Below are 68189 nucleotides of genomic sequence, written 5' to 3'. Positions count from 1 at the left end.
CTGAGTGTCCTGACAGAACAGAGGGCACTCATCACCTGGTAGCTCTACAGAACCTCTGTGGTCCTTTCTATGTGTGTTAGACAATGCCTTGGATAAAGTGTCAGAAAATGTCTGGCTGTTGGTTTGTTTCTCTGAACATCTTGGCTGTGTCTTTTGAGCTGCCTCTAATTTGTTTCCCTGATGTTGTTTCAAAGCTCTATGATAATACTGATAGGCAATTAATTGCTAGGCTCTTCTAAAAAGCAGATAATGACAGCAACTTTGCCTGGTTTCCTATCTGTAAAATTCATAAAGCGGAATAGTTTGTAAAGAAAATAGCTGATTAAGTAGCAGAAGTAAGAATAGGATGAAACAAAGCTATGAGTGTTGCCTACCTTTCCAAATGTCAGCTTATTCTAAAATTACTTTTAGCTTGTGTATGACCATAGGTGATTTCTCAAGACATGAAGACTTGCATCTTAATATAAAAATAATGTGTGTACTTGAGTTATGATGATTCTGTTGCTCTTCCTAATTTGCTTTAGGCTTTTTACGGAATGGTGCAGGCGCAGCTACCAGGAGAAGAGTATGAACCTTTAATTTTATAAAATAACCACTCTGGCAGAAAACTGGCCTGGAGGATTCTGTTGCCCCTGCTTCTGATGTTTGTTCAAAGTCAAGTTTCTGGAAATAGGAAGCCTTTAAATATCTCTTGATTTTTAGATTGTTGGAAATCAAAGTCAGTGTCACCCTTGTAAGTTGGTGTTTTGAAGACTTCAGCTTTCAGCTGTCAAAGCACTGGCCAGGCTGCTTTGGATATACAAAATCAGTAGTATCTAGTGGCAGCAGCTCCTATTTGGGTCCTCATTTTTAGTAAAGTTTCTTTTGGTCAATGCTGTCTGGAAAAACAGATGAAGGACAATTGTACCATATTATTTGGGAAACAAAGCAGTGCAATTCATTCAGGAACCCTGCATGATGCCAGGGCTGATGGATGGATAGAAGGAGGGAGGGGAACAGCTTTGTAAGGAAGTTGAGCTTGTTGATTACACAACTTGATTATGTAACAGTTTTAAAAAGTGGCAATATTAGAAGAGACATTACCAAAGATAAAATGATGTGCTTTCAGATGTTAATCTAATTTTTTCTTAGGGGAAGAACCTCTGGAGGCAGTGTGTCCGCTGGGAAGCGCGGGGAGCTGCGTGATGCCTTGACAGTTGTCCCATTTCCAGGGCTGGATGCTGTGGCTCTGGGGAGCTGCAGGCAGGGCAGAAGCTGAGTGCTGTACCTGAGGGGTATTGTACTCTCCTTCCCAGAGAATTTTTCCTAATTGCAAACTGGGGAGAGCAAAGCAGTGGGTCTGATCAGTTTCTGTGAAATGGGAGTTCTGGAAGCATGCATGAACTTTCTAACTTCTTGAAACCTTTCCCTACTCTGGTTTGTAGCAACATCTGTCTTAGGGCTCTTAAGGCAAAACATTTTTGCATTCAGAGTTCCTTATGTAGCCAGCATACCTTCACTGCTTAAATTGCAGAGCCTTGTACTCTGTCTACCATCCATAATTTCTGCAGGTTAATACTTGGTTATATTATTACTAACAGTACTGTGTAAGGAAGCAGAAGAAAGTAGATTCTCCTGAACTCTCCAAACAGGGCAAATGGCGACAGCTCAGCTTTTTGGTGCTCTGAGCACAAACATCTCCAGGGATGTGGTGGTCACTTGGGTTAGAATTTGCTATGAAGGAGTACTGAATCAGATGGTAAAGAGCTCTAAAAGTCATTTAGTGCCATTAGTAAACAGCTTCCAATTATGTCAGGTTCTGTGTGAGTAGGAAAGCAACTTGAGCTTTTGTTTCTTGTGGCCAGTTACTGCTGTACAAGTGAAACAACACCTCTCTGCAACTTGTGACTTGTCCTGGTCAACGATTTGTAATTGAAACTATTATCCCATCCAGGGATCTGAATCTCCCTATTTTGTGTCACTAGGTAATATTTTACCTGTGAGACAGTAGTTGGGATTAGTCAGATTTCAAGGAAGTTAAATTGTGCAGCAGAGCATTTGTTCCCAGTGTTTAAGGGCTCTGATGGCAGTCCCAGCCACTCACAGGCAGCTGAGTGGGTGGTGTTTCAAAGAAACTATTTGCTGGAGTCAAAACACTTATGCTGTGCCTTACTTAGCTGTAGGAGATCAAGATAAAATTAATTTAGGATTTCTGTTTCCCAGTACAATAGGTCAGGTGGGAGGGAAGCTGATACCTTAGACTAGGAATAAAGGCGACGGTGGGAATACATCACACTACTGAATTGTTTTGCCTGCTAAAGAAGATGCCAATTCTGGGGCACAGCTGGTGGATTGTGAAACATGTCAAAAAGCTTATGTTGTGGCTGCTAGCACTGCACTTCTTCTCCACATAAATAAAATGCCCTTCCATGTCACTTCCAATCCTGTAGCTGTCAAGAGCAGAAACCGTTCATCTCATCTGTAAAATACAAAATAAAGCTTGCAATTAGTTTATTTTCAGATATTCTTCCCTCTTCTTGTTGGTACATGAGAAAAATTCAGCATTACTAAAAGAACACAGCTTGAAATGAACTGTTTGGTCTTGCCCTGGTTTCGTCCTTGTGCTCCGTAATTCAGAATGAAGTTGCTTAGGCATTGCAATACCTTCTGCTTCGGACTTGAGTTGTGGTTTGGGTGACCTCTTTAGGTAACCTATTTAAATTTAATGATCTTGTATTCCTGTTTAAGATGGGAAAACTCACTGTGTTTAAGACACAGAACTTCAAAAAACAAAAAAATGTTGTGGATTCCCATACTGTGTCCAGCCCATTTAGGAAAAAATATGGCTAAATAGAAGTGCTTTGTATGGAAACAGAGTAATAAATGTTGTGTTGGGGAACTATGAGTGTCCCCCATGGTTGATGGTTTAGCAGCCTCTTTCCCCATCTCTCTGTGCCTAAATGTGACCAATTGTTCGGTGCTCTGCAGTGATTTTCCAAGAGTGTTTTCCAACAGAAAGCTGAGAAACATTCTAAGGTGCCAGATGGTTATTTTCTTATTGTTTACTCAGGAAAATAATTGAGAAGTCTGCATCAGCTAAACCTTTTTTTTTTAATAAGTTCTAACAAAAAGCTCTAGAAATGTATAGTTGAATTTTTAATGCAGTTTTTGATAGGTTTTAACAGTCGTGATAAGAAACACTATATTTATATCATCTGTATACACACTGTTGCTAGGATTGAAGTACATACTTGTACATCCCTTTTATTTGCCAAAAAAATAGGTGCAACTATTGTCCAATTGCCTAGTATGAAGCAGGCCTTAGAGCTACCCATTAAAATGTCAATATTTTTCAGACTGAAGTTAAGATCACCTGTGATGGTTCTTCATTTGCAGCTCATTTAGGGGAAAAAAAAATCCTCATCAATGTGTCTGTTGGTTTTCATTTAGCAGCAGCACAATGAAAATTGTGATTCTTGTGCAGATAACCTACAGCTGTGATCTTACTAGATTTGCATACTTGAAAGGCATCAAAGTTGTAGACAGCAATTTTATGTTTTTAAAATCAAGGTTGTGTTGCTACTTGAAATATTTTAGGTTTATTATTTTAAGTATGATCTTTGCACATCTGAACTGGGTGGGCAGGCAGGAATCTCAACCAACCCACTAAAGTCCTTTATTCCTAGATGAAAGGGCTGGAAGGAGGGTTACAGCCTTTATGCTCAACAGTCCCTTTTGTTGCCTATTAGAAATTAACATAATTTCCCTGCCCCTGGTGTTACCTGAGCAAGCTGGGATTTCAACTGACAGTGACAATTGGGTTGTTGCATTCTACATGTGAATTTAATTCTGTCAACATCGTGTGTCTGGGCCAGCCATATGAGCTATTGCATTTGCTGCTGGCTTTAGGGATTGTACGTGGGGGGAAAATTGCTGAACATGCAAGGAGGCTGAGGACATCCTTAGTGCCTGACATGGCTGACAGAGGCTCACTCACTGGCAATAAAAACAATAACAAAATAATCCAAAGGCAGAGGACTCTGATTAACAAGCTGGAGAATCAGGGTTGATGTCCTGGCTCTGTCATGACTTAGCTGAGAGGCGTTTTTTTTAATTTATTTTTTTATTTTCTATTGACATATCTTCTTTGTTCATCATCTCTAATAGCTGTTAGAATGGAGCGTTCTGTTGACTCTTTGTGACTTTTGGAACTAGGGTTTCCCATCACACTGTCATTTGTTTTTAAAGCTATCCTTGGCAAGTCTTTCTGCTATCCTTTTCAGTCTTCACCAGATGTCCATCTAGTACTTTCTTTCCATTTCTTTCATAATCTTAGGAAATTTTGAAATAGATATATTTAAAGATCGTTATCTTGATGAGACCATCTGCGGTTGTCTCTGTCCCCTGCTGCTTCCTGTTTTTTAATTCTGTCCTGACAGCAGTCACTCTTCCAGTACTTCTAACACTCCTTGAGTATTTTCAGTTGTAAAAAACATAATAGCTGAGTAGATCCCATTATGGGGCTTCTTGAGGGTGAAAGATCTCCCAAAGCCATTGCCAATGCACGGGAAAGTGTCCTCATCGCTCCATTTGATACTCCCTCAGCACCTTTCCCCTGCTGCTCACTGCAGGTGTCTTGGAAGGTATTCTCAGAGTGACATAATGGAAATACAGATGTATTTGTTGTTTTGAGTACTTCCTTCACCATTACTGACATTGGAGGTACCTAACCCTGTGTGTGACAGGCTGAGATACAACCAGAGAGGTGGAAAGCTCCTTGGCATCACTCGCCCTGGTGTTTGTTCATGCACTTTGCCTACAGCCTGGCCTTCCTCTTTCTGTCACATGCTGCCTTTTTATTCCTGTCTGTGGTATGGATTTCACTACTGGAGTAGGACAGAGTTTGAGGCAGGTTTTTCTTTTTTTCTGAGTTTGGTATGTTGCTTTTGATCATTCTTTTGTGGAGGGTCGTTCTTTTTACTGTCACTTTCTATCATATTTTCTGTTCCCAGCCAGTTTTGCTTGTCTCTCTCTGCTTTAGGCATTAGGCACTTTAAACTACATTTATACAGTGGATTTCAAACTGGCCCCTGGTTTTCCAGCTTAAACTTAATGGTGTTATGATTGCAAGTACCTGGGCAGACAGTAGTTTCTTATTAACTGACAGTTTTCCTTGCATGATCCAAAGGACTTAGCACATCTTGTTTATAAGCTACAACACTGGGGGGTGGATGTTTTCAAATTTTATTATTATTATTATTTATTTATTCTTTATCACAGCTGCACAAACAACCTCTAGCTGCATGCTAAGGTTCACTTGCCAGACTGCATTTTTCTTTATTTTAATAATTTTGTTTTATTGCTAGAGATTTGCTTGGATGAGAAGGAAAGGAAAAGAAAATCAAGACTGAAAGTATCAGGGCAGTGCAGCAAGGGAGAACAGATTGTGTTTGCCTTTTTAGCTCATTTAAGCATCAGATTTAGAAAACATTTGCTTTTCCAAACAACAGGGGTATCAAGAACTATTCCCCTGTCCCAGCTTGTCTCAGTGTGCCATGTAGCAGAATTTTGTCCATAAGCAGGGTATGCTAATTTTCTCTTGACTTGTTCATGAAATGGAGCAAAGAGGAGTTTGATGGAGAGACATCATTATATGAACCCCTGCTTGCACACCATCCCTGAGAAAAGCTGGATTTATACATGTTTTGGACTGTAAGAGCACTGTTTCTTCAGCTCTTCCAGTAGAATGTGATAGGATGAACTATGGTGGAACAGCTAAACCTTGTGTAGAAGGCATATGTTTGCTAATTATTAACTTGAGAACTATAAATGAAAGAGGTAGGAAATAGAAGTGTTATGCAATCCATGGTGCAAAGACAGGAATACAGAAAGGACATTTCTGGCCTCAGTGTTCAGTCCCCATTAATGAGTCTCTTAATATTCCCTACAACAATAATTATGTGAACAATAGTCAGAATGAAGTTCAGAGAACAGCAGGTTCTCATGCCAGGTGACAGCTTGAAATAGAAAGAAGGCAAAGGTCGTGATTTCCAGCCAAGCAGAACTTGGTGCTGCTTTGAGTTACTCTTCCAAGCAATGTTTTGGGAAGGCACTCAGTTCCTTTTACTGTCACATGCAACTGGAAGATTCCATTTGATGTGTAATTCTAATTGCAGTGTGACAGTGTGCAAGGAAGAAAGTGAGCTGTTGCAGAAATAGCCTGAGTCAGTTGTTTTAATTACTGCTCTTATGGAGAAATTATTGTGTCATTGAGGCACGTCCTAAAAATCTGTGAGGATGGGTGTAATTATACGAAGGTCTATAATAAGCTGAAATTTGGTCAGAAAATGAGATGTTTCCAGTAAACAAAATACATCCTTATACATTTGTGGATTATTAGTTGGGAAGAGTTATTTTTTGGTGTATTAACATGTTTGCAAAATTAATATTGGTGACTGTCAGCAGGATTGGTAAAGGCAGCATGTAGAAAGTGCATTTTGTAGCATGGAGATGCGGCAAAAATGATAAGCTATCATTTTTCTTACAATGCCACAGTCTTAGAATATGAACTCAAAGAATATAGAGCTGATAGAGAACTGTAACCGCAACAAAGAATTATTTATTTTTTGTACAATAATGTACAAAAGCATTAACCCCAGAAAAGTTGATAACAGTCAAGGAACTAGAAGTGATTTCTAAAGAAATGGTGAAATGAGCAGGTGTGCAGGTAGGGATGAGGCACTTTGAGAAAACTGAGTGTTCACGGCAGTAAACAACAGAACTGTGTGGTTCTTTGACAATGCAAGTTACTGGTATGAAACTTAGGCAAGAGGCATTTAGTGGATTTTGACAGGTGCTTTAAAAGTGCAATGCAGTAGGTATGCACTGGGAAATCCATGAGATACTGAAAATTTCCAAGTTAAATGTACAGTTATTTGTAGTCCACTAATAAATGAAGTTTTAATTTGCTGCACCACTTCACCTTTTTGCTATCAGACACTGGTATAAACTGGTATAAAAGTGCATTTAATTACTGAATGTTACAGTACCTAGCCTCTTGCTGCTATAGATTAATGATATTCTTTCTTTTTGTAGTATGACATCGCACACAAGATTGGTGACATAACAGTGGTATAAACATGAAGAAACAGGCATCAGTTTTTGCATGACTTTCCAGTATGGTGAAACTGAAGTACATTATGAAATGAAGTGCTGGTTGTTTTTTTTACTTGATCTCACTTTAGATTCAAGATTTTTAAGTAGGCTGTATTCAGTTTTGTAAGTACCAAATTTTTTTCTTTTTCATATTTTTAATGCAAAGTTTACAAAGCCACTCCTGACATTTTTCTTACTACTTTTTTGTTTTGAAAAGCGTGCACCATCCCTCCTCTCTGCTTCCCCCACCCTATTCCTGGAGATGCAAAAAATTGTGAATTTAACAAAATCAACTCAGGTAGCAGAAATAGAGCCTTAAGCAGTGGGGAGTTAAAGAGATTGTAATCTGAAATAGAGTAGTTTTGGGTTTTCCTAGCTTTCTGGTCTGCTGATTTCATAAGGAAGTGTGTCATCTATTGAATGCTGTAGTGATACTCATGAGGGCTGACAAACTGTGTGCAAAATGCGCTGTGTTTTGAGATTGTATATATTTTATAACACTTAATAAAACATACTTGAATGTTACAGTTAACACATGCTTCAGCATAATTTGTTAATGCAGGTGGTGTGGTAATTCCTGTCTGTGCACTTCCTTATTCCTCCTGCTCCCCGATTTACCATGCAGGAAGTCCAGAGAGAAGAAGAGTTTGCTCTTTAAACCAGGCTGGTTATGGGGTCCCTATTGTCTCCTGCACTGGGGAGACTTTGGGTACTGATTTCATAATGAAAATATTAATTAGCCATGTAAGGATGAGACCACTGTAATCTGATCTAATGGACTGGAATTTACAGAGTCAATTTTTGGAGCCTGGTATCCTGCTGGTACCAGGGCATTTTTGGTAGCTCATTACCTGTCACTGTCTACATAAATCAGAGCACACTGAAGGACCCACAGAATTTAGGCAGTAGCAGTGAGCATATGCAGGCTCCATCCTGCCTTTAACTACATCTGTCTGTGCTCTTGAGAAATACTGGTGCTGGTTTCTAACTATTGTAAATACGTAGTTATTAATTTAAACATTAATCTTGGGGCATGTGTTACGCTGTGGTCTGAAAGCAGCCACATCATCCATTGTGAAACTGGTGGTTATAATGTTGAAAAGTTATTAAATTATTTTTGCTTCTGTTTTTGAGAGGAGCACAGCTAATTCTAGAATAAACTGAGATGCTGTCAAGCAAAAGTTCCATTTAATGAGTTTTGTCACTGCACATACAGTCAAGTAAAATTGTCAAAGAAACAGGAATAACTTGAGAAAAATGGAAGTTTGTAGGGTCTCTAAATATCATAGATTCAAGTAGCCAATTAAAAAAAAAATTGTTCCAAATCTAAGTTCAACATTGTAATTACAGAAAAGATACTTTGCCTTTAAGAAGTACTTGTTTTTGTGCCAAAATATTTCATTCCTCATTCTCTCCTTTGACTCCACGCTGCCTAAACTTGTCTCCGAGTGAATCTGGCAAGTAATTAATCAGGGTAAAATTCCACTGGGATCAGTATGAAAGTTGCCTTGTCAAGGAGCAGCAACTGTAAGGTAATGATTTGTAGACAGCATTTACCTTTTATGCTATGTTGTGCTCTATATAAGATGAGAAAGTGTCTTTTCCTGCCCTCAGTGATCACCATCATATAAGTGCTTAATTGCTGGTGTTTAAGAAAGTAGGAGAAAGGTAGGAGTAACTGTGCAAGCTTATAGTTTTGCTTCAAAAGTGAATTTTGTAGAACTTTTTTTCTGCAGAAAAATTGCAAAGCTTGCTGCACTAAAATATATTCTTAAATGAATAAGTGAAATAAACGTTGTTCTTAAATTCCTATCCAAATTAATAGGAATATATTGTAAGTAAAAAGAAAAAATACAAAATATTATTGCTGTCATTTGGCAAAGAAATTTGCATTTTTTTCCCCCAAGAAACGACTAACTGTAAAACTTTCTTGTCATCTCTTTGGAGGAGTTTCTTGGCTAATCCCCATCTTCTTACCAGACTTCCAGGTACTGAGTTTTTGGAAGGTGCTTTGTGTTGGGTAGTTAGTCCAGAAGTCCATCCTGCCTAAAGTCACCAAGCATGGGCTGTTAACTTTATGTTGCTGTGTTGTTTTGGTGTAAGCAGGACATGAGTTTGAAAGCTTGTCTGGTGCCACACAGAATCTCTGAAGATTTATTCTCACTCTGAGTCTGTTCTCTGCCACCTTCCTCAGGCTTGAAAGATACAATGGTTAAGCCTGGGGGTTGTGTCTCTATAGATTATTGTGGCTGTTTAGGAGTGGCTGGAAATATCAGGGGAAAGTTTTAATTGGTATAGGTTATTTTTTCAACTATTTATTCTTTGTAATACATAGAACAGCTTGGTCAGCAGGTGGAAAACTCCCTGACTCTTGTGCCAACACCATTAAATGAGGAGAAGTAGTGAATTTCATGTACTTCTTGCCAGGGCTTGCTTGTTACAGGAGAGTTTAAGCATGTGTTTGTTTGGTAGCTGTGCTCCTGTTCACACCCACAGGAATCTCATGTGATGTTTTGCATGCTGGCCCGGACCTGGAGAGTCACAAAGCCTGAATGTCACCAACAGCAGCTGTATCTTTGCTGCAAAGAGATTAACTTGAAGTGCTTCCCCTCCATCTCGCATGCAACATTGTTCTACCAAGCGGGAGCTGTGAGATCAAGCTGCTCCTTCTCTCTGTTTAGTTCAGACCACTTCTGAAACAGCTCTGTTTCTCCCAAAGCCATTATAATTGCAGGTGTCTGAGGAGCAGTGCTGTGCTCAGCCATTCCCAGGCTTCCTGGGATCCTCTCCATGGTGGCCAGGCCTTGCAGTCATGTGGAACTTTGGAAAATGTGTTGTTACTGAGGTTGGTTCTGTGGGCTCAGACTGCCCAGGTGGCATCTTGCATGCTCTGTAGAGTATGAGATGAGCCAGGCAGCTCACCAGGTGAACTGTCCCATGGTCAAGGGGGGTTTGGATTCAGACACTGCCCTGCAGGCAGTATGGCTGCAACAGGCTCAGGAGCTATGGCAATGCAAGGCAGTTTCACATTGCTCTATCCCTGTCTGAAGTGGCATCGTTGTAAGTCCTTGCATAAAATTAAGAAGCCTCAAATGGTGCATTTTGAACTGCAGCATTTGGCAGCTGCAGAAAGATTTGGCCCAGCCTGTCTTGACTCTTCTTTCCTGGCCTTGGGCTCCCTCCTATCCTGTCAGCATAAGCACTGGTGCAGTTGCCGTGAGCCACATCAGAGACACGATATGGTTTAAAATTGCTTACATATGGTGAAGTGTAGTTTGAGCTTGGGTACATTCATCATTCAGTTCAGCAGGCAGCTGCACTGATATTTGTGCTGACAACAGGGGAAGGAGGCAGTGTGAAAGTGGAAAGAAGGATCAAAGTACAACAAAGGACTTTCAGCAGTGGGGCTAAAAGTGCCCAGGGCACTCAACTGCCCTGCTCTGCACAGGGATTGGCCTAGACAAACTCCAGAGGAGCTTTCCAGTGCTCTGTGATCCTGTAAAAAAGATGCATGTAGCCAAATTCTCTCTGCATTCAAAAAATGGTGATCCTCAGCTGTGGTACTCAAAGCTACAGACTCCTCAGCTTTTGCCACTGGAGTTTCCAGCTACTCTACCCTCCTCCTATGTGCAGAAACCCTTTATTCTGCATAGGATGGCATGTGCACCCCGTTGCCTGCCACATGTAAGAGCCCTGCTGAGTGTTCACAGGCATGACAGAGTGTTCCCAGGGCACCCTGCTCCGGTCAGTGCCGGGACAGAGCATGCTGGCAGCAGTTGCCACTTTCTCTTTAAGACTTAAAGGAGATGGTAGTTGATAATGCTGATGTTGTCATCAACTATGAGCTTGCAAAAAAATGTATGCAGTTATTTCATGTGACTCTGAAGTAATCCTGAGTCTCTCCCTAAGGCATCTCATAGAGCATCCACGTGGGCAAAGCACCTTTGGCTCCAGCAGCCATGCAGGTGGGTGACTGGCACTGCAGTTCCCTCTGCAGGCTGCGGCTCTCCTGTGTTACTGACAAAATCCAGGTGGGTCAAACACAAACAAAGAGAAAGAACTTCAATCTCAACTCCAGAAGCACGTGGAAGGTAAAGGAGGAAATCATTACTTAAAAGGAAGCCACACAATCTTTCTCTGTAACTCAATGCCACTTTTGAAGATTTCTTGTTAAAATCTGCAGGCTGGAGACCCAGCTCACTGGGTTTTAACAGCACTGTTAACATAGCATAGCTGCAACTTCAGTGTCATGCATTCCAGTTCATTTCTATTTCCCACATGACTTTCATTGTTGGGATAGATTAAAAATCTTGCATAATTTATTTTGCATGGCTTGCTTTTGCAATACAGTGCAGGCTGCATTAACGCTCAGGAGGCAGCTAGACGTGAGCTGACACTGAATATGCAAAAATATTTACAATGAGCTCTATGTACCATGTTCTTTCTGAATAATTTGCCTGCTACAAAGTAAATGACATTAACTACAATTATCACAACATAAGCCATGAAAGTCTGGGCAAAAACATAATAATGGGATTACTGCTGTTTTCATTAACACTGGGTCACTTCTGCAGTTTACCTTTTCTGAGAATCTAACTTGACAATGTCTTCTCTCTGTCCTCATGACTGAGTCATTATTAATGCAATAAGAATTTGCTGTCCTTACAGAGAAACTGTGTTCCCTTCACAAATGTTTTTCTGACCTTTTTCCTCTTATCAGAAGTCAAACTTTTCCATAAACTCCAATAGTCCTACTTCTGAGGTTAACAGAAAAGAAGGTGGACATTCTAATAAATCTTACATCATGCACTAACATGGAGATGAACTGCATGGAAGCCTTGCAGGACTCCTCAAAGGAGTGAGTTGCTGTAACTGGGAAAGGGAGCACTAACACACCAAATCCTGTCCTATGACAGACAAAAAAGTTTCACACTTTAAAATCCATAATTCCGTAATTTTTATACACATTTTTATAATTTAAATGAGGAACTAGGCATTTCTCTATGAAGGGGTGTGTTTAGAAGTAGCTAGGCTAGTTTCAAACTTTAGAGCAAAATTTTAGAAGATTAACTCTCTCTCTTTAACAGTGAGCACTGCCTGTCATAATCCCTGCACATGCAAAGCATTGGTCTGGAGCAGTTGTGCCCTGGATTAGCTTCAAGCAGTCCCAAACCATGGACACCATGGCTGGCTGCCATCCAGGATGGTCCTAGTCCCAGGGGTGAACCAGAGCTAAGGGGGGACTTCTGTTCTCTGCTTCTCCCCCAGATCAAAATCTTGGCCCTTTGTGAGAAGTGTGAATTGCCACTTCCAAGTTCTTGGTCCCTCTCCCTGGACCATGTGCTGCAGGAGGCTGGGGAGGTGGGGGGTTACTTTCCTAGTAACATAGCAAATGTCCTACATTGTCAAATTTCTGGGGATTGAATTTTGGTGTTTTTTTTTTTTTTCTTAAAGAGGAATCCTTTATCATCTCTCAGTGCTCTATTTCAGTGACCAGTGCTAGTGTCTGATGGCTGTTTGTCATTCTAGGGCCTCTGCTTTGGCTTCAGTATAACAAGCTAATGGGGATGGATTAAATGAGCTTTGGTAGGCTTTTACTGGGGTCAATTTGATGTGTGTGTATACAGTTCCTGCCATGCCAGCAGGATGATTTGTCAGCAGAAAGGTAGGTAGGTAGGTAGGTAGGTAGGTAGGTAGGTAGGTAGGTAGGTAGGTAGGTAGGTAGATAATACCTTCAGCTTTTCCATCTGGATACAGAAGAGAAGGAGATGATGTTGGGAAGCACCTGGGCAGAGCAAAGGTGTGGTAAGCAAGGAGTCCATCTTGATGTCACAAGACTCATTCCAATGACTGTTGTGCAGGTCTCTGCAGGAGCTGCTCTTGGCATAGCTTGTTTGCTAACGAGAAATGGAAATGCCAACAAAAAAATCTGTATTTGGAACATGAAGTACTTGTAGCAATGACAATCATTACACATGATTTTCTACACTGCTGATAAGAAGATATAATGGTAATGGTTTAGTCTTTCTTTAAAATATTTGGAGACATGTAAGAAAGAAATTAGGAGACATCGGAAGGGTGCAGTGGGCTCCTCTTCCACCCACATCCAGGGGACACTGGTGGTATGGGCCAGAAAGGGACCCTGGAGGGTTTTGAATGCCTTGTGATGTCGGAGTTTTCTGCAAAAGTGAGGGTTTTCACCTTTCCCAGACTCCCTGACTACTGCTGTAAATGGATGGAAAACTCATATTTTGCTTTTTTTACCTTGAGTAGCAGGATAATTGCTGACCCAGCATGGAGCTTCAGGGGACCAAGGGGAAAATGAGATTCAGAACCACTTTCCCTGCCTCCTAGGAGTCAGAATCCACTCAGGATCAACTCCACCGATCCTTTTAGTTGGAAAGTAAGCCTGACTGTTACTTGACCTAAGACAATGCTATTACTATTCATAAAAGGCATTGTACACAAGTAAATTGTTGTCCTCTTGTATTACACTAAAAAGCCATATTTTGGCATGTCAGTGAGTTGCCTGGAGGAGGGAAATGTATGGAAGAGGATGAAGGATGTGTCCCACACCGAGAGCAGTGTCAGTCCCCGAATGCTCTGGCTGGGCACTGTGCTTCCATGCGGAAGAATAAGGATTAGGTTTGTCCTGCTGTGAGGTGATTCATGTGTGGGGAATGTGCGTGCTCAGAAACAGAGAGATTTCAAGAGGGCATCACTGAAGAGAGGCTTGTGATAGGAATCAGCAATAAAACAATAGCTGAGCAGGGAAGAATGGATTTAATAAAAGGAATTTACAGTTGATATCTTAAGCTGTTAGGATTGCTTGTCTGACCATTTCTGCTAAAGTTCCTGCTCTTCATTCTGTTTTTGAAATGTCTTTAGATATACTGTTTATTATTGGATTTTAGATGTCCTATACTAATATTACACATTTTATGTGTATATATTTTTAAATTATGCTCTCTCTGAGATGTTTTCACAATTTGACTACATGACTTTGCTGTAATACCATGTTAATATTAATATAATACTAAAATAGGGCTGGATACTTAATGTAACAGCAACTAGATGTCAAACTATTATTTCCTTTATCTAAAGTGTGAAGGATGTGAGTTAATATTTAACCAAATAAAAGAGTTTCCAAGTTTTGATATTATTCATGCTTTCCTAGAGATGTTAACATAACCCTGTAATTGGCATGAATTCTATCCAGCAATGAGCACTGTAGGAAATACACTTTATGTTTGTTACTTGTTTTTAAGGCACAGTAGAAATTCATAGGAATGCACGAGCCGTGCATTTGAGTGTGGCTGATTTTTTCTCTGTGCAATTAATGTGTTCTGATGGGAAAAATAATATTAAGCTTAACATATTTCTCAGGAGAGAGCTTTCTCTGAAAGATCTTCATTGGGATATATAAGTGCATAATTTCCAAACAGCATGTTATGTTGAACAGACACTTTCAGAAAATCTGCATTTGAGCTCTCCCCTCCAGAAAAAAAAAAAAAAAAAAAGAAAAAAAGAGGAAAAAATAAAGAAAAAAGAAAGGAACAGTTATTTTGCTTAGATTCCAGTTCTTGTCTTCATAGTGAACAACCGAGGCATGACAACATGGTTCTGGTATACAAGCCTTGAAAAATAAGATTTATAAAGCAAAACCACAACTCAGACTGGGGTTGTCTTTAGCTTGTCAGTTTGACTTCTGTCTGAGCAGAGGAAAGGCTCGTGCCACTGGAGAACTACTTGGAAACCCTGTGTGAAACTTCTTTATGCCACCCACTTCAGTCCCCCTGGCTGGGTAACCTCAGCATGCACTGCAGAGCCAGATGTGGCTGCTGCTCAGGGCTGCTGGGCTGGTGGGAACTGGTCATACTGGAACACTATGGCAAAAAGACCTCATCATCCTCATCACAGCCAACTGCTGCATGAGAGACAGCCTCCCAAGCCTCATGGACCCTGCTGATGCTTTCCTGCTGGCCACTTTCCCCTCTTTACCTTCCTGCCTTTCTCTTTTTCTATTTTTTTTTCTATTTTCCGTTTCAAGCAATTTCATTGCTAGAGCCAACATATGCCATAACTTATAGATGCTGCTGCTGAAGCTCTGTGCCTCTAAACTTGTGCAGCAAGAGCTTTTTTGTTTCTTTTGTTTCTTTTTTGTTTCTGCTGGGGCACAATTTAGGTAGGCAGTGAATCTATGGGAGATGGGGCTAGAAAAGCACAGCACTTTTTGCCGAGTTCCATGCTGCTGGTTTGGTTTTCTTTTCTTTCCCCGTTTAATTTGTCTGGAATTGAGAAACAAAGAAAGCCAAATCCAAACCATTGTTGCTCAGGCAACAAGATGTAGCTAAGAATGAAAACTGCAGCTTCATTAAAAGCAATGCAAAGGATGTGCTGTGGTTTTCTGTAGAAATTTCTGTCAATCAAACCTGGGTGCATTATGAAAACATCCATTTCCATCAGATTCACTGCATAAGCAGCTCAACCTGCCATGACAAGTTTGCATTTGTTTATATTCATTGGAACTGTTGCTATTTGGAAGTTAAAATGCTTTTGGCAGGCACCAAAGAGAGAAATGTGGTTAATTACTTCTTGCCAATTATCAGTTCTGCTGGATATATCATACTGCTACCTAAGAAATCTGACAGGCTTCATAAAATCAGCCTCAAGCTAATTAGCAATGTTTTTCAAATGACTGTTGATATTATTGCTGTACCTCATCCAGAGACCATCACCCTGTGTGTTCACAAGATATGGCAAAGTGTCATAGCCATGAATCCAAAACTTTCTGAAATATTAATGTATTTCTGTCCTTTTATCTCCTGGACTTCTCTATTCCCACTTTGTAATCCTGGTTTATCTTAGGGATTTAGTTAATGTTAAGTTAATCTATGTAAGTGAAGAGAAAGAAAACACATGGCAAAACTTCCTACATTAATGACTTGACATTATACATTCATGATAATGAAGTGGCACATAGAACTATGAAGAAAGTGCTAGGTTCTGCAGTCTTACTGTACCTCATGATACTTGACTTCATTTCCCTTTAGTCCTGAACTACTGGAATTAATTAATGAAAGGGAAATTTGGGGGTGAAATACTTGATTAAGAATAACAGAACAATCATGCAAAAGTAAAACAATCCCATAGAACCCAAAAAAACCCCCACAGTATTTTATATACAAAAACACACCTCATATACATATTAACACATGCATTGCTGTTAACCTTTATGGTATAGTTAGGAAACAGGGATGTAGTAATGGAAAAATGCAAAAATGTTCTTCTTTCAGATGTTAACTTTGTTAAAGTACTAAACACACTTACTCTTATCACTAGCAAATAATATTGCTATTTTTGTGGTAGGCTTGAGTCCAGTGTTCTGACCCAGACTGGCCTCACTGTGTTAGACACTACAGGCAAACAGTAAGAAACCTGTCCTACCACACAGATCTTGTAAACTAAGTAATAAATACAACTAAATGCTAATGAGAGGTGAGGGAGTGGGCAGATGGTTGTCTTTATTTTACAGAGGGGGAACCAAGTCAGCAATTAGTTCAGAGGTATATCACAGATCAATGAGAGGCCCTGCAATAGAAAGAGAATCCCAATCCAGTCTTCCTGTATCAAAGTCCAGAGCATTCACCAGGTCAGAATTCTTCCAGCAACAAGAGTTGTGGGAGCAAAAGAGAAAGCATACCTAGGCATTAGTTGGAGAGGTTGACAGAATTGTGAGTCATTAGGTAGAAAGAGGAAATGGGAAGCTGGAGGATAGGATTATGGAAAAGCTAAAAGCAAAGCTTTTAATCTATGAACCTTCCCTTCACAGATATTTGAGGTATGACTGCCAAAATATGATGTTTATTTTAGGTTTATTCCCAGTAGGAGACTTCATAAAAATGTGTGGATCATATATTTTTTTTTAGTTTTATTTCATCAGCTGTTGGAAAGTCTGTGCTGTCTCTTAGTTTCTGGAGATCAAAGTGTAGGCAGTGAAAAATAATCTGCCACTTTGGAATAATTTGCCACAGCAGGCATTCCTGGTGCAAATCAGAGTACAAATGAGATGGTGAATCAGTGATCTCAAAAGAGGATTACTTTGGATTAGTTGTCCAGTGAAGCAGGCACTTTGTACAATGCAGCAGACAGCTCCAACATGAGCCAATTCATTGCTTTTCTTTTTTTTTTTTTTTATTTTTTAAAGGAACATTAGTTTACCAATGGATTCTCATACACTAATTAACAGTATTTTGACAGTGTTTGTGTCTAGAAGACAGATTATGTGACAATACCACTAAGCAAACTTAAGTGCCAGATTTTCAGGAGAGGGAGGAGGCTTGGTAGGAAGCAGCCCAAGCTGCATTTTGGTTGACACCAGGTGCAGATTTAAACACTGGTCTAAGGTTCAGTCTTGAATGTCCATTTCAGCTTAGAGCTTGATTTGTGAGACAGGGAGGAGACAATTCTGTCTGGCCATGGTTCAGTTCTTCTGCTTCTCTAGTTTAAGGATGTGATGTTTTAGTGATGCTTGAATTATAGAATCATAGAATGGCCTGAGTTGGAAGAGACCTTAAAGATCATCTGGTTCCAACCCCCTGCCAAGGGCAGGGACACCTTACACTAGACCAGGTTGCTCAGAGCCCCAATCCAACCTGGCCTTGAACACTCCCAGGGATGGGGCAGTCACAGCTTCTCTGGGCAACCTGTGCCAGGGCCTCACCACCCTCAGAGTAAATAATTTCATCCTAATCTCATCTAAACCTACTCTGTCTCAGTTTGAAGCCATTTCCTCTTGACCTGTCACTCCAGGCCCTTGTAAATAGTCTCTCTTCATCTTTCTTATGGGCTCCTTCAGGCACTGTAAGGCCCCAATTAGGTGACCCCAAAGCCTTCTCTTTTCCAGGCTGAACAATCCCAGTTCTCCCAGCCTTTCCTCCCAGCAGAGCTGCTCCATCCCTGTGATTCCCTTGGTGCCTGCTCTGGCCTGGCTCCAGCAGGTCCCTGTCCTTGCTGTGCTGGAGCCCAGAGCTGATGCAGCCCTGCAGGTGGGGTCTCAGCAGAGGGGGCAGAGGGGCAGAATCCCCTCCCTGCCCTGCTGCCCACGGGGCTCTGGATGAGCCCAGCACACGGGGGGCTCTGGGCTCCCAATGGCCAGGGCATGGCCAGCCTCTCACCCACCAAGCTCCCCCAGCTCCTCCTCCCAGGGCTGCTCTTGAAGAAAAGCTTTAATACCATTTTACTGATGGTATACATTGCTAAATTAATCTGCTTTTCAGTTTCACAGGACTGGTATAAGGTGAATATATACACCACTTAAGCATTTACAAACACAATGCCCCGTTTCCTCAGGCTAATGTTTAACTCCATCATGCTGTAACTGTGAGTTCGCTGTTAATCAACCATTAATCAACCAATAATCAAACATTTTGCTGCCTCCCTGTTTACCCAGGTTCTGGTCATTTATTAATAAAGATAAAGCCATTCTTGGCTGCATTTCCCATGTCACAAAGCTGGCTTGTTGGCTTAAGAAGCACCATCTTTCCAGAACCAGTCTCTGGGGTGGCTCTAAAGGGCTTGGAAGAGAAGTGAAGGACAAGAACTCACTTATATATCATGCACAAAAAAGAGGGAAATTGTGCATATTCTGTGTGTGAAATGGCATCTGTTTCTGTATGCATGGAAAGCAGTCTTTGATGAAAATCTCAAATTTCCTGGACAACATAAAACCCCTGTTGTGGGGGGATAGAATGTAAGAAAATAAAGACAGTGCAGAAGGTAGTCTCACCCCTGAGGAGTTGCAGCTGTACTAATCACCAAAGATGGGGAACAGGCCTGCCCTTAACAGGCCACAGCTGTGTCCAATAAGAAGAAGAGTGCTACAAAAGAGTGGGTTAGCTGAGGGAGGAGAGAGATGGAGTTTGTTGGTTGTGCTGTGAAGAAGAAGGAGTCAGTGCTGTGAGGAGCTGCCCATGAGAAATCACCAAGAAGATATGGGACTTTTGCAATAAGATGACAATACCCTGTGGAAGAAGAGCAGAAGTAGCCAACTCTTACTGTGATGGCAGCAAAAACACATGCTAGAGCTTGAGATCCAGGCAGCTTTACTTAAGCTTTTATGAAGATCCAGCAGTACTATTTTCTCCTGTATTTAGACAGTAACAGCTCCAGACCCAGTTCTGTGCCCACTCCTTGACACACTGGGGAGAAGTGTGAGCTAAAATTTCAGGAGTCACTGGTGAGCAGTGATTTTGCACCACTGTTTCTGTGTTCAGATCAAGCCTGAACAAGTGCTGGGGAGCTTGGTGTCTGCTCCAGACAAAGGTCAGCACATTGCTTCTGATTCAGTGCCAGACTGGTTATTCTGCCAGAGGAGAGGTTTCCTTCCCAGTATCATCACCTTACTCTCTCCTCTGGACTCTGCAGCAGGCTAGAAGTAAGCCAGAAGAAGAAAATATTGCAATTACTCTTGAAACTTCTTTGGAATGGATGAAAATGTTGTTTCCCTGGTGCCCACTGTCCTAGGTGCGACACCAGCTTCAGCAATGAACAAAGTACTATGAAAAGTGACAGGGAGACTTAGACCTCTAAACTGCTGGGATGGAATGAGGTCAAGTTTGGCACAGTGCATTACATCAGCTGGAGGAATCCTCCTTTAAAAAACAGCCCTTGCCAGCCATGCCAGACACATGTTCTAGCCTGCCTGTGTAAAACCACCACTGAAAGCCTCTTTGTCCACCAGGGCTGACAAAGACGTTCAGGTATGTTTCTGCAAGAAGCAGCATAAATGCCTACTGTCTTTTATGTATGTTTGTAACACAGCTTTGTGTGCTCAGTCATCTGCAGTGTGCTGCTCCTGGAGCACACCAGTGATCCTCTGCCATAAAGCAAACATCATAACCTATCCTTTAAATAAAGAAAGAATTCTTCAAACACATGAAAATTCAGGCTTGCAGGAATTGTTAGGACAATGATACAGGACACGAGTTTCTTGGTTGATTTAGGGTGTTTTAAGTCCACCTGTGTGGACCATTGTTATTTAACAGGAATGTCAAACTTTAGAAGGATAACAAATAAGACTGGATGAGTTTTCCTCATGTGGCAGACTGGAAACCTGTCTATGTGTCTATGACAGAGACAGAATCAACACCAGATTCTTATCAAATATATTTGTTGGTCTTCAAATTCTTCCAAAACATGACAAAGTGCTAAAGGCTCTTTAATCTTGGCATGTGCAACTATTTCTTATGAAATAAAAAGTTTTCTTATGAAATCTTCCTGTCCCTGCACACCATTCCAAGTTGCCTAGGTGCCAGTATAAACCTAACCTTAAGCTTAGCCAAGTACCTCAGCAAATGTTTCATTTTTACCTATGAACAGTTCTACTGAAGTCACAGGTCTGAAATTCTGCATGTGATTTTCCAAGTCACATGTTAGTTCATGATACAGAAAGGAAAAATCCAATCTACAGACACACATTATTTGTACATATATGTACATAAATATGTATCTCCCTGTACAAAAGACAATGATGTATACAGCAGCCTACTAGCAATCAGATGAATTTTTGAGCATTACCCAGTTGTTTTTGACTCCAGGCTCCCCTGGCTTCCTTTGATGTGTGTGCCAAAAGGTACAAATAGGTCATTGGAATTGGAAGGCAATCCATTGAAATCCATCATTCACACAATATGGTGAATAGCAAACCTGTGCTGAATACACACAAATGCCTGATAAGGAGACAGCCATAATATGACTGTCTGTGTGACATCTGATTTTTTCCAGTGTTCAAATGTAAGTGGGCTGTTGTTGACAGATGTGAATATTATATGCATGTAAAGAAACAACACATCTTGGCCTTAGCTTTTGACTTGGAGACTGAAGGATTCCTTGGTATCAAGCGTTTTTGGTCTTGTAGAAGTTATTTTTTCATTTAGGACACATTCCCCCCCCAAAATGTGCCTAATGACATTATGTGAAAGGACAGGAAGGCATATTGCCTTATAATTTATTGCTAGCTGCACTAACATTATCCTTATTAAACATAAATCTTCTACTTTTGTGAACTGTACTCAGAGAAATCAGCAGCAAATTATAGAAACAATGACTATTCTACCTCTGTTTATTCTCAGAGCATTAACTTGTTATGTTTCCATCTTAGAAGAGGCAAGAGAATTTAGAGTGATAGCTGCTCAGCAGTCAGTGCTATGCACAGAAATTGTGTTTGAATGTAAGCATATCTGCTGCTCCAAGCTCTCTCCTGGGACTAAAAAGGCAGACAGATTGTATTTTGCTCTGGTAGGTAAGAAATTTTACCTGTAAAAATAAAAATAACAATAAAATCATTAAAGCCTCAGGTAGATTCTGTTTCCTGAGCTCCTGGATATGTTTGGACATGTATGAAGCACTCATAAATGCCAATACATGGGAATTTTCTGACCTCACAGCTTTAGATACAGTTTCCAGCTCACCCTCTGTACTGCCTTGTCTAATCCCAGGCGTGTTCAGCTCTGTGCAAGCAGGACAATGTCCGAGTCCCCGTGTGCTCCAGTGCCGTCACTAATCCTGGTACAGCTTGGGGCGGGCTCATCAGGAAAGGGAGGGACAGCACCGAGCTGCTGGGCCTGCTTGGAATGGAAGAGAAAGGAACCTGCACCGACTGAAATGCACCACCAGAGAGAGCTTTTGTCTTGCTGACTTTATCAGGGACGCTGCACAGGGCTGCACTGCAGCTCTCAGCTTGCAATGGAAGGTTTTGTAACCAAGTGTTGAATTACCAGGCGGAGAGTAAGAATCGAAATTCACAGCACTGATAGCACTTTAACTGCACACTTGATCCTTTTAAGCAATCAGGACAGCTGGTAGAACTGCTGTCAGCCAGGGGAAAGCTGCCACAAGATTGATGTCTCCTATCAACAAGGCCCTGGTCTGACACTGGTTCCTCTGATTTTGGCTGGTACAATCTAGACAGCATGGGGGTACTCTGAGAGTGATGGGAGTGCTCCTCAAATTGAGTGGGGACCTGTGCTGCACACCTCTCCTTTGCCATGAAATCATGGATTCATAGCATCAGAGAATCACATAGGTTGGAAAAGAGCTCCAAGACCAGCAAATCCAACATTTGACCAATCAAGCTCAGGCATAATCTTGCTCTGGGAATATCTCTTTTGATTTCCACAACTGACACATTACACAGTTGCAAAATATTTGTTGAATGTATGTGATCACACATTCATTGAACTTTGAAATACCCTTTTTGATTGCTCTGGATTTCCTAGGTGGAGAAAAACAGCTTCCATGAAATGGATACAACTTCACACAAAGTTTTGTTTCACTCTTCATTTGTCTGTGTGGTAGAGCTTGGAATGTAATTTATCTGGCATTGTTTGTGGCAAAATACCAGCACTGGCTCAGAACAGAATCAGGTAGGTCAAAGCTCTGAAACTGTTTCTGGGAAGTGTCAGGACATGTTTACAGGTGTCCTGGCCTCTTGCCTGGGCATTCAGTGTTGCAAAGAGGATACCAGGCAAAACAGATGATAGCTGGGATCCAGCATCTCCACCAGCCTTGTGGTTTGAGAGGAAGCACCCCTCTCTCTGCTCTCCCCACCTCCAATACCCCTTCTCCTCTTTTATTGCAGAAGTGTGTTTGCAGTTTTAAAGGTGAGCAACACCATCATCATGTGAGCCTCCTGAGACCTGAGGGAAAGCACATGGAAACCTTCACTGAGGCAACCATGTCCTCCTGTTCTCACAGGAAGATGATTGTTATCATTCAGATCCTTCACTTTACAGGGCCACACCACTCCTTCCCACACTAAAACTTCAGGGACTGCTGGGGAACAGGCACGTTCAGGCCTGTGAAGAAGCAGTTCTCACTGCAGGTAGAATAATTGCAGCTGGCTCTGCTCTCTTCCAGAAACCATCTAGTCCCAGGAATGCCTTACCTAGGAATTTCTTAGTGTCTTAAATGCTCCTCATTGAAATGTCTCAGTGTACTCTCTACATATTTTTTCTTTTCTTTTATTTTTTTTTTTTTGGAAAGAGATCAAACAGCATGTTAAATAGCCACCAAAGCAACACATACCCTCTAAGTGAGCCAGACACATGGCCAAACTCCACACAATCTAATTGTGTGTAGACATGAAGAGCAAGAAGCCCTGGAGAAAAAGACCATACCACAGGTCATGTGGTTTATTCTGGCATGTTATGTCAAGCCAACTTAATTATAGATTATCTTTAATGCCATGTTCCAGGCTTTTATTTTGTGTGTGTGATTAAATAAATAAAAACATTTACAGCCTAAAACTTTTGTGAAGTCCTAGAAAAGCTAAGCTATTCATGTTGGCTTGGGATTCATATAGACAAGGTTTCAGACTTTGGTGGTTCTGGCTAGGAATGTATCCTAGTACAGAAGCAGGCTCTAGTTTATTTGTGTGCTCAAAAAAACCATTGTGGTAGTAGACATATTCCAATGGAGCTTTCAAAAATTTACTTTAACAGAAATGGACCTCTTAAATTTATTCCACCTTAATTTTCACTCCAGAGTGAGGTCTTTATTTGTGATCATTGCACTAGCTGCTTGCTGAGAATCCTGTGGTATTCCAGGACCAATAAGGACAGACACATTTCTGCAACACTTGCTTGAGCAGGCACAGTCAGAGCTCATCATATTAAAAATTTATCAGCTCCAAGTGAGATTTTAGAGTTGCTAGAGTTTGAGACTGTGCTTGAAAGGAAAGGTGAAAAGTTGTCATAAAGAATAAAGGATTTGACCCTGCAAGACATTGTGCTCTTTGGTAATATGTGAAACTCTCCTCTTAGCCACCTTCATCATTCAGAGTTAATGATGATAAAATAAAGCTTTGGACAGGCTGGACTGATGGGCTGAGGCTCAACAAGGCCAAGTACTGGGTCCTGCCCTTGGGTCATTGTAGGGGGATAGAATATAAGTAAATAAAGGTAGTATAGAAAGTAATCTTGCCCCCTGAAGAGTTTCACCTGGGTTAATTATTAAAGATTAGGAGCAGGCCTGATTTTAACAGGCCATACCTGTAGCCAGTAAGAAGAATGTTATAAAAGAGTGGATTGGTTGGTTGAGGGGGAACTGGAGTCAGTTGGCTGCTGTGAGGACAAGGAAGGGTCAGAGCCTAGAGGAGATGCCTACAAGAAACATCAAGGAGGTACAAAACTCTGCCAATATGGAACCCTTGTAATATAATCAAATAGAACTCTTGCATTATGACAACCAATGGTGACCCCAACGTGATTCAGGAAAAAGGACTCAAATACTAAACTATATGACGCCGTGGATTTGGGAAAAATGGACTCGAATACTAAACTATATGACCCTGCAGTGATTTGGAAAAAGGAATTAGGTATCGACCAACGTGATCCTGTGGTGATTCAGGAAAGAAGACTTAAACATTAAGCAATGTAATCCCATGGTGATCTGGTTAGAGAACTGAAAGAGGAAAAGCAACAAAACTGAAAGAGGAAGAAGAGAATTTGCTAAAGCATCTGTAAGAACAGGAAAAAAATAGTTCTATTATTTGGTATAATGTGTTTATTGATTGGTAAAATATATTAATTGCAGCTATTAATGTGTGTTAAATATGAGTACAAAAGATTTTGAAGATAAGTACTTTGTAAACTGAGAAAAGCTGCAAAACTGAACCAACACTCAGAAATATATATATATATATCTAGGGGGATAGAACATAAGTAAATGAAGGTAGTATAGAAAGTAATCTTACTCCCTAAAGAGTTGCAGCTGGTTCATTATTAAAGATTAGGAGCAGGCCTGACTTTAACAGGCCACAGCTGTAACCAATAAGAAGAGTGTTATAAAAGAGTGGATTGCTTGGTTGAGGGGAGCCAGAGTCAGTTGGCTGCTGTGAGGACAAGGAAGGATCAGAGCTTAGAGGAGCTGCCTATAAGAAACATCAAGGAGGTACAAAACTCTGCCAATATGGAACCCTTGGAATGTAATGCCCATAGAACTCTTGCATTATAATGACAATAGGTCATGGTAGTGCTACAGGCTGGGGCAGAATGGCTGGAAAGCTGCCCTGGGGGTGCTGGCCAGCAGTGGCTGAACATGAGCCAGCTGTGCCCAGGTGGCCAAGAAGGCCGGTGGCACCTAGCCTGGATCAGCAGTGGTGTGGCAGCAGGACCAGGGTAGTGATTGTGCTCCTGTGCTGAGGTCACACCTCAGTCCTGTGCTCAGTTTGGGCTCGTCACTGCAAGAAGGACATTGAGGGGCTGGAGTGTGTCCAGGGAAGGGCAATGGAGCTAGGGAAGGGTCTGGAGCACAAGTGTTATGAGGGGGAGCTGAGGGTGTTTGATCTGAAGGAGGCTCAGGGGGGACATTATCACCCTCTACAACTGCCTGAAAGGAGGGTGCAGCCAGGTGGGGTCAGGCTCCTCTCCCAGGTAATAAGTGACGGGACAAGAGGAGATGGCCTGAGGCTGCACAAGGGAAAGTCTGGATTGTACATCAGGGAAAATTTCTTTTTTAAAGGCATCAGAACAGACTGCCCAGGGAATTGGTGGAGTCACTATCTCTGGAGGTATTTAAAAGTTGTATATATGTGGCACTGAGGGTCATGATTTAGTGATGTGCTTGGCAATGTTGGGTTAATGGTTGGACTAGATGATCTCAAAGGTCTTTCCATCTGAAATGATTCTGTGGTTCTGATTTTAAACCTTTAAACTGAGTGCCTGGCTGTGTCTGTGGATGCAGTTTGGCTCTTTTGCAGCTGCTCTACAACCAATTCCCACACAGGAAGGGTGGAGTGTGATACTGGAGCTGGGCATTGCCTGGAGCAGGGGCTCTCCCTCTGCCCAGCAGTGTAAATTCCCAGGACCAGCCCTGCCATGGCCTGTGAAACACACCAACTCAACCATTTCTCAGACCACAGTGTGAATCAGCTCAGGGAACTGATTTGGGTGAAAATAAACCAGCAAAACACAGTACACAGGGACCTGTGCCTGCCCACCTGCAAAAGCAGAGGAGGCTGTATAAGGAAAGGGATATGGAGAAACTTGGGAAGGCACAAAGCCAGCGAGAGCACTCTGACCCTCTGGTTACAATGTGCTTCAGTATGAATGAGGTTATGGTTCTTTTTTCCTCAAAGGGTGGGCAAGGGTGTGAGCTGGCAGCACAAACCTCCTCAGCCTCCCTCATGCCAACCAGCTGCACCAACACACCCACACATCACTTTCCTGCCTGACCTTCATCCCTGCCCAGCTGTGGGTGCTCCTTTGTGAGCCAGTCAGAGCCAGCAAAGGCTGCAGCTGGGTTTGTGCCTCTTCAAGGACCAGCTCCCAGAAGGGTCTGGAAAAGTCCAGGGCTGGTTCAGGGGTTGCAGTGGAGAGCCAGAACACCCTGGTGCTGCGGGAGGGGAGATGGGGCAGTGGGGATGCCTTTGCTGGGCTCAGCTGGCTGGGAAAGCACTGCACCAGCACAAGGCAGCCCACTTCAAAAGGTGCTGCACCTGGAGGCTCCTGGTTTGTCCAGAGAGCAGAACTTCCAAGGAGTTCTGTCACTGCTGACTGAAGGCTTCTGGACTTGGACAAAAACTGGAGAATGGCCTGCTCCCATCAGACTGTCAGCATCCCATGTGCTCCACTCCTCCAGGGAAAGGCTGAGGCACTGCTGAGTAGGAAGAGCCAGCAGGTCTCAGGTAGCCCTACTCCTGGAGTTTAAGGGCACTGTTTTGTAGCTGAGCACATCTGGGTTGTGCAGCTGCCTTTGTGGCTGGGCGGCTTTGGCAGCACAAACAGGAGGAAAAGCCAGAGTCCAGCACTTGCCTTTCTGTCCAGTTATGAGTGAGCCTTGGGACTTCAAAAAGAAAGCACTGGAGCACACAAGGCACCATGACTAGCACAACTATTATGATGACTAAAATGTATAGACCCATTTTTAAAAGCTTTTTCACTCATGATGTTACTCTCCATCTATCAAACAGGCCATCTAACCAAGTTCCTTCATCAGCTCTAATCTTTGATACACCTTCCTTGAGCTGTTGTATGCTTTTGTGGATAGACTCTGAGTGATCAAATAGATCAATACAAAATATTCCTTCAAATCTTTGCATCCATGTGCTAATAAGAGAAAATCAATTGCAGCCCTGTTTTGCCAAGTTGCATGTCTAATACTGCTGACACCTGTTAGCATATCACTCAGTGCAAGGGAGGTAGAATTGAACTCCTTACTCAGCCAATACCCTAGTCCACCTAATTGCTTTAGTGCCACTGCTGAGCTAAGAGTGGCACTAAAGCATCTAAAAAAGAGATTCTGGGAACCTTTTTCCAAAACTCCAAGGTTCAAAATCATCTTTGTAGTCTGGCTTATATTGATTGATAGGCCTTTTACCTCTATGTTTCATAGACGTTTTACCACTGGGTGTTAGCAAAATAAGTTTCCCAATGCTACATGGTCCACCTATGATGTGTGCTGGGATAGCAGGCCAAACTCCATCTCCACAAATGAAAAACATTGAAAAGAGATATCATTAAATGCAGACTGAGCTAAAGAAGTATGAATACACCAAAAGGTCTGATTTTATATGTAGCATGATAAGGAGAAATATCTTTAACTAAAGCTTGATTTTTCCCTGTATAATCAAATATGGCACAAAAGGCCAATTCTTGAGGTTCCAGAGATGCCTTGGGAAGGTGAGGAACCCACCAATCCCACACATCTACTGAGACCCAAAGATCTCATATGGATGCTCCTGTTAATGTACCTTGCATGGCTTTATCAATTTCTTTTGACATTGGCCAAGCATCCACTGGCCCACCAACCACTCTCTAAAACTTCCTGAATGGTGTTTGTAGTGAGGTGGAGGTTGGTCCCTTTCACCAGGCAGCTACTGGCAGAACCAGAGTGTTGTGGTGTGTTTTATGTTTGTTCAGTTTTCCTCCCATTGTTCTCTCAGAAGGTCCTGCCCTGTTACCAGTTTGTGTCAATCCCCAAACCCCTCCCCTGTTGTCTTGGTTACCAAATGTATCTTTCTTGTTCCCCACCCCTGGCGGCCTGCCTGTCACTCGACACCCCTGCCTCTTTTTCTAGAGAGTTCGGGCCAGGGTGTCGGGTGATTGGGTTAGGGGCCAGGGTCCCTCCCGCAACTGTGTTTGATGGGTTCTCCGATTATGCCAATCCTTAATGTATCCTTCTCTGATTTGCTATCTTTCACCCCTCCCACCCTCTTTAAAACCCAAGGCTTTCCCTGCCTCGGGGCTCTCAGCTCCTTCTACCTGACCCTCCACGTTTCCCTACCAATAAAACCACCCTCCCTGAAGAAACTGAGAGTCGCCTCTTCATTTCATCCCGCGACTTCGGAGCTCTCTACTGCGGCCACACGTCCGTAAGCCTGTCATCACTAGGCACCGGGCCTTGACTTCGTGTTGGGGAAGTGCCTTACTGGCTGGAGGTTGGCTGGACAGTTATCTAGTCTGGGCGTTTTACTTTCCACCGGCCACCGCTCCACCAGAGGATACGGTCTCAGGCTGCATCAAGAGAAAAATAGGCTAGATATTAGGTAAAAATTTTTTACAGAAAGGGTGATAAAGTACTGGAATGGTCTGCCCAGGGAGGTGGTGGAGTTACCATCCCTGGAGGTGTTTAAGAAAAGACTGGATGTGGCACTCAGTGCTGTGGTTTAGTTGAGGTGTTTGGGCATGGGTTGGACTCGATGATCTTTAAGGTCTCTTCCAACCCAGTGGTTCTGTGAATCTGCCAGGCCTCCCCATACTTACATTTGGACCACTGCCCACCATACCATAGGGGCTTCACCCTCTTGGCCTGTTTGATGGCAGCACACGTCTCACAAGTCATGGATAACCTGAGAAACACTGTCCATGGTTAAATCCACCCCTCACTCTCATGCCCGCTTATAGGTGGCATCCCTGTCCTGATGGCCTGAGGCATCATGGGCCCATCCAACTAGGAACAACTCCCCCTTATGTTGCCAATCTAAGTCTATCTTTGACACCCCTATCTTTGCAGCCTGGTCAGCCTGCTTATTGTTTCAGTGCTCCTGAACTTGGGGACATGGGCAACTACATGGCAAACTTTCAGAGATAGCTTCTCCACCCGAGTGGCAATGTCTTTGTACAGATTATGGAGGCCTTCATATGGCAGGGACTGGGTGCTGGTGGTGATCTCAACCTCTGAATCCTCTGTGGGTTGTAAGGGCCCTCATTTCTTACGCTTATTATCTGGGTGCTTTGATGTCATCTTAGACTTCCTTGATTCTACAGGGGCAACTGCTACTGGCTGCGACTGCCCTTGCAGCTCAGCTGGAACCTGGATGGTTGTAACATCTGTGGGTTCAGCGGCTGCACCATCAGGCTCCCCCTCTTCCAGGCAGGGGGGGAAGAGTTTTCCACCAGCTGGGGAGATGTACTCCTTCAGCATCTAGCCCATCTCATGGATTTCCTTTGCCAGAACTCCCACCCAACCTGGGTGGCTCATTTCTGAGGTGGGCTGCCGAGCAGTGTCAGGCTCTAGGGCAGCCTCCCTAGTCTCTGGGACAAGGTCAGGCTGTGTGGCAGCATCCCTAGTTTCTGGGGCAACATCCCTGTTCTCTGGGGCAGGTATCAGGGTGGTTATCCAAGTCAATCTTCCTTTAGAATAACACAGAATGCCAACAGATCAAAAATCCACTTCCAGTGTTGCTCCCCATTGGGACAGCAGCTCTCTTCCCCATATTGTGATGGGTTTCTCCACAATGAAGGGACAAATAGTTGCTGTCTTCCCTTCAGGTCCTTTAACTGCAATCATGCATCTACTTTGTAGACATCCAGTGGCTCCCCTGATACTTGTGAGAGGGTCTAAAGGTGTCACTAAAGTCCAGTTCTTCGTCCAGAACATATAAATCACTGTAACATCTGCACCGGCGTCCAGAAGACCTGCAATTATGATTGTTTTGTTGTTGTGCATTAAACTGCAGGTCAATTTTGGTCAATTGCAATCTATATGTTGTACCCAAAAGATGTTTGGTGCTACACTTGAGCTCTCAGGTGGTATCTGTTGGCATTCTGTGAGTTATTCTACTATTCTGGCTGGCAAAGCAATAGCTGTGGCTGTTGGAGTTTTTGCTGGAATGACAAGCAGGGGGGCCCCATGCTTGTACTAGAACTGTTAATTCTTCATTGCAATTCACTGAAACAATAGATGAGAAAACTACCAGTCCCAAAATGTGGTTTCTTTCCTTGCCTGTAATCAGAAAATCCTGTCTCTTTTGTGATGTTCCTATCATACCTGTGGATACCACAGCATGGCAATCATGTAGAAAGTAGAGTAATTTGGAAGTTGCCAGTTCACATTGTGCCCCTGGGGACAGCAGTTTGGGGTCACTTGGCAGGTGGTTGGCAATCTGGTGAATAGGATTTGGCCTGAGCAATTCACACATCTGGCCCCTTGAAAGCTCCCTGGCTGCTGAAATGCCACTATGGCGAGGTGGGTTTGTGCCTCCTGCTGGCTCTGGAAAATTCTTTCTGTCCAGGCTTTCCACATCGATGGCATAATCTTTTGGAAGTCTCATTTTGCAAGGCCTTATTGTTCTGCTGAAATGTCAAGGTGAGGGCATTGAGGGTTTTTGCAAGTTTCTCAGCCCTCGCTTCTGTCTGATTTGTAAAAGCTTTTCCAAGTCTCTCTCCCAGAGTATTTGCTAGAATGGTCACTATGTGCTGAGGGCTGCCATTTTTACTGCAAGCCTCTATCATTTGGGGCAAGGCAGGTTTGGGATCGGTCAAGCTTCAGATAACCTTTTTGCATCCTTCACTGGCGTTTGCATAAGCAAAGTTGTGAAACTGAAGGGATGAGCCACATCATCTTCACACTGTCTCTCTAGAGCTTGTGTCAATAAATGCTGAATAGGGCTCTACTGGCCCCTGTCTTATTTCTGTGTAAGTCCCTCCTGGATTCCCCACCGTTTGAGTCAGCAGCAGGGCTTTGCAAGCAGTGTTTTTGATATCATTACTCTAGGCAGGTAAGCTGCTTGATCTTCAGACCTGTCACGTGGAGGGTCTCCTGCTCAATCCGCCAGTGTCAATCCAGCATAAGTTTCAAGTAATCTATTCAAGAATTTCTCCACTTCAGGTCCCATAAGATGCACTGTCAATATTATGGAGGAGATAGAGTGACAGCCATAGGGTGTTAAACCTACCTTACAATATATTCCTTTCAGCAATTGCTTGAATATGGTGAGCCTAATCCATTTTCCCTTACCACTTGTGTCAAATCTTTAATATCATCATAATTCAATGGTTCCCATCTTGGATTAGCATCGTCTCTAACTGCCTTGGCTAAGAGCAGTTCTTTAGCTAGATCAAAATCTTTTTCTTTTATTGCTTTGTGTCTTACTGCTGCCCAGTCCATTATGGAGAATTGTTGAGTCTTTTTCGGAGGATCTCCTGACTTGGGCAGAGGTGTTCTGAATCGGGGGAAGATAGGACTCTTTCCCAATTTGAGTCTGCTGGGCTTGAGACTGATGAATCTGATTCTTCCTCAGACACAAAATAATCATCATCTCCCCCTCTGTCCACAGCAGTCCAGTGGTTGCCTTCTTCAATATCATATTCAGTCACTTTGTCCTGGCCTCTCTCCTGTCCACGAGTCTCTGCAGTGAATTTGTACCTGCAGTGCTCTGCAACATAAAGCAGAATTCCCAGTCATACGGGAGCCACTGGGCACGCTGCCTCCCCTGAGGTGGCACTCATGGCCAGGAGGGCACTGTAATGCATCCCCAGGGAGAAGGGACATGGGGCAGGATGGGCTCCAGAGCTGAGATCCCAGTGGTCAGCCTTGGCCATTAGCTCTGACTGACTTTCATTCCTCTCCTTGGGACCCCAATCTAAATCCCAGTCTTGCCTCCAACATCAGCACAGAGAGTTCCATCTCTGGAGGGGGTATATGAGGTGGGATATGGTGTCTTCCCTTGAGGAAAGGCTGAGCAAGAGTATGAGATACTTCCCATTTCCCCTCCCAGGATTTCTGCTCAGGTAAAGGTTTTCCACCGGGATTTGAAGAACTTTTCCAGCTAGGAAAACTGCTCCAGGCAGCATCACCAGAGCAGCCACTGGCACCCTGCCCTTCACACCCAGAACCTCCTTTGCTCTGAACCCAGGCTCTGGCAAGGATTTCCATCTGGAAGTTTCCCCTTCCACAGGCTGCTGCAGGAAAGCTGCTGGCACCTCACAAAGATGCTGATGTGGGGTGAGGGGGTCACTTTGTGGAGAGGGAAGCTGCAGACAGCAGAACAGCCTCTCTCAGAGGTGAGGGGCACCGAGCAGGGGCAGTTGCTTTCCCCAGCACCAGCGGAGGGTCTTACTCTGCAGGAAACCATGGATGAAGGAGATCCTCTCTGGCAGCGGCTGCTCCAGCACAGACTCCCCCTCCTTGCTCCCGTGGCTGGAAGAGTGCAAGGTGTGCATTAACTCCTTCTGGAGGGATTAGACCAACGCTGAGGTTTGTGCAGCAGGGTTTGCTGAGCCAGGGCTGCCTCTGGGGCGCTGCTCTGCCTTCTGCCCCCACACTGGGGCCAGCAGAGCCAGGACCAACCACACGGAGCGGAATCTCCTGGAATCCCCCTGCTGGAGCCAGGCAGCAAACACCCCCCTGGCACTGCTTCCTATTCTGCCTGCCAGCCCCAGCATCCAGCACAGCACAGGGAGCTCGTGGTGGCCCCACTGGCCGGGAAGCACCACAGGGGCCAGTCCGTGCACGCAGCCTCGGGCTTTTCTTGCTGGATTTTGGGAAGCTGAAGCTTCCTCTTGCACTTATTTGCAACTACACTCTTCCTGAGCAGCCACCAGTTCATGGAATATCCTGAGTTGGAGGAGACCCACAAAGGCTATTAAACCCAAGTGCTGCTCAGAAATGGCATGCCCAAAACCCACACCAATCATGCTTGACCAGCACTGCTTCAGTACTGTCTCTTACTCCCAAGGTGCCAAAAACAAGAACCTGGCCTGAGACAGGGGCTGCCATGAGGATTTGCTCCTCCTCATGGACTTCCCCTTGTGCCACCAGGAGCTCTCAGATCAGCCAGCTGCTGTGGCAGCTGCCCTGCTGCCACCCCACTTTATCAAGCAATGGCCAGGCCTCTTTAGAGAGCATGTGCCACCAGGATCCCTACTAATCCCAGCTGGAGCACAGACCCAGGAGATTAACCAGGTCTGACTAAATATATCTGTGGTGCAGGCAGCTCCTTCCTCCCCACCCACTGCAGGCAGATCCCTGCTCCAGGCAGGCTCTCCTCACCCTGTGCAGGAGGTAATTACAGCAGACAGGCTCCCAGTGAGCCTCCCACCGCAAGGGTTTGAAAGCAATGCATGGCAGCCTCACACCCTCTCAATTTGTTTTTGTCAGCTCCTTAGCCACCAGGCTTTGTCCCACCTCTGATGTCCATTATGGCCTGTAGATTTTAGTTGCCCCTTGCTCCCAGGGAACAAACACAATTCCTGAAGGAGGCATTCCTCCCACCCCTGCCCAGCCACCTCAGATCCCAGGGCAGAGCACACAGGCTCCATCCTGACCCCAATACACTCCTGACATCCCCAGGCTGCAGCACCTCATGAGGCAGAAACTGCCATTCTTTACACTGCTTTCCAGATACAAGGCTTCCTCAGGATCCCAAGGCTGCCACTCAGGAAAACTTGCTGGGTGTTCCCTCACCAGAGCAGCATCAAGAGAAATGGATAATCTCCTGTGCAGCTGCAAGAACCCTTGTGCCACTGGCAGCAGCACTCAGGTCTTTTCTACAATGCCAGGAGTGAACCCAGATGTTAAGTGCCAGATGTGATAACAAGTCTCAAACGACAGGAACTCTGACCAAAACATTCCCTGGGCAGCTCTGAGGGACCCAACAGCTCTGCAGGCAGACCCCAGCTGTGCAGTGCCATAGAGGCGATGCAGATCTCAGTATCTCATAGGCCAGAGGAGGAATAAATACCCCAAGACCCCCACTCCCACCCTGCCCAAGACAGGAGCCTCTTAGCTCCTGGGGGCTGAGGCCTTGGCTCCAAGGACAGCACAGACCCAGCTGTGTGGTCTGAAATGTGTACACAGCTCCCCATACTCACATTTTGTGGATAATTCTGATGAAGACACTACAGTCCTGGAGCTGGGACAGATCATTGAGGGGATCAGGACAAACCTTTGTGCTGTTCACCTAGAAATGGGGTGGGACAGTCAGAAGGCAGAAACCAAGACAACACTGTGCTGTGCCACTCACCACCTCCAGTCCTGGCAGGGGACAGCAAGACTGGTCTGGGGGTGAAAGTAAATCCACCCCTTTAAACCACCCCTTCCCAGGGAACAGATGAACATGATCCCCACAGCTCCACATCTGGGAGTCTGGCACGGGTCCCATTTATCACACTGCTGGAGCCCCTCTTCTCTGGAGAGGCTGAGACACCTGGGGGTGTTCAGCCTGGAGAAAAGAAGGCTCCAGGGAGACCTTAGAGCCCCTGCCAGTGCCTAAAGGGGGTTCAAAAGAGCAGGAAAGGGACTTTGGACAAAGGCCTGGAGTGACAGGACAAGAGGAAATGGCTTCCCACTAGCAGAGAGCAGGGTTAGATGGGATATTGGGAAGAAATTCTTCCCTGTGAGGGTTGCCCACAGAAGCCATGGCTGCCCTATCCCTGGAAGTGTTCAAGGCTAGGCTGGATGTGGCTTGGAGCAAGCTGGTCCAGTGGGAGGTCTCCCTGCCCATGGCAGGGCATTCCAGCTGAATGAGCTTAAAAGTCCCTTCTAACCCAAACCATTCTAGGAATTTTTGCTTGGGCACAGCAGTGCTTTGTAAGAGAGATCCAACAACCCCTTTGCAGTACAGCTGCTGCCTGCTTCAGGCTCACCTCCATCTCCCAGGCAGTCTCCATGACCAGACCAAGCCATTCCAGCATTTCTGGTTGCTCAACAGGAAGGGTGAGCAAGGCTTCTCCTGCAAACACCCACCTGCCCAGGAACAGTAGGAACTTGGCTACCCTAGGACCTGCCCCAACCACAATCCCTCCCTGTGACAAGCCCCAGCATTGAGCCTCGAAGCTGCCAGTGCTGGCAGCAGCACCCATGCAGTGAGCTCTGGCACAGGAGGGGGAACTTTCCTAATCAAGGAGAGCAGCAACTCTTGCGCCCTGAAGAGACATCATGGCCAGCCTATCAGGTCCCTGCCCACACCTAAAAACAACAAAAAAGATAAAGTACAGTAACTATGTTACTAAATGCCTTAGGCCCAGCACCAGGCATTTGTGCCCGCCAAGGAAGGCTGTGTCCCTGCATCTGGCCAGCTGTGCAGGAGCAGCCAGCATCCTCCTGCTTCCCCACAGGCTCAGAGTGGGGAGCAATGATGAGCAGCAGCTAGCTCCACTCCCACAGATTAGGATCCTGACAAGGGGTCAATGGAAAACTGCTGCTCAGGCTCCTCATTCTCCTGCTGTGCCTTCCTCCCTCCCTCACCTCCAAATGTCACTAACATTTCTTGCCCAGCAAGGCAGTGGCCAAGCCATTGAAGCTCTGCCAGCTCCCCTTCCACTGCTGTAGTGAAAGAACCACCTGCTGGGGGCACAGGGAGCCCACAGCTGCACTGGGTGGGAGCAGGGATGAGCTGCCCTGACGGGATCTGGGATCACTGCCAGGTCCCCTTCACAGCGACCTTTGCCTCCACGCTGGCTGCCCCCGGTGCCACCTTGGCAGTCTTCCAGAGGAGGGGACCGCTGGGAGCCAAAAAGCCACCCAGATATGAAGAGGGCTCCTCAGCCGGTATTGCACTTGGATCCTGGGTGAAAACCGTGTCCCACCAACGTCGAGCTGGGTTTTACCAGAACCAGTCTGCGAACACACTGGCGCCTGGTGTGAGATCTGGACGGGCAGGCAGGGCTACCCGCTGCTGCCGCGGTCCCAGCCTGGCCTGTCACTGGTGACACGGGCCACCCTGAGCGCCTGAGACAACTCCATGACCCTCTGTGAGGACGTGCCATTCGTGATGGCAGGCGGGAAGCGGTCGGGAGCCCGCCAGCGGCCGTGAGCGCCTTCCAGCCGCATCCCCGCCGAGAGCAGCAGCAGGGGGGCGGCGGGGACCGGGCACCGAGCTCCGGAGGTGGCGGCATTGTCCTTCCCCTCCTTCCCTGCGCCGCTCCGGTCACAACACGGCGTTAACCAAAGCCCGCGCTCCGGAGCTCCCGACGGACCAACGCGCCGGGGGACGCAAAGCCCGCGGGCCCCGGGCTGTTCTGGGCCAGGGTCCGGCTGCGGGAAGCACCCGGGCGGGGTGAGCGAGCCACGGCAGCCTCCGGCACGGACGGGCCCGCAGCAGGCGCGGGGCAGAGGGGGAGAGCAGCAGCCGACCCGAGCGCCCGGGTGTTGGCGAGCCCGGCGCGGCCACCCGCGGCCCAGGGAGCCGTACGCCGCGGCGAGGCGGCGGAGCTGGGGTTAGCCCGCCATGAGCGCTGGCAAGCCGGGAAGGGCCGGGGAGCCAGCGGCCACGCACAAAAGAAAAGTTGTTGAGCTTCTCTTCAGCGGGGCTGGCAGGCGGCGGTTCCCCTTCCTGGCCCTGCGCCACCCCACGTCACCGCGGCGGGGCCGCGCTCGTTAAAGGCGCACGGCACAGAAACCTCCGGCGCCTCGCCACAGCGTGGGGGGAATCGTCCGAGCCTGGACGCGCTCACTGCCGTCACCCTGCCCAGGGAGCAGAGACCTGCTCCCGGCCTCAGCGCAGCTCTGGGAAGCCGGGGCTCGGCAGAGAACGGCCCCCGATGCTCCATCTCTCTCTAACCTGACTGGAGTCACATCCAGCTGACCCCTGAAAATCTACCCCCGATACGCACACACCCTGCGGCCACAGATTGAACGGGAACCGGACCCTTCGGGTCACCAGCTAGATCAGGGAGGAGTCGGGCGGGGAAGGGACGCTCACCCCTCGCTGCTGTTCCGGAGACTCTCGGAAGTCATCTCCGCAGCGCCCGGGTTGCCTGAGGAGACTCAGGGCCGCAGGATGGGGCTGCCCCGAGCACGGCACAGGAAGGGAACAAGGAGAAGGTTCTTTCAAACCGGCGCTAGGGATAGCAAAGGAACTCGCAAGGAACGCGGCCGCCGAATGCCGCTGGCGAATGCTCCGACTCCGCCAAGCCCCGGGAAAAGAAGATCCACACGCCCGCCCTTAGGGAAGGGGATCCGCCGAGGGAACCAGCGGGGCCGCCTCGTGTCAGCTTTACCCGTACCGTGTCCGGGGAATCGTGTCCGTCTTCATCTCCTGCTTGGTTGCCGAGGCTCCAGCTCTAGCCGGGCTCCGGTCCTGGGCCGGGCTGCTGTTATTCGAAGGCCGCGCCAGCCCGGCCCTCCCGCGGCCCATTGGGCACCGCCGGAGCGGGGGAGGAGCGGGGGCGGGACCCGGCACACAGGGCGGACTGCAGGGGGCAGCGCTGCCTGCCACCGGGACACACTGAGCATCCCGTTCCCAGAGCACCGGACCTAACGAGTATGTCTCAAACACAGATAGTCCTGGCTTTTGAGTCTAGCCAGGGCTGCTGGTAATAAACAACTGTGGGGTACTGGAAAAACATCCTTGTTGTAGTTCCTGCACTGTGAGCGTAGAATGAGATTAAGACCAAGTGTGTAATTTACTAATAAAACTTTCTGATTATTTGGAAACCCTCTGACTTTGTACATTCCTTTTGACCATGAGCATTTATGAATCTTAGCTGCTTCCTTCCCCTTAGCTGGGTCATCATACCTTCTCTGTCCCCTTGTCCTCTTGGCCCTATGGACATGATCAAAGAGGTGACAAGGGACAGACAGATGTGTGTACTCCCCTCACCAGGGCATGGCTCCCCCATCACATCCATGCTGTGTCCGGCAGAGAACAGTGGAGACAAGCACTGGATGAACGTGGCTTTATCTACTGTGGCAAAAATAATAGTAATTAAAAAAAAAAAAACTACCAACCAACCAAACAAAAACAAACAACCAAAATAAAGATCTAAACATGTAAAAAGGAGAAGGGATGGTGTTGGAGCCACCAGGCCCCATGCAGAGCATCACATCTGCCTGGCTCCAGCCCACCCATCCTGGTGACCCGGCTGATGGTGCTGACCCACACCAGGGCCTCCTTGCACCGGCTGTTCCCTTTGTGCTTGTCCCTGTGCCAGGCAGCATCCAGCTGACACAGCCTCTTCCCCACGCACACCCACCCACCCACCCACGAGGAGGAGAAAGCCTCAAGCAATGCAGGTGGGCTCAATGTGCCAATGATGGGCGCCTTGGCATTTAGTAGGAAACAGGGTATCTGTCCAAGTTCTGTGGCAGCAGCATGGGGAGGGAAGGGATATAAAGAGAGAAAAAAAATCAGGAAAAAACCGAAAACAACCCAAAGCGCTGAAGCAGCAGTGGTGGGGGCAGGTTCAGGGGATGCCAAACTGTACAACCAGTTCTTCTTTGGCGTCGACACGGATCTGTGAGAGCGCACTGAAGGCATAGGCAGCTATCCGGGACACCTGCAGGCACGAAGACATGGCTGTGTCACTGGTGGCTACTGAAACCCCCAGTTATCCCAAAGAAACTGTTGCAGGAGGTCAGCCTCCAGCCCTAACGAGTCCCTAAGCTTGTCCTGGGCTTTGCCCTCACCTCTAACAAGGCCTTAAACCTGACCTAGGCTTTGCCTTCAGCTCTAACAAGTTGTGTTAGGGCTCTGGGCAAGCCAGGAGGGCATTACTGCTCCTCCAGGACGAGGATGTGTCTCTGGGGAGCATGGCAAGGGCTCAGGGCTCAGCCCAGCCCTGCTCACCTGCTGCAGGTCTGCAAAGGGGACAGGGTCGCTGGCGAGCACTTGGTGCGGCTGGTTAGTCAGGGATGGCAGCAGTGGGAGCTTCTTCCAGTGCGTCAGGTTGTTGCTGAGCATGGCCAGGCGTGTGCTGTGAGGAGAGAGCAACCAACATCAGTGCCATGCCAAGACATGGGGACATCCAGAAGATGGGTGCTGCACCCCCAGGGGGAGAAAGGGAGAGCAGTGGTGCTGCACACCCAGCACCCAGCCCTCTTCACTCCCTGCAGCAGGAGGATGAGGGAGCTTCCAGCTCTCCCACACAGGCACCTGTCAAGCAGAAGCAGTCACATCCAGCCCCCCACCATCTGTCCCAAGGGCTGGGTGAACACAGGAGCCCTTTGTCCTGGGCTCTGCTGCCTGCACTGCCATCAGCCTTCCTCTTGGGGCCTTTCTGGGTCCCTGCGACCCCGAGATTGTTAAAAGTCTCTTTTCCCAGCCCGGGCACTTGAAGAATGAGTCGAAGTTCTTCATTTCTTGGTCTCAAGGTTGTTTATTGCATCTTATCTATAAAATTCTTTCTCCTGTCCTGCCAAGGTCTGCTCAGCAGGACAGTTCCAGGCACTCCGCCTGCCCCTGGGGCCCTGTTATGTCTTTATACTAAAAACTACATGTACAATGTTCACAATTACTTTCCAATACCTATCACTATGTTAGACAGTGAGCTTCTACTCTAGACCAATCTGTAAGTGCCACCATCACAGCAGAAGATGGAGGCCCAGAAGAAGAAGGAGAAAGACTGGACACACCCAGATTCCTCCATCTTGCCTCCTGAACCCCCATACTGAAAACCCCAAAATCTGCTTTTCCACCCCGTAATAACTTCACTAATATTCTACTTAAATTGTTGTGGCTTGCTGATCTTCATATAAGGTTGGTAATTTGCTCCATGAGTCATAATCAAACCCACAGGTGTTTTGGGCTCCATGCCAGGCCTTCTGAGCCCCCTGGCAGGGGTCTTGGCCATCCTGGACAGCCAGAGAGATGTTCTGGGTTCCCACACCTTCCCTGAGCAGGCTGCACCCTGCTCTCTGAGATGAGGCAGCCCTTCTCCATGCAGAGTTCACTCCCCCAGGTCAAAACCCCTGGGACCTGCCCAGGGACACACACACAGCTGTGAAGGACTATGGGCACCCCAGGGGAGAAGTGCAGCTCCCACCTGCACTGCCTGGCTCTATCCATGTACTCATGCTGCTCCATGCCCTGGAATCTGCTGCCAACATGTAGGGGGGTAGACTATAAGAAAATATAGTGTAGAAAGTAATCTCACCCCAAAGGAGTTGCAGCTGGGCCAATTATCAACGATTAGGAACAGGCCTGGCTTTACCAGGCCACAGCTGTAACCAGTGAGAAGAAGATGCTATAAAAGAGTGGGGTGGCCTTAAGAAGGGAATTGGAGTCACTTGGTTGCTTTGTGAAGGAGAAAGAGTCAGTGCTCTGAGGAGCTGCCCATGAGAAACACCCAAGAAGGTATGGAACTTTTGTGATAGGAGACAACAGTATAGAACCCCTGCAAAGATGACAACACCAACACATGGATGATTTTGCTGCAGAGACACAAGACAGTGGCTCCCACCTGGAGGCTCATTGCCCCCCCTGAGTTCCCTCCCCATCTCAGAGCATCCTCTGACCAGGCAGACAAAGTCCAGCACCCCAAAACAGACATCTCAAGGCCAAACTTGCCCAGTGAATGCTGCCAGCTGGCCACAAGTGTGCCACGCTGGACTGGCTGCTTGCCAGGAAGGAAATGCCAGGGACTGTTTGCCCACAGCTGCCCTGGGGCAGAGGGAGGCAGGCAGAGGCTGCAGGAAGCTGGGGGCTGGTCTGGGCTCTGGGGAGCTTGGCATGCAGCCACCTGGAGAAAAAAGGAACCACTGGGAGGACAATGTCCTTGGCAGATATCCTGAGAGCCCCTGTACCAGGCCCTGGGCTCACAGAGGACCTGGGCCCTTGCCCAGGGCCCTGCTGAGCCCCATTGTGTGCACCCCACAGCAAAGCAGTGCTCAGAGCTGCTGTGGCCCTGCATGCTGGACACACACCAGTGGCCACTAGCTCTGCAATGTCAGGCAGGGGAGCAGAGGGGCCTATGAGCATCCCAAAGCACTCCCAGCCAGGCTGGACACAGCCCTGTCCCCACATTGCCCCTGTGCATTTGAGGAAAAGCCTCCTCAGAAGGGGATGCAGTGCTGCTGCCCCTCCAGTCACCCTCTCCACATCCCCATGGACTCACTTTCCTACCCAAACCCTGGCCTCAGGTTGTGCCAGGGAGGTTTAGGATGGCCCCAGCTCCCTCCTTTCCCCATAAGAGAGAAGCTCCATCCCTCCATCATCTCAGTAACCTCCACTGGAGCTGCTCCAGGAGCTCCATGTCTCTCTTGCCCTGAGGAGCCCAGGACTGGACACAGCACTCCAGATGTGCCTCATGGGGTAGTGAGTAGAGGGGCAGGATCACTCCCTGACCTGCTGGCCAAGCTCTTCCTAATGCATCCCAGGATCCCACTGGCCTCCTTGGCCACAAGGACACTGCTGGCTCAGGGATAATCTGTTCTCCACCAGGACCCTCTGATCCTTCTCAGAGATGCTTCTCTCACCTGAGCCTTGCCTTGGTACTGAATCAACAAGGTTTACCAACAGACTTGCAGGTGGAGATGAATCCATCTTCTGAAAACTAGAATCAGGGATTTTTTGCTGCCCACTTACTCATAGGCTCACCTGCATACACAAGCAATGATACTGATTTTTTCCCCTCCTGAACCATAAAATAGATAAGCTCAAGCACCTACTCGTGCATTTGTAGAGGGGGTTTGGAACAGCTGGAGGATATGGAAGAAAATAATAAAAAATAATAAAAACACAAATAAAACCAACCTGTCCTATGACACCCAGTTATCACTACACATAGGCCATTTAATAAACCTACTCTGAACTTTGGCTTATTTCTCAGCTTGAGTTTAAAATCAAACCTAAACCTTTCTTCACACTGGGCAGCCTTCAGCTCAGCTATAGAAGTTACTCAATTTTCACTTCAAGAGCTAAAAGCACATACTTTTAACTTTTGTCTGTATCTTCCACTCATCCCATCCTCCCCCAGATTTTTTCAGTGCAACTCAGCAACTTTCAGCTACTCACATACAGCCCCGCAGTATTTTTGGCAGAGACAGAGATTTCTTGTCATGGTAGACTGATACAAGTTTAAAAAATACAAAGGCTGTTCTGATTTATTATGTATAATTACTACTTGCATTTCAGAATTAAAACCCTTTATCAGTCTGATCCAACTTTATAAAGAAATCATAACAAGGCAGTGTAGTATTACAAATTTATTGAGTTTCGTCAAAGTAATTTTTCAGCATTGAAAATTTCACACATATAAAACAACTTCTATGCATTAAAACCAAAGTATGGATTCTTTTTTAAATTTAAAGCAAATGCTGTGCTTTTTTAAACATCTCATGAACCAAATTCTTCAGTTATAAAGCTGATAAAAATAATTGATACACCACTAGAGTTTTTTTCTTCAACATGTGAAATTCATCTCTTTGGGAAACAATACTTTTTAAAATTGTATCATGAAAGATACAGACCTGAAAAAGGATAAACAATCATACACAAGGCATAAATGTTACACAGAGTAACTCAGACATTTTATAAAGAGATCTGGAAAAGTACCTAAAATAGTGATATTTATTTAGTATAAAATTTCAATAATAAAATATTGCTCATAATAAATAAGAAAACATGAGTTTTATTAATACTGTTCTCCCCTTAAAGCTCTCTTGGATGTAACAGGATCAGACCTGATCAAAAGTCAAATTTTTATTTTGTCCTCTGTATGAAGGAGGCAGGTTTACAGGCTTCAGGTCATTCTTTGCTAGAAACAATTTTATTATAAACAAAACACAGAATTCATTTCAAGGCTCATGCGTAGTTATGGGAAAAAAATAATAATCCCCAAATGTGAATAAACCTTATTACAGCAGATTTTAATACCCAAAATATTTGCCTTTTTTGTTAAACCCAAAGTGGAATAAGACTTCCCAGGGATTATGAATACAAAGAGAAAGCTGCCCAAGTTTTCTCAAAAGCTTCTAAATAGGGGTGAAGCTGTACTTAAAGGTTATCAATGCTGTTAGGGACAGTTTGCTCTAGGGGGGATGGAAGTTGTTTCCCTTTAGATGGGGACGTTGGCTTTCGTCCCTGCTCTTCCCATCTGCAGGCAGGGCAGCTTGGAGCAGTTCTTGAGCAGCTGCTCGATGGCGATGTGGCGCACGTTGAGCTCGGAGGCCAGGGAGTCCTTCTCCTGCACCTGCTGGGCCAGCTCCTCAAACACATCTGCAACAACAGCACTGGGTCAGTGCACTTGGGCCCTGCACTGACACAGCCTTAGGAAGCTGTGACAAACACCACTGGGGAAGAGGCACAGACATTTATTTAAGTGGGATCATGCACAGGAGCTCTGCTTTTCCTGGTCCCAGCACAGCTTTGTATGCATGGCAAACTGAACAGCATCACTTTGTTTCTAGTTATAGACAACCTGAGCCAAGGTGGGTCTGTACAGAATTGAAAACAAAGCTGACTCTGGCCTGTATCAGCAGCAGTGTGGCAGCAGGACCAGGGCAGGGATCATCCCCCTGTGGGATGGGCACTGGTGAGGCCACACCTCAATCCTGTGTTCAGTTTTGGGCCCCTCACAGGAAAGACATTGAGGGGCTGGAGTGTGTCCAGAGAAGGGCAACAGAGATGGGGCAGAGTCTGGAGCACAACAGTGATGAGGAGCAGTGAGGGGACTCAGCCTGGGGAAAAGGAGGCTCAGGGGGGACATTATCATTCTCTACAACTTCCTGACAGGAGGGTGAAGCCAGGCAGGATCAGGCTCTTCTCCCAGGAAACAAGTGACAGGATGGGAGGAAATGGCCTTAGTTTACACCAGGCAAAGTTAGATTGGATATTAGGAAACATTTCTTCATGGAAAGGGCTGTCATGCACTGAAAACAGGCTGCCCAGGAAGTGGTGGAGTCACCATCCCTGAAGGGATTTAACAGACATGGAGATGTGGGATTTAGGAACCACTTGGTTTTGGGGGAGACTTAGCTGTGCTGGGTTAATGGTTGCACTTGATGATCTTAAGGGTCATTTTTCAACCTTAACAATTCTATGGTTCTAGTAAAATTCTTGAAGAGAATACTGTGCCAATTTGCAGCACCAAAGCAGATTACATAATGAAATCACTCTATATCACACATTCCCAAGCAAAACAAGAGACTTCTGTTAAAAATTTAACTGGCAGAAAGGCAATCAATTTCTTCTTTAAAACCAGACCTTTTTTTATGACAAAGCACCACAAACCCAAAACAAAGAGTATTGAAAAATTCTCACCCTGGATTTGCTTGAGCAGTTTTTCATTAAGTTGCTTTAACTCTCCTAGAGTCATTGTAGTCACTGCAACAATAAAATCTGTTATTACTACTACCAAAGTCACACAAGCATCCCTAAGCAGACTCCTATTTTCTCAAGATTTTCTCCTATTTACATCCTAATAAATCAACAGATGAGTGGCAGTAAGTCAGAGGCAATAGTGATTTGGGGAAAATCTGAAAATTCTCTTTTTAATGTTGACACAGACAAGGATTTACTTTATTAGAAAACCCTCTCTTCAATGTTAAAAAGGTGGAAAATCAAGCCCTGAAAACAACAGCATCCAGAATCAGAACTGCTTGGCACATTTAAATACTATACCCTCCTCTGACTGCAAAACACAATTTCCCCAGTGTAACCCATGAAAGCACATCTGTTAAATTGTGGACAATTAAAAGGGGACAATTCTGAGCTAACTCCTGCTATGTTTCCCAGCCTGCAAGAAGCAGCTTCCTGACAGAATTTTCAGCATGTGGCTCCCTGTTTTGGTCATCAAGGTTTGTGCTTTATGCACATAGGAATAACTTGCACAGTTTCCACTGAGTATCTCAGTGACAAATGATGAAGGACAATCCTGGCTTGATGAAGACCAGCATATAAAAATAGGTTTCCTTCTGTGCTCCTGGTGAGAACTATAAGATCCTCTGTATCATTCAAAAACCCTTTTGTATCTCAGGTTGTGTGCATTGATCACCCTCACAGAAAACACACATTAAGCCTCAGAGGAGGGAACTGTGGAAGTGCTCTTCACTGCCCTTGATCAACAGCAGGGAATCACTGGCCTGCTTCCTAGGGTTCCCTCAACCCTGCAGTGGGCACACATGGTGCCATGGCTGCTGCTGAGATGCCCTTGTCACCACGGTGAAGAAAAGTGACAATCTGAACACCACAGGGGGTACTGGGCACTGGCACAAGCTTTATGACCTTGCAATTCTAAAATACTATTTTTAAACTTCAGCAAAGCTGTTTCTGCTGCAGCTTAGCAAAGCTCTCATCGCATACTCGAGAGAAAAAACGATGCTGCAGCTTTTTTTCCAGAGATTTCTCTGTGCAAAAGGTTTCTACATGGCAAATTTTAAGTCCTGAATTCTGAAAAAGATGGGTTTTAGCTACCCACTGGATTATTTGATTATCCTAAGCCTTCCCTTTCAAACTTTCTCAGAGCTGGCAGTTGTGGGATGTTAAATTGCTGACAGTACTGCCAAACCAAAGAAGCTGGCAATAGCTAAGACTTGGTACTTGAGACATAATCCCAGCTAAGAATAAAACAGATTCACCTTTCTCCTCCATCAGTCAGGTAAAATGGTGCTCCTGCCTACCTTCAACTATCAATAAACCTGAAAAGTCCCTTCTCATACTTTACCACTCTTCAACCACCATAAAAACCCTGACTAAATTTAATATAGTAATTAAGAGCTAAAAATGTCAAGATTTCCCCCCCCCTTTTATGCCCAGTGGTAGGATGCTAATTCCCCATTCTTCAGTATTTTCATTAACATTTTGTCATCTGGCAGACAGACTGGTTCACATGTTTCATGTGAGTGTTTTGGGACAGGACTGTTTCATGGCACATTATTCTGATACAGAAGGGAAAGGGAGAAGGAACACTGAATTTAAATGGTAAAATATTATTCTATCCACAGCTAAGGCAAACTCTGAAAAAATACTGGCCAAGCTATTTGCATTTCCATTAATACTGTTTTTCAGTAGACAGCTATGTTGTTAAGACTGAAAGTATTGCAGTAAGAAAGTACCTAATTCTGGCAGTCTAAGTTTACATATAACATACAAACTTAATCATAGAGATTCCAAATGAATGTCTTCTAAAGGTAAATACTGCAAAATACAAGCAAAAATGCCTCAAAGCTGCATTATGTAGTCAGAAGAAAAAACCTGTTATTGTGCTCAATGCAGATTTAGGTTCCCATCCTGAAATCAAAGACTGGAGATAAATTCCAAGTCACTAACTTCAGTTAGACAACCCCATAAACCAGGTCAAGCTTCCATAATTCCTCTGTTATATGCTGTCCTGATTTATGTAATCCCAATTTATGACTCCACCAGCGGACAGGTGGTCAAACAGCCCAGTGTATCTGTTTTGATTTATGGCTTTAAGGCTACTAATTCACTACAAATGCAGCATGACACATCATGCAGCAGTTAAGTAAAATCCTCTCAAAAAGAATGAGAAATGACTCAGCTTTGCAAGGACAGAGTTGTCAGTTTGTTAAAAAAAAAGGGAGGCTAAAGAAGCCAATTCCAACTTTTTACAGTACCTCTTTCTCTGACTTTTCTGACATTCTGATTCCATTATTACTTTGTTTTTCATCACCTGTTTTTCCCTGGAATATTTTATCAGTGCTTTGTTTTCTTTCTCAGGTCTTTTGAAATTAGGAAACCCTCTCCAATTACTTCCCTCATTTACAAATGTAAGAGTGGACATACACCAGTTCAGGACCAAGTACTGCCTAAAAAGCAGGATGGTAACAGCACATACCTCCAGGAATCTATTCCTAACACATTTCATGCAGCCTGATTCCAGAGACACTAAAATATCCTAGCTTTTTCTAAAGATTTCTTCTAGGAAATTCGTTTCTAGGAAACTAATTTTCTGTTATTTTCACCATCACCACAGTCATCAAAAGAGAGTTCAGGTCTTCTGCTACAGCCTTTAAGAGGACATGGTGGCAGAAGGGCTTTCCCAGTTTCTCAAGCTCAACAAACACAAGGAAAAAACATATCCTGTAAAATGCACTGGAAAGTCTGCTACTATTATTTCCCAAGTTTGTTCTGCTACATGAACCTCTAATTTCCCCTGCTGTTTAGGGCAGGTCTCTGTGAAATGGAATTCAGGGCACTGTGCAAGTTCAATAAGAGAGAGATTTGCAGGAGCTGAGTAACCTCCACCTCCACAGGCAGGGCTGTGCAACTCCCAGGAATGACGTACGGAAATTAAATGTTCTGCATACATTAGACATGTCCTGTGTCAGACTGGGCTACAGCTAAGAGTAAAATAAAATTAAAATAAAATAATAACAAAACAAAAACCACCAGCCAAACCACCCTATTTGCTCAGCCAGGTAGCTCTTTTTTCCCCCATAGATTTTACATGCTGCACTTCAGGATGAGAACTAATGCCCTGTGGAGACATGAAGTGGTCAATAGGTATTTGAAAGAATGCCCTAGCTTGCTAGGCTGTGTGTAAATGGATGCATACTCACGTTCCTCCCTGCTGTGCTGAGGATGTCTCCTATGAACACTGGCAAGTGAATCCCCTTCAGCTTTTTCAGCTTTCTGGACCTGGCTGCGGTTGGGCCACAAAACGCTGCTGCAGCAGAAGGTAGCACCGAGTCTGAAATCAGTGGATTCTCTTGGTTCCAGCAGAGTCTGTGAGCAGCTTGAGATGCCTCCAGATTTCCCATCTATCCATTTTGCAGAGTATCTAGGTACTGGGGAGTCAAACTGTGGGAGTAGCTTTCTATCAGTCTGATGTCTGAAGCTAAAAAGCTGGTGTTGGGATGGTTTTGAACTCTCAGAATCAGAGTCTAAATCCTTGTTTTGTGCATATTGTATGATCCAGTTAATTTTTTTGCTCAAGATATTTTTTACTTCTGCATAAGGACTTTTAGAGAGCTTTGATCGTGGACAGTCCTGATTTGCTATTAAGTGGAATTTTTCAAAGCAGTCTCTGTGCCCCCTTAAAGATCTTGTATGTAGAAGATCTGACTTTGGTACTCCTGTAAAGACACAACAGAAAGAAGTTCACTTACTGCTAATTTTTTAATATCTTTACTCACAAGCAACCAAGAAAACAAAAACTTTAGTGATCAGTCTTATCACTGAAGCAAACAAGGGCACCTCACAGTCCAAAATTTGTGAAGTTTCCCTCAGGCTTGAGCCCTTGTCACCCAAAGTGTTGTGCACACCATAATCTCTGGAGCAGGACTTCAGCGTGTGCCTCTTGCACGGTGACAAAGATGAAGCAAACTGACAACTCCATACATGCTGCATCCCCCTACACACAAGTGTATAAGCTGCAGAAGTAAAATAAACCCAACTGTGTACCAGCAAGTTCTACAGAACAATCCTGAAGAGCAGTCTGACAGCACTCATACAAGCTTCCATCTTCTATGCATAATGTTATGAGCCATCTGCTCAAATACTGCAGGGTGCAGGCTTGTCTCATTCAAGTGGTCAAACATAACTTAGGTCTCAGTCACAGTTTATTATTTTGCACTGGTACAAGCCTGGAGCCTAGCTAGGGAAGCAAGCTCTAATACTGTCAATGCTTGCCAACATTAAACTGCCCTGAAATTCATTTAAGGTGTGCTGGTTTTGGCTGGGATAGAGTTAATTTTTATCACAGTGTAATATGGGGCTGTGTTTTGGATTTGCACTGCAGTGTTTTCATTATCCCTGAGCAGGGCTTACACACAATCAAGGCCCTTTCTGCCTCTCTCACCACCCTGACAGCGAGTGGGCTGGGGGTTGCAAGGAGCTGGGAAAGGACACAGGTGGAACAGCTGATCCCAACTGACCCAAGGGATATCCCACACCAGATGGCATCATGCTCACTGTATAAAGCTGGGGGAAGAAGGTGGAAGGGAGGAATGCTGGAGTGATGGTATTTGTCATCCCAAGTCACCGTTATGCATGACAGGGCCCTGCTCTCCTGGGGATGGCTGAACACCTGCACAACCATGGGAAGCAATGAATGAATTCCTTATTTTGCTTTGCTTGTACAGGCAGCTTTTGCTCTCTCTTTGAAACTGTCTTTGTCTCAGCCCACAAGCTGAAATTCTCTCCCCATCCCACTGAGGTTAAACCATGACATCACACAAGATGGATGTTTATTCTCCTCTTTGCTCATCCTCCCTCAAAGGCTGTTCAAATAGCTACAGCAGGTAACTTAAACCTCTAAGTAACAGCTAGTGATTGACAGGTTAAAAAGGAACACAATCTGTGAAGATCTGCACTTGGTGAGTGAACACAGATGGTATGAGAAATGACTATTCCAGAAAGTTAATAGTGCCCCACTACAAAATTACTTTCTGCTACTTCAGTGGATATTTATTTTTCTTTACATACACAGTAGATTCAGAATCCAAGTCCAGAATAATAAACAGTTTGTCATTTATCTCAGTACCCCATACATTACTTGGGAGGGTCTCAATACAATGAAAACCAATTCTGTCTAACAAGTTTGTCACTGCAAATAACAATAACATACCTGTGAACCAGAGGTTGAAAGTGCTTAATGCTGAAGTATTTAAAACAACAAACAACGTAACTGTATCTCTGAATCTAGGCAACATGAACCAACCTGCAGCAATCCTATCTTTTAGCCATTAAAAGTGACTAAAATAAAAGAAAATCCATGAAATGCAACAGGCAACAAAATCTGATAACAGAGACATTTACAGACAGTCAGAACAAAGCTACATGTTACAACAAGTCTCAGTTCTAGTTGATTTACCCTCTTAAATTCTTGTGGTAAAGTGTAACCTCCCCACCCATACAATTAACAAATGATACAATGTTTTTGTTAAGTTACTGATTCCCACATAATCCCACACTAGTCTCAAAACTAATCTGAAAAGGTAAAATTTTCAACATGAAACTGAAAACAAACCCAAGCACTTCATTTTGATTATCTCACTTGCTGGTATCTGCTGTTTGAAGTTGGGAGTTCAAACATCTAGAGTAGCCATCACAAATTGTTGATTTTCCACTCTTTGGGCAGCACTGAAATTTAAGTGCATTATTTTCTGGCTGAGTTCCTGAGAGTGCACACAATTTATAGGGCAAAAATATCTAAAAAACTGGAAAATAAAAGAAAAAATCAGTGGAATTGATTTTGTTCTTAGCACCAGGGGAAAAAGGTAAAGTCATGAAAGCAGATGTTCCTTCTGTTCATGAGGTAACTATTAGAAGAAACAAAACTCAGATACTAACCAGAGGCAACTTTTAAGAAGGAAGTTCTGGAGTAAAGTACACTCTTTACTCCAGAAGTAAGAGTCAGGGGGCCCCTTTCAGTGGGGCAGTCAACATTCTCATCCACACCTCAAAATACTTTCTAACCTCTTTCAGCAAACAAATACTCACCAACTTCTCTTAAACTCTGCATAATCTGCTGCCTACTTGCAATGCTATTTTACCTCTCTTTCTTTACACAGACTTAAAAAACCCCAACAAACACTTCTATTGAGAAAAAGAAAGACAAGTCATTTGTTTTCATGACTTATCAGCACCACTTAAATAGAGCAAGCCTGCTTAACTGAAGTAGCCTGATGGGAACCTCAAGTCTTTAAGCCATCAAGGGAAAGCAAACACTGTCAAGTGAAATTATAAGGCAAATACATTCACAACACTACAAACCCTAGAAAACTAGAGTGATTTGTTGAATGTTACTTGCTTTACCCAAGTGATTCTTCAACATTCTACCTTGCTGCTGCTCATAGTGCTTTCTTTTACTTACAGAAAATAGTCAATGGGCTGAAAAACATGCTTTGCACAATTTTCCATACAATAATGCTCAGGAACCCACCTAACAAACACACCCACACAACAAATGACGGAGTACTGATGGTATCACTTAAAAAAAAAGAAATTCCTTTGAAGCTGCTTCATTATTTCAATGGGAATAAATGTTACTTGTCCAGTAGGAGAGGAGCATAAGACCACACAAAATACCCAACACACAAATTGTTACACAAAGAAAGAACAAGTGCAGCATGACCTCATGAAGCCCCAACTGAATTATGTCCAAGTCTTAAGCTCAAGGTTATTCAAGTGTTTCCTTCTGATGAATTTATCTTTTAAGAGTTCTGAACATTGCTAACTTCCCTCATCTAAAGGCATGCTGCTCAAAGAGATCTGTTTTATCTGAACTCAGTAATAGAGTGCCTGAAATGAGCAATTATTACAGAAGAAAAAAAACCCATGCTACTTCAAGGGTTTAAGCTTTGCTATTTATATGCCACACATTAGCCACAATGTCCCTCTTTCTGAGCACAGGGCAAGTTATTGCAGAACACTTCCAGTATAGATCAGAATTTACATCCTACCCCTTCTCCTATTCCACTGCAAAACCCTCAAAGGGGTCCTGTCTAAGGAATCTTGAATAAAGTAAGGAACTGAAAATGTGCAAATCCAAACCAGTTTTGCAGAGAACTGCTAACAGACCTGCTTCAGCTTTCACAGAACTGGTTTGGATTTTTACTGTAACAATCACACACAAAACTAAAACAACCATCCACTTCTCCTTTGTCCTAAGGTGACAATTAGTCCTTTCCTATGCAGAGAACATCAGCCATAACCTTCTGGAAGAGCTGAGCAGGGACAGCAGCTGCTGTGCCAGCACAAACTAACAACCACACACCAGAATTACAGCAAGTTAGGGTATGGTTCTCTGGAACAAATCCTTCTGTTGTGGGCAATACCATCAGCCTTATGAGGCAGAAAAGATGTCCATTTCTTTTTGGGAAGATTTCATACTCCACTCAGACTACTTCATATTTTTCCCTTCATCACAACTGCAGAAAAAGCCACAATCTGGTGAGCTGGCATGGACCAAGTGATATATAAAAATGATTCTGTTTTATTGCTTTATTCAACACTATACACCAACAGATGAATAAAGCATGGCAAAATTTCTGTACAAAACAAGAAGCAATACTGCAATTTTGATAAACAGCTATTGTGAGTTTCAGGGACTTTCACAGGGTTTCAGTTCTGTCTTCACATTTCTGTTTGCTAACATCAACCTCAATCTTTCTTACTTTTTGTCTGTTTCTTCAAGTCTGCAATCATGAAACCATCAACTTCCCCACTCCCCCATTTGCAGGTATGTACATTTGCTCCTTGTCTTACTTTCCAAGAACAGGACTGCAGACTATGCCCAAGTACACTCTAAGTTTCATATTTACTTTTTCAGAGAAGGAAAAAACCCCTCAAAAAGCAACAAAAATGCCACCCAACAACCACCCAGAGAAGTTTAATCTGCAGGGAAAAAAAAATCCCACAAAATTCACTAATGTCTAGAAGACCATATCTAACAAACTTAAGACAGCACAGATGCTATTAGGAAACAAGCTCATGCCAGAGATCATTCCTCAAGTGCACATGATTCACAGGCTGATGTCTGCCAAACCTCCAGACAAATCATAAAACAACCTAAGTGCTTACAATCCATTATTTGTTTCTGATTCTAGTACCTCATGTGTCCTAGATGAAATATAAACATATCGCTTAACAATATCTTTGTATATATTGACTTGACAGGACATCCTACATAAGTGCGTAATTCTTAGGCACAAAAAAAACACCTCAACCCAAACCCTGACTTTCAATTAATAAGCTATGCAAGGCAGCCAGTCAACATGACTCTTAATTCACTCCTACAAAGTAATTTTGTAAATTCAGGCAGTTTAATACACATTTTTTTAACTTCTATTTATTCATAACTGTAAAGAAGCTGAGAGCAGGGAGAATATTTACAAGATAACCAGGTGAGCAATAACATCTCAACAATTCTACCCCATTTTAAGGCATTTGTACTTGAAAGTAAATTAGTTTTCATCATATTAAAGTTTTTTGCTTTCTGGCTCTTTTGACAGTAAGAAATCTACAAAGACTATTTCTGCCTTTGCAACTGATTCACTGAGAACTATGTATAACTCCTCTTCATTATAAAGACACAGAACTAAAAGTGAAATGTTTGCTCATGTTTATATAAAGCTGGCTAGAAGAGCTGTCCTATTTGGAGATTATAATAGTAATCAACAAGTCCAATTTTAAAAGGAATGTTCTTGAATACCAAGATTATTCCACATCCCTTCACAAATGTTTCCATGGAAAAAAATAAATCAGTGATCATTAGCCTGCTTATCTTCAACACTGTGGGTTTTTTCATTTGTTTGCTATTCTCCAAAAAAACAAAAAAAAACCAATAAAACTTCTTATTTGGTCTTTCAGATCCATCAGTTGGAAATAACATTAAAGAAAGCTTAGATTCCCTTCTTAGCATTTTCTAATGTACTGCTATAAACTAATTTATTTTTTGCAATGGTGAATAGCAGCTGAAGTAGAAAATCCCCCCTGAATCTAAGATGAACTCAAATTAACAGGAATATTTGTAGACATATGAATAGTCAATGATAAGTTTGTACTACGCCATTAGTTACTCAAAGCCTCCCTAAAGAATTTACAAATACTTATGGGTAAAGATTTATACCTGACCATCTCTTCTGCCTCCAGTTTGAGTTAGCTGTGGAGACCTAACAGGCAACAGGTCATTCCTTCCTTCTCAGACACAATTCACCTCACCTGAAACACTGAACTCCAGAGGGATTTGTGACAGACACCTCTGCTCTTCTCCTTTAATCCCAGAGTAAGCAAGAACCCTTGCCTGTGGCTGCCCACTTTCAGAGCCCTGGTCTCCACTGTGTGCTCCCAGATGTTCCAGCTGCTGCTCCCCTCAGCTGTGCACATCAGGAGCACTCTGTAAACAGGGATGTTCAGCCAGCTCATGGAACAGCTCCTGGACATCTGTGAGTGTCCACTGGGAGCACAAAGGTCAGATGAGCTGCAGTGTGGTTTACCTCGTGTGCAGACAGAAAGGCTTCTTCACAAGACACTCAGTGTTCATGTCTGTTTATTTCAAGCCACTGCTGCATAGGCTGCTTACCAAGAGTGCTGAAAGAGTCCCAGAAAAGCAGATCCCAAGGCCCGTTCAAAATGCATGAGACAAAAGCGGCCCATGATAACCTAAGACAACAAGTTATCCACATGTCTAAATGACAAAAACCTGATACTGTACAATTCTGCCAACATTGAGAAGCGGGATCATTAGAGATGTGTATCTCCAGTACATCTGCTTGACAAGATGTAAAGCCAACTGCTACTTTTAAGGGTTTACATGCAATCTCATTTGAGAGTTCAATCCTATGATTTATTAGACTGGCTAGAAGGAAGATGCCAGTGCCATTCATTAACTTCTAAAACCAGACACTTTGCAAATACTAGATATTATCTTGTTCATAAATTAAAGTTCTCTCCTCGCTTTCATAAGATAATGCCAGTACTTTCCATATATCAAGTGTGCACACAAATCACCTCCCACTACATTCCTATCAGCTCATTTGTATTTTAGCACAGAGCAAAGATATCAGACAGAAGAGAAATCCAGCTGGCCCCTTAAATATATTTTCAAAAATCATGTTCCTTATAAACTACTTTACTAAGAAGAATTTGCTACTGTATTAAACAAAGCAATGACTGATGAAAACTTCACTACTGAAAATATTATATACTTTGTAAGAAAAATCAGTTAAATAGACAACCAGAAGAGAGTGGAAGTCATAAGCTGGAATTTCTGCAGTCTGGATGATGCCAGGTAACATAAATACTCAATTATCCTGTTTGCATGGACAAACCTCCCAAATCTGCACATTAAGAATGCAAAAATGTTTTTATTGAACCAGCTCCACATCTTAGCATTACTCAGTGGCACTTGTATAGCATTCAGATCCAGAACATCTCCAATCATGCTCAGACCTGAATTTGTAGTTAAGAGCTTTAGTGAAAACTGCAGCTAATTTCACATGTCCATTCAACTTTGCAGAAATGAGTCATACCCCTGGCCTGCAAATGCTACCTTGAAATGAGTTCTCACCTGTCTAGTCTAAAGGGCAACAATGGAAATTTTTAGCTTTTATTGCCAGAATTATCTATTTTATTGTTTATCATTTTATTAACACTGTAAAAATAAGAATGTGTAATATTCTGGAACAGAATTAAATCAAACAGTGATTTCCACTTGTTTCAACTATACCTTACAAAACATTTTATTTCAGTGAGATATTCTTCTGTAGGGTGTAAAAAGGAAAAAAAACCTGAAATTCCAATGCTTACACATTTGCAACAACTAAACCCACCCCCTCCTTTTTTTTTTTTTTTAAATGAACACAGAATGAGAATATTATACAAGATTTTACAGACCTTAACAGGAAAAAAGCTATGTGGTAAGACAGATTTATTTATAACATAATATCCTTGCCTCAGCCTGGAGACTCAGATGCACTAACCTGATGCTGAAATTGCCTCAAAGCTGAGTCTATCAGCACTTTAAAGGACCATGGAAACCTAACTACTTCAACATAAATCAGGGGAATGGATGCCCAGTACTTACACTGTCTCTTATGTTACAGGACCTGGGATGGGAACTGTCATTTGCTATTCAGCTGTTCAGCTCTAAACAGAAATGGAAGTGAGCCAGTTTGCTTGTCAGCCAGCATTCTCCAAGATGTTATTGTAGTTAGCAGCACTGGACAAGCAAAAGAGTAAAAAATCATCTCAAACAATCACGTTTTCCACTTCTATTACCATTTGCCACCATTACAGCTCTTGAATGTGAGGAAACGCAGGTTTAAGAAATACCAGTATAAACCCAATTAAAGACAGACACACTATGTAAAGTAATGTAAAGATAAGTCATAATTGTTATAGACTTCCAAGTTTGATGTTCAAACAAAAACATTCAAGTATTAAGATCCTGAAGCTGGTATTTGCAGAGGATGCCAGGACACAGCTGCCTTGTGCAATGCCTTCCCGTGGGAAGGAACCTGAGCACCTCTGAGCAGCACCACAGGCAGGAGCCTCTGGCTGCTGCTGTGTGAGGGGTGACACACGGGATACACGGTCACACAGAGCCACAGACTGCCTTGGGCTGGAAGGAACCCTAAAGATCATCTCATTCCAGCCCCCTGCCATGGGCAGGGACACCTTCCACTAGAGCAGGGTGCTCAGAGCTCCATTCCACCTGTCCTTAAAACACTTCGAGGGATGGAGCATCCAGAACTTGGAAATGCTACAGCTGGAGTTTCAAAACACCATATTCAGGCAGAGGATTTTGTTTTGTTGATGTATACATTTACAGACAGTTTTAATACATACACAAGTGTGTATTTTTCAGTTTTCAGGCATTTCTTCCCACCCCTGGTATCACAGCAGATTTGTTAGTACTGTGCCTCTGCTAGCAGAGTTCAGTTAATCATTTTCTCATATTCTAATGAAATTAAAAAGAAGAACTTTGTTTCCACTAACACACACAACACGTGATTTCCTGGCTTATGCAAACCAGCTACAGATGAATTTAAAACATTTCCTGTTTCAATCCACTGATTACTACTGTGACACCTACTCAGAAAAGCAAACAATGCACCATCTCTGATGCTCGCTTCATGTGCACAAGGCAAACAAAGCCCAGCACTAAAGTCCAACAGATCCTGCCCACCAGGATATTCTAAACCCCATGTACAACTTTAAAAACACTGTCCACAATCAGCTTCATTTTTCAAAATGTTTAGTATTTCACATGTAAGTGCTTTGCATATTTTAAACTTTAAGAAGCACATTAATATTCTGTTGTATCACCTGACTATGAACCTTCAGACACAAAAGCTAGTTGGGCAACAGAAGGATTTAGGTGTAGCTGAGTACACTCAGCTTCCCTGAGTGTGAATCCTCAAGCTGGATGAGCCAGTGCAACTGGAAAAAAAATCCTGCCCTTTGCAGAGACAACACTGCTCTCACCCCTTCTAGACTGAAGACCAGAACCACTCAACTCTGCTGAGCATGTTGCTCTTTCCTTGTTTAAGAAAGACAGAAGACATTTAACAGGGTTAAGTTCAAACCTGCATGTTGGCTTTAGTTATTCCAATGCCCACGTTCTCTTTTCTTCTCTCCTTGCTATAACTCTTTCAGTCAGCTTCAGAAAAATAGATCCTATAATCCATATGTATCCCTCCTGAATAAATTCTGGGACAGACACTACAGCTGATCTCCCAGTTACACTCAAACCAGCAGTTTCTGTGAATTAACTGAACTTAGTAAGAAGCATAATCACAGTTTATTTCACTAAAATACTAAAAATCTATTATTAGAAAAATTATGATGGAGACCTGATATCTGATTAAAATGAAAGGCTTTATGGCACAGTAACTGACTTCCTCAAATAGAAATTCAACAGTTATTTAATCAAGACAGAAGACAGATTAAGCTTTCTGTATAGCAGTATTCTCTATAAAGGACTATAAAAGAAACACAATTTCCCCCCCAGTTATGTAACATTACCAAGATACCATCCAAACATAACAAAGGTTACAAATAAACACTCCAATGTCAGGAAAGTAAGGGCTGAGCCATGTCATAACACTAATCCAGACACCAGTCATTACTGGACATGGGGATGGTCTCCAAGTCCCCCATTTTTAATTCCTCCTCTTACTGACCCAAGGCAATCAACATCACCATTGAGACACAGGCAAACCTGTACAGCTGCTGAATTCACAGATGCCAGGAGCTGCAGAGATTCATCATCACTAGATTACACTGTCATTAAGTAAATTATATTTCTGTAGTATTTTATTCACAGACACTTGAGAAAGTCTGTTTTGAGGGTTCAGCTGCATCAGTTCCCAGCACAGGGACTTGCCATGCCCAGGTTTAAGCAGTCACATGCTGCTGGCATGAGGGGAAACAGAATTGTCCTCAGCAGTTTTGTTAATATGATGCCCTGCTAAAAAAAGAAAGCTGGGAAGCCTACTTCCAGAATTTCATGCCTAGACTCACAAACCACAAGTATATTTAGGTCAGAAAAGACCTTCAAGAGTCCAACTGCAAACCTAAGACAGCCAAGCCCACTGCCAGCCCTTGCACATCATCTGTAACTCTCCTTTCTATCCCAACCCAGCTCCTGGTGCACACTGCATGGTCAGGAAAGATGGAAGAGGTGCCACACATTCCAATTAAGTCAGACAGCACTTAACACATGGAAGTTAACAGGGTGCTGCAAACAGTGGGAGTACTCAAGCATCCTGCAAGATGCTGAGCTGTGACTAATAGCCTGCCTGCTCTCCAACAGCAGCTATTTCCTGCTTCTCTGAGGGAGAAGTTCCACACCAAAAATGAGCAAGCCTGTCTTAGCTGTTGCATGAGTATCTTTTTTAGAATTGCCTACTTCACTTCCTGAAATACTTAATTTATGTATGGGTTTTAATTGCTGACAGTTTTAAATAAGATGCTACATAAAAAGACAAACTATCAGCGAGATCAACACTCATTTGTAAGTGTGGGATAACACATCTACAGGAGTTGATGCAACTTGCAGCTGATTCTGTTCAACAAGTTTTAATGTATCTGAACTCCATTAAAACATAACCAGGAGGTCAGTATGAAAACATCCAGCATAACATTGTGCTTTAGTGAATCACCCAGTTCATGCTGTACCCAGGGCTGCCAAAAGACTTATTTGAGACACATAAAAATCAGTCTTTGTCACAAAAAAAATACAGGAATGTAGAGATATGTCAAAAGTAGGAAAAGTGTACCATACCAGAGGTATGGTAAAGAGCTGACTCATGCAGTAGCTCAGCTAAAAAGCCTTATAATGAATCTATATAAAAAGTCATTGACACAGCCTCTGCCACTTTTAAGCCTCTCCTCCCTATGAGCAGTAACAGTACATCTTTTCAAAGTGGTACACAAAAGCTAGACTATCAGAAATTGAGGCATTTTGATGTTAACATGATCAAAGATATGTATACTTTTATTATGCAAAATAAAAGAATGGCCTATAACTTCAGGGAAGCTTTTATCACTATTCTATTCCATGCAGCCTCCTTTTAACTGGAAATTTAGAAGATTATGTAAAGGTTTCCACAGATTAAGTCTTTCCTACCACCAAGGCTATTTAGAGCAAAAAATCCCAAACCTATTCCACTTAAAACACATGATCACTTTGTAAAGTCACAGCTATAACAAGCAGCTTTAACAAATCCACAGCTTATCTCAAACGACAGAGCACAGAAACCATCCAGCAATTTTTTAATGTGTTCTATCACTTTCAACACTTTCAAAACAAAACTAGATTAGTAGTGTAATGGAAGCACTTAATTCTCAGTGTGCTGGTATGTTTTCAAAGCCTAGAGAGAGAAACATCCTCTCTCCATATTGAGAAGTCTAAACCTAATATTCTAAAGCAATAAGAAAACTCAAAGAGACTGATTTAGGTTAGACAGCTGCTCTTGAGTTTCAACAAAAACTGCAAGTATACAGGCATGTCTCTTCTAAACAAAAGCAAAAAACATGGCAATTACTTCTGAAGTATCAAAATAGTGTTCAGATTGAAATACACTGCCTCTACAAGCAACAAAAATCTACTATCTGTTATCAAGAAATGATAACAGAAATGATGGGACTAATCACATAACACTGTTGAGATCCTCATATTCAATTGCCTCACAGCAACATAAATTACTCTGGGTAGTTATACCTACATACAACTGGGGAAGACCACTCTATGAAAGGGGAAGAAGTTACTTTGCTGCTCCAAAGACAAGCAATTTCACTTAAAAAGGGACAAACATAATCTACTATTCATTCATGCATGACGAAAAGCAACAAGAAGGGGAAATTCTTTACCGAAACTGGTTTAAAATTTTAAAAATACTATTCTGGAGGCCAAAATGGTTCTACAAGATTAGTCTTTTAAAAGATGGCAAGAACTCCTACTTTACAACCTGCTGACTTTAGGAAGCTTTGATAATGAACCCTGTTTTATCACATTACACATACCAACATTTTATGAAAACAAAAAGAAATTTTGAAATTTCTTTCATAATTTCAGAAAGAAAATATGAAAACAAGAATTCCTTTCCCCATTGCAGATCTAGTGAAAGCAGAGCGATCTGCTTCCAAAAACCCCGAATACCATGCTATAAAAATTGCAATTTGAGCTTGCTTTATACATAGACCCCCTCTAATGATTGAGCAAATAAAGGCAGAACGGGATTCAGACCGCAAGTCCAACATCAGCGGTCTAATGCCAGGAGATGGAATAAACACCAGGGCGTTCCAGAGGCTCTGGAAAGAGAGGGCTCACCTTCACGTCTGGAGGAGCAGCACCCACCTTTAGAGCTAAAAAACAAACTGATTTAAAACTTTATCTACAGACAGGCGTTTCCAAACCCGACGGAAGCCTTGGAGGAGCTCTCTGTGCGCCCAGCCCCGGCCGGGCTGGCCCAGGAAGGCTCCAGCTCCCATCGAACCTCACCTTCGATGTTCAGCTCGAAACAGACGTGGCAGAAGGAGAGCGTTTCCTTCTCGGTGCCCAGCTTGCAGACGCTGCAGATGTTGTCATCGTCCAAGTCGATGCTCACGAACTGCTCCTCGTTCATAGTGCCCTGCGGAGGGGGACAAGGCACGGCAGGGTCACTGCGGGAGCCACCGGGGCCGCGCCGCCGAGGGGGAGGGCCCGCAACGGGGGCGGGAGCGTCCCGGCAAAGTTTTCCCTACAGAGAAACTGAGGCCAGGCCGCACGTACCGAGATTTCCCCTTCCCTCGCCCGAAGGCTGCCCCGTCCCATCCCGTCCTGCTCCCCAGCAACTCCATCACCAGCTCCATCAGCGCTGCCCCCTCCCTCCCTTCCTTCCTCCCTCCCTCCTCCGCGCACCAGCGAGGCGGACGCCCCTCCACCGCCCGTACCGCGATATCCCCGGCTCTGTCCTATCCCCTCCCGCTAATCCTACCCCGATCCCGAATGCCAGCCCCGGTCCCGAATGCCAGCCCCGTCCCCTCTCACCGCCGCCCGCCCCGGCCGCGCTCCGCTTTGTCCGCCCTCCCGCGCCGCCGCCGCCGCCGCTCTCGGCGCCGGGCACCGCCCGCCGCTTCGTGCCGGCACCACGGCCCGGCGGCACGGGGGGACACCGGGGGGCTCGGACCGCGGCCCGCCGCACCCGAGCGGCTGGAGTCGCCTCGGAGCTGGGCAGCGAAGCGTGAGGAGCCAGGAGCTCCGGTTCTCCCGGGCCTGCGGGCGGGCAGAGAGGCGCAGAGCGGCCGCGCTCCCCCCGCAGCAGTTGGTCTGGTCTGCGCCGCGCGGGCGGTGGGCGGGCGGGGCTCCTGTCGCGACTGGCGCTGCCCGGCGTGACTCACCCGGAGCGCGCCTGCACCGCTGGCACGTGTGAAAAACGCCGATCACTTGTTGTTAAAATTTAAAAAATTTAATAGTAATAAAATGGTTATAAAAATAGTAATACAACTAGAGTAATAATAATAATTTGGGCAATTTGAATTAGGACAATATGAGACAATAGAGACAAAGAGTTACGGACAGTCCGGGTACCTCTTTCTGGGCAGCATAAGCCCGAAAAAGGACACATGTTAACAGAGGATTAACCCTTAAAAGCAATAGCCTGTTGCATATTCATACACCTCATACATGATGCATAAATTCCATTCAAACACAGGATTCTGTCTGGTCATCGTCAACTTCTTCTTCCGAATCCTAACAGCGCCTTCGAGGCGGGAAGAAGTTCGTTTCTTCTGATAAGAGAGCAATAATTTCTTTTTCTCTGAAATATTTAGGTGTCTTGTGGCTGCTATCTCTCTGTGAGTCTTTTCTTTAAAAAAAGTATCTTACATAGCATAGTTTCTATTTTAGCATTTTGTTATAACCTAAAACTATATTTAACACACTACTTAAGAGAATTAATACAGCATTACTTTCTAACACAACACATAGAATATTCATTTTAATATTTGTGAAAAGCCAATCATAAAATACATGCATTTTTCACACATTGATGTTGAGCATGCCTGGCAGCTGCGGCGAGTAGGTTTTGTTAAAGATGGGGGCCAAAAACAGGAAAGGTGCAGTGATAGAATATCGATTCCAATCAGGAAACAATATTAAAACCCAGTCAGGGCTCTGCTGGCTCTCCAAAAAAAGCCACAACCGGTCACAGAATCACAGATTCTGGGTATGGTTGAAAGGGAGCCCAGAGGGTCATTGGTCCCAGCTCCCTGCCCAAGCAGGATCATCCCAGAGCACATGGCGCAGGATTGCATCCAGACACTCCTGGAATATCTCCAGTGAGGGAGACTCCACACCCTCTCTGGGCAACCTGTTTCAGCAGGTGTTCACTTGCACAGTAAAGTTCTTCCTCAAGTTTAGGTGGAACTTCCTGTGCACCAGTTTTTGCCTGTTCCCTCTTTTTGTGTTGGTTGGCAACACCGGGAAGAGGCCGATCCTTTCGTCTGGGGAATTTCCACAATTGACGGAAATTACATACAGCGTGTTCCTACATGTCGAAGTAGGATTATTTATGGGAGAACTAAGTAATCTTCCAGAGGCTCCTGTGTTGAAACACATCTCTGCAGTTTGGATTGTTTCTTTCATTGTGTTTTCTTGGGGTGTTTTCTTTAATTTTATAAAAAAAAAAGACAAATGCATGTGATGCCATCCAGAGGGACCTGGACAAGCTCAAGATGTGGCCCTTGGGAATCTCATGAGGTTTGACAGACCAAGTCCAAGCTGCTGCACCTGGGTCAGGGCAGCCCCAGCACCAATGCAGGCTGGGCATGAGCAGACCCAGAGCAGCCCTGGGAGAAGGAGCTGGGGGTGCTGGTGGGTGAGAGGCTGGCCATGCCCTGGCCATTGGGAGCCCAGAGCCCCCCGTGTGCTGGGCTCATCCAGAGCCCCGTGGGCAGCAGGGCAGGGAGGGGATTCTGCCCCTCTGCCCCCTCTGCTGAGACCCCACCTGCAGGGCTGCATCAGCTCTGGGCTCCAGCACAGCAAGGACAGGGACCTGCTGGAGCCAGGCCAGAGCAGGCACCAAGGGGATCCCAGGGATGGAGCAGCTCTGCTGGGAGGAAAGGCTGGGAGAACTGGGATTGTTCAGCCTGGAAAAGAGAAGGCTTTGGGATGAGCTAATTGCAGTTTTCCCAAAGGAAACCCACCAGAAAGATGGAGAGAGGCTATTTACAAGGGTCTGGAGTGACAGGTCAAGAAGGAATGGCTTCAAACTGACCAAGACTAGGTTTAGATTAGATATTAGGAGAAATCCTTTACTGTGAGAGTGGTGCAGCACTGGAACAGGTTTCCTGGAGAAGCTGTGGATGCCCCATCCCTGGAATGTTTAAGGCCAGTTTGGATTGGGGTTCGAGCAACCTGGTCTAGTGTGGGGTGTCCATGCATGGCTGGAACTAGAATATCATTAAGGTCCCTTCCAAGCCAGGCCATTCTATGCTTCTGTGGTTTCCTGAAAAAAAAAGAAGTCCTGCACTCTGCTGGTGTTCCATCTTTTACTGCTCTTAGGCAGCAAGTTGACTTTAGATTTCCTTCTGTTGGATGATGATGGAGCATGTTTCATCACAGAGCTCGCTGGAATCTTCCTCAAATTGTTTCTACCACAAGCTGAGAACTGGATCTGGGAGAGGGGATGCATTTCCTTCTCTCCTTGTCATCTGTTTTTTTTGATGAAGGGTAGCAAAGAAGCAGCTCCTTGGCTTCAGTGCAGAAGAAAAATTACGACAGAAAAAAGCACATCAGCTTGGGTTGGGAGATTAGGAAAAAGAAAGGGAGACTGGACAAGTGATGGTGGAGCCTTGTAAAATCTATAATTATTGAAGTATTTTCCCCTCCAGATTCTGATGTCTATTGAGTCTCAACAGCTCATTGCCACAGTGCAGTGGCAGCTGCTCTGAAATCCAAGGGCAAAAAAGTCATGAATCTTGTTAATAAATGACATGTGGGAGACCGTATGGCTCTCGGTAACTGAGCTGCTTTTCTTGTCAAATATTGCTCTAAAATATAGAGGTCATTGCAGTAAAAACAGTGAAGGAGAACTAAAGTTTCAGGCTCAAATTTCTGAAAAAAGCTAGCAAATACCAAGATGAAGATAGTGAAATAGTAGCTGCTGCTCGTGGTGTGGTTTATATTTATTCATACGCATTTGTAGTTCCTCCCTTGGTTTATCAGGGCATGTGATTCTAGCTAACAGTTTACTTACACTGGAAAATTATTTTAGTAGGAAACAAATCTGTTCTGTCTTTCTATGTTTCTTTTTCCCTACTGAGTTTGCATTTTCTTAACAGGGAGGCTTTGGCAGTGATGGTGTTCCAGTAATTCCCACTGCTTCACCTTCCCCCAGCTGCTTGGTCATGTTCTCACACTGTTTTCTCTTGGTGTTTCTGTGTTTGTGAGGTGACACAAGGGACTGGATCGCTGGTTTAAAGGAAGAGAGTTAATTCTGCCTCAGGATGATTCACTGTGGTTCACAGTGCAGCCCTACAAGCGCTGGGGGAAGGCAGCTGAAGGGGTAATGCATAGAGACAATGAGTACTCTGGACACTGAATCATAAAATCATGGCTTGAGCTCCATCAGGGTCTTCCCTCCAAATACCAAAATTTTGGAAAGGAAAGCTTTTGGCAGTGTTTTATAAGGCATACTGAGATCCAGTTTTGTGAGCAAAGATTTAGGAGTTCTAAACCTAAATGGCATTTTAACTGAAAAATAAAGTGTTAAACAGGAATCCAGGGGGAGGTGGGGCAAAATACTGCAGTGGAGATTCCCAGTGGAGACCACAAATAATATTGACACTGCCCAAATGAAAGTATCTGTGTAGGTTTGCGTATTAAAAGAGAAAAGTTTGTCAAAAATCTGAATCTTAATCTCAGACTAGGTGAAGTAGGTCTGCCTCCCTGAAAATTAAGAAGTAACATATTGAAATCAGCCTGACTTCTTTGTCTGCCCTCTCTGCTTTCTCCCTTCTGCTCTCCCCTGGGCTTGGGGATATTTTTCCCTTCGTTAGGTCAGGCAACTGTGGCTTTTTCAGGGACTCTGGCAGATCTCCATGTTCTTCAGGCATTTCTGTCTGCAGTTAATAAACACATGAATTTTCTCCAACTCATCTGTTTTGCTTTTTTTTTTTTTTTCCTTTTTGCATTCTGGTAGATTTTTTCCTAGTTTCTTTTACTTGTTGCTGTCCATTTTTTTACAGATCTTTTGTTCTTGTGTTCTCTGACCTTTCCTAGTTTACTTTATCTTTCACCCCTGGAAGACGAGTATAGATAGGAATGATTTGCTGTACCCCCCACTCTTCTTTTTTGTGACCTGTTATATCTTCTTATTCTCCCAGTCCTCTTTCAACTTTATTCAGTGTGCAACCTTTACTATAATGTCCTATTTAAAATCTTTATTGACTGGTCTTTGCCCCCTTAGTGTGAGGCATAAAACCTAATTGAAAAGGGGTAGCTCCACATTCCCTATCCCTGCAGTTTCCTTTGTGTTGGATCTGACGAACCCATGGCTGCTGCAGGGTGAAATGAGTCACTGAGGAGGTACAAAAGAGAAGAAAACAAAATTAAAGAGAAGAATCAAAGCCTTTTTTCACCAGCTCATTGAAATGTCTCTATGTTCAGCTATGTCAGTGCTAGATGCGGTGTAAGGGTTTTTGGGGTGGGAATGCAACTGACCTTTCAGCAGCTTGAAATTTCATCAGACTTGATGTAACCACCAGTTTGATCTCTTGCTTCTAGTCCTTCTGTTCCTTCATCCACTCCCTTTGCTTCATCTTCCCCCAGGCCTTGATCTCATGATCCTCTTTTTTGGCAGCAGTGCTGGCTGAAGTATTTATTCACTGCTTCTACCCATTTTCCACCTGGGATTTTTTAGGGTTTTTCAGGAATATGTGCTGAAAGGTAACCAGCACCTGTCAGATTCCTGTCCAGTTTCCTGCATGACTGCCCAGACCCTCAAGAGAGGGATAGTAGAGTCAATTTATGCCAACTGCCTGAATACCTGGGTAAATACACCCAGAGAAAGACCAGAGTCTTTCTTCTCCTGCCTTTTTCTGGTTTTCCCTTCTTCCCCTTGTGACTGTTTTTCTCCTGTCCCTTGCCTCCATGTCCCTCTGGTTCTGCCATATGAAACCACACTATTTTTCCTCTCCTCTTTCTGTAAAACACCCCTCTCTGTGCTTTAGCACACCACCAGACTTTATCTCTTATCTCTTCTTTTTCTTCCTGAACTCACTGAACCTTCATTAAGGTCTCCTCCTGTGCAAGTTTAGTTCTGTTCATTAATCAGTGGCAGAAGATACAGGGCTGTTCAGAATGCTCAGTAAACTCAGCAAAGGGAAATTTCAAAAGCTTACCACAAATACCACCGGTCTGATTCACAGATGTCATCTCAGCAAGGCAGTGAGAAAAGGACAGGTTATTACTCATTGGTTTTTGGCTTCATGATTGGCCTCTGAAATTAAATACCAACCTAGTGTGGAAAAGTATTCCTTGGAAAGTCATGTCCTGTACTTTTGAGGTTAGAAAAACAAATCTGCGACTCATCTAATAGGCCACAAAATGAAGGAAGCTGAGCCAACCTAAAATTGCATGAAAGTCACAGCAAACAAGGGTGGAGCAACAGTTTGTGTCTTATAAACAAAGGCTTGTAGCATGTTGCTGGCTACAGTGGATCAGAAACGTGATTGATGAGTGTGTGTGTATTCAAACAAGTCATGGATGAGAAACAGAGGAGGGGAGTGACTTCTATGCCTTCACACTCTGGTAAAAGGCTTTCTAGTAACTAGTTTATCCTGATTTTCTAGTCAGATGAACACACGCAAGATTTCCTAATCCTGGCAAGATCTCATTGATTAATTGTAATGATGAAATAGCGCTTAATTTCTAAGTGTTTATACATTCCTTTTTCATCCATAGATTTAGATATCCTTTACAATGCCTCTTGCCCCTTTAATGATCAACTGTGCTCTTTAAAAGCTCTTTTGACTTTTTTTTTCCCAAAGTTAATGGGATGTACTCTCCACTGCCACAGCCTTGTTTCTGGCACAGCTTCATTTTCCTTCTTGATCATCACAACAATCCACAAAGTTGTGGATGTCTGCAAGTCACAGAAAGTGCTGTCCCAAGCTGAACATGCCTTCCTCCTGCCCAGATCTCAGCCCTCCAATTCCACCTGAATCTCCCTTGGCCTCTCAGTGTCATCTGACAGCTCAAGTCATTCCATCACTTCCAAAATCAAGACTTCATATTGGCTTTTGTGTTTTGTCCAGTGTGCCTTCTAATTCTTGGCTATGTCTCTTAAAGCAGCTGATTCTTGTTAATCAGCTTTTAATCAGGATCTGTAATACATCCCCTGAAGTCCTCATGGCTGTGAGCCTGTCTCTAGGTCTCTCATCCATGAAATTGGCATTGGCTCATATCTTGCTGGGCTGATTCACAGCTCTTCCCTTCTATTGTTGACCTGTCTTTTCATGCCCAGTTAAAATCAGTACCTTTTTGCCACCTTCTTGAGAGCAGCTACCACAGCTTATACTTGGCACAGTACATTCAACCAATCCTGGTTTTCTGCTGTCACAAACCTCTCTTTCTCCATCTTTGTACTGTAAATGCCTCACTGCCCTTCCAGCCAATTCTTCAAATTGAATAGAATGATGCCTTAAGTTTTAGCTTTCATATTTTCCAGATTCTGTACTGCAGTAGTATATAACTCTGAACTTCATCTGAAGTGTTAACAAGTTCTCTTCACAGTCTAGTTAGACAAAACAATCCTTTTCCAGCCTGAGAACCAAGGACACTGTTGCAGATTCAGGCCCAAAAAGTATAAAAACCAGCAAATTCAGGAAAGCAATCTGGGAGGATGGGATTTCATAACCTGAAGCTGCAATTGGACAATTAATCCCAATGTGTAAATGGACCAAAACTGACAAAAGTGTGAAAACATGTGACCTGTCATCCATTTTGGGTATAGCTTTGGCCAGGCTCTTGTATGTCCAGGGTTTGTCCTTTGAAGGCTTTTAATAAATTCCTCCTTTATTCCTTTAATGCTGTCTAGGCAGTCTCTCAAGGCATCACATCTTGCAGTCTCTGTGGAGCTATACATGAACAATGTACCCATAGTATTTTATTTTTTCCTACATGTCAACTAAGAGATGCAGCCCTGTTGACTGTCCC

At 44.2% G+C, this 68189-nt stretch overlaps 1 protein-coding gene and 1 long non-coding RNA gene across 2 annotated transcripts; both read right to left on the bottom strand.

Moving 5' to 3' along the window:
• Positions 1–23832: 23832 nt before the first annotated feature.
• LOC139593059 (uncharacterized) lies at positions 23833–37498 on the bottom strand. The gene is made up of 4 exons (XR_011680190.1): positions 37365–37498; positions 34230–34318; positions 32477–32556; positions 23833–31792 (listed from the first exon to the last, which is right to left on the bottom strand). It is a non-coding gene; the product is annotated as an uncharacterized lncRNA (long non-coding RNA).
• Positions 37499–42267: 4769 nt separating this feature from the next.
• Positions 42268–61295, bottom strand: CUNH21orf91 (chromosome unknown C21orf91 homolog). Its single transcript, XM_071433671.1, has 5 exons — positions 61020–61295; positions 60492–60621; positions 47599–48114; positions 44339–44401; positions 42268–43294 (listed from the first exon to the last, which is right to left on the bottom strand). The coding sequence occupies exons 2-5, from the start codon at positions 60613–60615 to the stop codon at positions 43134–43136; spliced, it is 864 nt and encodes a 287-aa protein (XP_071289772.1). The 5' UTR covers positions 60616–60621; positions 61020–61295; the 3' UTR covers positions 42268–43133.
• Between the last annotated feature and the right edge of the window lie 6894 nt (positions 61296–68189).

The sequence above is a fragment of the Agelaius tricolor genome, unplaced genomic scaffold, assembly GCF_023055355.1.
Source record: "Agelaius tricolor isolate 1412-34295 unplaced genomic scaffold, bAgeTri1.0.p SCAF_9, whole genome shotgun sequence".
Lineage (NCBI taxonomy): Eukaryota > Metazoa > Chordata > Aves > Passeriformes > Icteridae > Agelaius > Agelaius tricolor.
Note: the sequence above shows the minus strand (reverse complement) of the source record. Positions and strands in the feature narration are given on the sequence as shown.

Coding starts and splice junctions, on each gene's coding strand:
- CUNH21orf91 (XM_071433671.1), bottom strand. CDS start 60,615: ATGAACGAGGAGCAGTTCGTGAGCATCGACTTGGACGATGACAACATC. Junction 48,115..60,491: donor TTTCGAGCTGAACATCGAAG/GTGAGGTTCGAT, acceptor GTGTCTTTACAG/GAGTACCAAAGTCAGATCTT. Junction 43,295..44,338: donor ACTGCTCAAGCAAATCCAGG/GTGAGAATTTTT, acceptor CTGTTGTTGCAG/ATGTGTTTGAGGAGCTGGCC.